Consider the following 72,089-nt stretch of genomic DNA (forward strand, 5'->3'; position numbering starts at 1 on the left):
TCGCTCAGACTAGGTTCCCAACGTGGAGCCGCATTAAAAGACCATAAAATACACGACAATCGAAATAAAATCCCACTTCGCTGCCACCAGTGTAACAATTGTCGTCTTGGAGTTTCTAATGGTGATATAAGAGGTAATCGCCGCTGAAGTAGGGGACGTTCCGGGTCTTGAACCGGGACAAAAGATAACACACGACTCACCAGGCCAAGGGATTCTTTTCAAGAGAGGGATAGGTATGCCACCTATCGTTAACATTTATTAACACCAATACAAATACACTATATTACAATACAATTACAGGCGGGTACATATTCGAGGTTTGAATATTTTTCAATTTGAACTAACAACAACGAAAATCTTGTAAAAAAATAAATATGATTAGCGTTCCCGCGTATAATAATCCATGTTGTTTTTTAAACTAAGTACGTAAAAAGCAAGAGAGATCCCACAAGGAATTGAGCCAAAGTGAAAGTTCTATATTAAAATGATAATATTTCGAGCAGCGTTTCGGCTAAATGCTATGAGCTATCATCAGGCCTACCGAGATACATGTAAAAACAGCCCGCCTCTCTCATCTTTTTTGAGAAACCAGTGTCACGAGAAGCACGCTATCAATTTTAAATGGCTCAATGCATGACTGTCATATATGTATCTGTTCCCTTGTGGGTAGTTGTAGCTCATTCGATTTTATTTTCATCGACGCAGTCATGAAAATTACAATAGTGAATCGATGACGTCATTTTCGTGTCACCTGTAATAACTCGTTGGTTGGAGTTCAAATTGAAAAATATACAAGAATCTATAAAAATTCCTAATTTACCATTTTTCTGCCGATAGCAGTCACATATTGTAGGAAGATGACGCGAAACATTTACGCATAACGAAGTAATACAATTGAAATGTTTACCTGCTGCGTTATTTAATGTACCAAATCTTTTTAAATTTACCAAGGTCTAGCTGTAAAATGCATGAAATGTAGAAAATCTCGATATCATATTGCAATGTAAATGTATGGGGAATTTGTGAAAATATGTTTAAAAAACATAAATATTTAAGAAAAGTTTTTAAAAATTGGGAATTTTGTAACAAAGAAAAAGCGATGCGAAAAAAAGATAAAGTATATACATATACATATTTTTGTCTGTTATTTCTCTATATTTGGAAAGACTAAAGTGATTTAGTTACATGTGTGTGTAGTTTCGTTGTTTAAAATCTCTTGTGTATACAAAACTTTGGAACCATATTTTTCAAAAACCTAAAAATTGTTATACCGCGTTTATTGAAAATTTAAAATCATCATCCTACTAAAACGCCATATACTGAAAAATGATAAAACCGGAAATCCCATTTTCTATTTTTTCATCAAACCTGTTAGTATTTTCCTATTAAAAAAGTCCAAACCATATTTTTTTTAAACTGAAAAATTGTTTAACCTCGTTAACTGGAAATAAAGAATTCTGCATTATAATCAATGTAAGTTATCGGGAAATGCTTACAACTCGAAATCTAATAAACTGCGGTTTTACATATTCGACACTAAAACACTAAAATCACTTAAACACTAACGCACTAGGATGCGCATTATAAGAGTATTTCTATTGATAAATCATCTAAAACTTTGAAAATGCCGGAGGGCTACAACGCTGTATAAATTGAGCTTGTCAACACTTTGTATACAATACATAACATTAGAACATGTCCAAGCGCGTGGCATTGAGTCAAGCCCCGTAACCATCTAGTCTCTGATCTTTCAGTTAACCTCATAATTATTTTAACTAAATTCCGTCCTGCAAACCATAAGCTCCCAATAGAAACTGGCCGATGGAATAATGTAGAGCGTGCTGAAAGAATATGTAAATTGTGTAATAATGGAATTGGGGACGAATTTCATTACCTTTTCAACTGTATATATTTAAATGATAGAAGGGAGTTATACCTAGACAGGAGATTTTATACGAACCCCCAACATTTTCAGATAAAAATTATTAATGCAAACTAAAGATGTAGCCGAACTCCGTAAACTGTGTATTTTTGTTGGAAGAATTTTGAAACTTTTCAATTGATAGCTCACATGAAAATCAATGTGTAATTATGTATCTATCTACTGTGCGTCCTATATATAATGTATTTATTTTTATGTATACTGTATCACTCGAATTGTCTTTGTATTAAGACCAAGAGTTTGTCAAATAAAGCAAAAGTAAAGTAAAGTAATAGTTTTTTCGATTCATCCATGAGATTGTAACGTTAATAAATTCGCTTGCGATATGTTAATAGTTATACTAGAGGAATATCTAAAAGCGTCTTTCTTTGGCGTTTTTCCATGCGATCGACTACCAGATATAAACCAGCGTCCCGCTGGGTTTTATAGTAAACAATGACAATTACGACGAACCGGGTGAACATTGGCTAACTGTATATATAAACGAATACGGAATCGGTTATTTTTGATTCGTTCGGGCAACAACCCGGAACTTGTGATGTTAGAAAAATACTTGGATGAAAATTGCATAGATTGGAAATATAATAATAAGATGTATCAAAACGTATTTTCCGATGTATTTCTGTTATTACGCAATATTTGTACTATTGCACCTATGTCACGGTAACGGTGTACGCGATATTACGAAACTATTGTCAAATAAAACTAATGATAATGATTATTTTGTAAAAGAAAAATTTATCGTGAAATATTTTAAGCTTCTATAATAAACTATTATGTATATGAATTTTGTCGTTTTCTAAATTATATTTCTATAAACTCGCCGTAGAAAACCATCTGTTACTAGTCTAGGTTTTCCAAACAGCTTAATCGCGTCAGTCAATCAACAAACAACCAACAAACCCGGAATGGGTATACTATAGTTGGTTTGCTCATACTTAATTTCCCCAATCGCGGTTGTGTCTCTGATCTAAATAACTTATTCGGCAGATGCTAACAACGGGTCAATGGTTTTTGTTTCTCAATTACTTAATTGCGTAATTTTCATCCTGCATATTCCGTCACATATCATCGAGGGTACTGACCAGATATTTTAGATGGTAGATGCTAACCATGGGTCAATGGTATTTGTTTCTCAATTACTTAATTACGTTCATAGATGATATATTGTATCAAGGGGGTCTGGCCAACGACAAAATGCTTGATTATTATAGAGTAAATCCGAATAAAATGAGACAGATATGAAATATTATATACATTGCAAGTTTATTATTTACTCGTTCATCTAAAAAACATAAATATTTTTTATTCCAAAAATATTATACATATACACGGGTTATGGCTTTTATTTATACAATCCGGTAGATGACGAATGAGTCGCTACGTATAAAAATTCGTAAAAGATAGAAACTCACTACTTTAGTTAATCCTCTTTTGGTCAGAGCGGTTTTAAATTACTTTAATTATACTTGGGTTATCATTATACCGTATTCAGGTGCTTTCTAACCCCGCTTGTGTCTTTTGCGCAGTACGGGCATCTGTATTCCTGATTCGAGTGACTCGAATCGTACCAGCACGGTCTCATATTAGCCAGTTCGGATATATCTTCTGTAAAATTAATGTCTTTCAATTTTTTTCCATTGTTCCAATGTTAGTTTTACGCCGCATCTAGTCGGATTTACGTCGAAAAGCTCATCGTATTTTCGGATATCTACGTAATACGGTGATCGTGACTAGATCCATATATCTTGATAAAGTTCGAACGTAACATTTCGGCTACTATTTTAGTGCTCCAATAACAGACATCTTGGAAATGATTTGTCCTAAAACTACCCCCTTATTTATGGGTCTAAGTCAGACGACTAATTAGTTGATTAATTCTCATAGTCTAACAGTTTACTCAAAGTATTTGAGGATTCTATCACATATAATTAACGGTGTTTTTGATACTCGGGTCTAATATCACCCAGCATATAGGACCATCTGTTCGGTTTTTTCTAAACAATTTAATTACCTCAGCGCTATGAGCACTAAAAATGTTCGAATTATTGCTAGTGTAATTGGTTTGAAACCTCACACATAATTTCCCATCTCGGACGTGTCTCCGATCTACATCACTTAATTGCCTTCGTCTTCCACATATAATTAATGGTGTTTGGATACTATCGACCCATCTGCTACTAGTCTAGGTAATTGGTTTTGCTCACACCTATTTTCACCCAATCGTGGTCATGTATTGATCTAAATCAATTAATTGCCTTCTTTGTCGGTATATGGTATCATGGGTCTGGATAGAAACGAAATGCTAGATTAACGTATTGTTAACTCAGAATGAGTCAAAAATGAAATCTTTTATTCAATTAATGTTTTATTTAGTCCTAAAAAACATAAATATTTTTATAAATATTGTAGATAAACATAGGTCATACACGAAAAAACCATAAATTTCATAAAAGATAGAAACTCACTACTTTAGTTAATCCTCTTTGGTTAGAGCGGATCTTAATGAAGTCCTGGATTAGTCATTTCGGATACTTATTTCTATCTAAGAGTTTAACGCAAACTAACGTATATAAATTGATGTATTTTTACACATTTTGTTAATCGGTTATGATATAAATATTATTTAATTAATATCTGTGAAATTATACTTGGGTGATCATTACACCGTATTCAGGTGTTTTTCGTACTCCAGAAGTGTCTTTTGCGCAGTACGGACACCTGTATTCCTGATTCGAGTGACTCGAATCATACCAACAGGGCGTCATGTTGGCTAGTTCGGGTATATCGTCATTAAAATTAATGTCTTTCAATTTTTTCCATTGTTCCAATGTTAGTTTTACACCGCATCTAGTCGGGGAAACACCGAGAGGTTCATCGAATAGATCGTATTTTCGGATATCTACGTAAATACGATGATCGTGACTAGACCTATATATTTTGATAAAGTTCGTACGACCAACAGTCATTACACCCACGTATTCGATGTCTTCTTTAACGCGCGCAATTTCGTTTTCGATATCGGATTTAAAAAAATCTATATGCACCCACTCTTGGAGATCGAGCGAAATACCGTTTTTAGTGGGATACAGTTGTTTTCTTCGTTCACAGCACTCGTAGGACCGTAAATCTACACGTTTTACCCCCTGCCACGTTTTCGCACTCGCGTAAACAAGAGATCCTAGATAATGAGGCTCGGGGTCATTGTTCCAGGTATTCCGTTGAACTTTCGACGGAACAGCGTTGTCATTAACGATTGAACCTATAAAACAATAAAAAATATTCTATATCAGTATGCGTATGACTTAATATTTGACGGTTTCGAATACCGGTATAGTTATAAAAACTTACTAAAGTCGAGTTTGAGCGAGGGGTGTTTTCTTTTCCTAGATTGAAGAGAGGACTTTGCTCGAATCGGTGTGCTTGACATTTCTAAAATACTTTGTCCACTAGTCGAATCAATCTGGGCGATACAGGTCGATGTTGACGGTTCAAAGTTTCTGAGCCGAATGATTAGTTTATGGATTTACATGGCGTTTTTATTGTCAGAAAATGACTTGCCCGAACACGATTTACGGTTTCACTTGTTGTTGCGAAATATATTTCGCCCAAACTCGTTCATGATTTCACAATAGCCGTTAAAAGACGCCATCTTGGAAATATTCCCCCACTCCCCCTTCCTCTCACGCACACACACACGCACACGCACACGCACACGCACACGCACACACACACACACACACACGTTCGCGCTTACGCGCGCACGTGTATAGAAATACGTAATATTGAGTCCGATTTAACCGAATGCTTCCGTACGGATATTGATATAGGAAATAACGCAGTGTATATGATTATTTATTTATTTATTCTATTTATTGTGTATTTTATCTTATTTATTGTGTATTTATTGTGTATTTGTTATTCATTCTTAATAAAACGAAAGAATGATCAAAACGTAAGTTATTTAATTTTTGGTTTACTTCGTTTCACCCGTACTCGGGACTCTTTGGAAAAGCGCCATCTAGGATTTAACTTCACTTCCCCCTCACCTCCACGTACACATATGATCTCGTAATAGCGCCATCTAGGATTCAACTTTTCCCATAAACACGCATAGGAATGCGTAAGCGCCATCTAGGATTTACTCCTCCCCCTCCTCTCACACACACGCATAGGATGTCGTACCCAATAAATAAATTTGATTTGGATTCGTTGTCAATAATTTGATTTGGATTTAACGGAAAAATTTTGAATTTCCCGCCAAAAATTTAAAATTTGAATTTTAACCGCCACTTCCGCCCGCCATCTTGGATGACGTCACTTCCGGCCGCCATCTTGGATGACGTCACTTCCGACCGCCATCTTGGATGACGTCACTTCCGGTATGACGTCACTTCCGGTATGACGTCATCCCTCCTCCCTCCTCACTCCTCCCTCCTCACTCCACTGCGGTACCATAGTGACATACCCTAACTACTTATATCATTCTCTTTGAATCGAACACTAATGAATATCACAACGGGGAGTACTTTTAAACCCCCTCATATTTTGGTTACCATATGTCATCATAAACTTTACTAACTCGTAACTAACAACAATCAAATATCCTGACGTGAATGTGCTTGATTTGTTTCATAACATCATTTTAATACTTGCGAAAAGAACAACAAAAAAAAAAAAAAAAATGGATTCCTTGATCACCGTAGAAAAGGCATTTTTCGAGTGCAGCGAAATTGAATTAAGCGAAATAATGATGATTAGTTTCGACTGTGAACCAGGTTATGGATTTTGTCACGGTTATTGTAGAATGATCGTACATATTTCGGACTTAAAACTGACGAAATGCTGTAAGATAAGGTATTTGTTCGGTATGTTGGGAGATAACGGTGAAAAGGTGTGAACCTAACTCAAAGAATTTCAACTGCCCGATGGAAGATTGTTCAGCTATTCATAACTTGACGCGTAGGATCCGAACAACAATGTGTCGCCGCTGTAAAGATTGGAAGTCACCTGACGTTTATCAGTCCTGTATTGCCGGAACATTTTGTAGAAAATGCAAAGATGACCTCGAAACATCATCTGATTTACAGATGTGTTTTAAGTGTTTATCGCGTGTTTGCAGCATTAAATTGCGCGCGATATGTATGGAACATTGCAAAACTGAGAGATTTTGTGGATGCGTTATTCACGATGTGTGTGTCAAGGCGTTCAGCAATAATCGTGAAAAATGTATAAAATGTAAAAAATAGAACGCTATTCCTATATTACATATATATATATCTTGGTTTGAAATAAATAACATTGTTTGAAATATATAACTGTCGTTATTTGGTATTGTTTAATCTATTCGAACGCGGATTATCGCATGAGTAATCGGGTAACAGCTGGTGTGAGCATCCATCGAAATTTCAAAATCCGCCATCTTTGATCACGTGACCACAGTCGCCATCTTGGATCGGGGCGCCATCTTTGATCACGTGACCACAGTCGCCATCTTGGATCGGGGCGCCATCTTTGATCACGTGACCACAGCCGCCATCTTGGACGGACGCCATCTTGGATCACATGACAGCCGCCATCTTGGATTTAACCACAACCACAATTTAACCACGGGCCTATAGTAACCCACTATCACTACTGGGATGCTATAACATTTTTACGCGGCAAACAATGAACCAGTGACACTAACATCATCAAAGTTCATGTCGAAACGGCTTGAAATACGATGGGTAATTTTCGGGATTCGAACCTAAAAGCGCAACTTAAAAGATGAACCAGCACAATAAGATCAATATTTCATCAATATTTTACGGGATTCGAACCTAATAGAAACTGCGTAGAAACTACAGCGACTTATAGGCATTAAAGTTCACATGCTGTTCACATGTAGTGACGCATGCGCACTCTGCCGATTTCTCATCCTCGCTTGCCAGGGGTCAGGTATCACTCCCGAACTCGCTTCCACCAGCCCCTGGCCTCACGAAGCGTGATTTCATTACTGGCGCTGTTGCGCATGACGTCATATATCGATTTGCGAAATACTTCCTTGTTCAGTAAAATGTTCGCTGATTGGTCTATTTAACGGGAAAACCAATAGAAGCCTAAAGTCGTTTGTTACAAGCGATGTGATTGGTACGACCGGATTCTGGTCGGCTAGTAACGACTCCAACGACTCGTGAGGTCAAGGGGTTCGGCGAACAGCTTTAGCGTAGTGGGTTCGAATCCCTTGACGGGTGAAGATGCCGATTTCTCGACTTGTAGCATTTTCCAGCACTGACTAATGCGCATGCGTCCGCTAGAAACGGAGACTTGGGAAACTTTACGGTTTTTGCACGTAAATCGAGACACGCAAAAACCGTAAAGTTTCCCAAGTCTCCGTTTCTACCTAACGCATGCGCATTAGTCAGTGCTGGAATTGCTCTAAGTCGAGAAATCGGCACATTGTGCATGCGGCACTACATGTGAGCTACATGTAACCTTTAATGACTAATAGTCGCTGTAGTTTCCATTAGGTTCGAATCCCGTAAAAATATTGATCTTATTTACGCTGTTCATCTTATAAGCGGCGCTATCAGATTCGAAACCCGAAAATTACTGATCGTATTTCAAGCGTTACGACATGAACTTTGATGATTAAAGTGTCACTGGGTTATTGTTTGCCGAGTAAAAACTTTGATAGCCCCAGGATTTACTTTTAAGTGCTATTAGGTTCGAATCCCGAATGTGTAGCAGAAAAATACATTCATCCTTTATAATATACCGATATATATCTTAGATTGTTAGCTTATGGCAAGAGCACTTGAACACCTGTCATTCCCAAAAATACAAATGATCCTCTAAGAGGATCATGAAAAGTCTTAAGTGACCAAACAAACTGCGCCTTCCCGCTGCGCAAAAGTTCACGCAGGTTCATTCCGTTATAGTTCTATGTTTCAGCGTTCTGACATGACCCAGTTTAGGAAAAAATACACATGTAGCGACGCATGCGCACGCGACCAATTTCTGGACTTAGAGGATTTCCCCAACACTTCCTAATGCGCATGCGTTATAAACAGAGACTTGGGAAACTTTACGGTTTTTGCTCGAGACACAGTGTAGGCGGCCATGTTACATTGTTCACGTGATGAAATACTGAAATCTGATTGGATCCGTAAAATCCGCGGAAGATGTCGGACCGGCAAAACCTTGGGACAGGCAACCAGTCTAGTTCATTTGTTGATGGTATAAAATCCGAACTATACAGACGAAACGGAAAATAGGAACCTGGTTTTGAGTCATCTAAAATAGCCAATTCCGTTAACTTCCGTTTTATTTTCTAAATTAACAAGTGAACTGAAAGTCCGGGGAAAGTTGAAGTTGAAATGGACGCGACGCTGTTGAAGGAGCGAGAGCTGTTCAAGAAGCGTGCATTAGCCCAACCGGCGATAGAAAAACGAAAAGCTTCGTCGAAACCCAGCGAATCAGAGAAAAAAACGAAAAAATCCAGACCACTCCCAAAACCTAAAGCAGGTCAGGTGTGAAATTTCTCTGATAATGATATCATTGTCAGAATGTAATGTTGATAAATCAATCCACATTTCAGGCTTACAGCAGGCCTAATCTAGCTGTATCAGCCGATAGGTTGCTTTTCAAAGAAATGAATGCACGTGTACGGCTGTGGGTAGCCTTCGTGACAGATTTTTTTCTTCACAATCACACCAGTTTGTAGGCACTTGTACATTCTGCCAGCTCACAGTGTAACAGTCGACAACGCGAAACTGTGATCGATCGATTGTGCTTTTTTTTACACTCCGTGGTATTTCCGGGTTCCCCGGGAACCCCGATGACGTAGATATGCGATCACGTCATCACGTGGAGGCTTTTAAGATGGCAGACATTTTCATTTTTGTCTTGTGAAAATCAAGCAAGTACTTCCTATTTTTCGTCAACCATGAAAAATTAAGGTGAGTTCAACGATAATTATTTCGTTTGCGTGATGTTTCATTTTCTCAAAAACGCCTGCCCTCTATACTGTCATGTGTTTTAAAGTTAGTAAATGTGGTTTTTAAGAGGGGATCGATTCCGCACTTGACTTAAAATGATCCGCCATTTGAAGTGTCTAGACGGGTCGAAGATGAAATCCGCCATTTTGGACATAAAAACGGCCTGATTAATTCTCCTTATTACATTAATTTATGGTATGATACTTGTTCAAAACCACTTTTATTTAGTGAATTTGAGTGTTTTAAATTTGTTACTGGTGTAAAGAAATCATTTTAAGTTTCTGAAGTATGATTTTGAAGTGCCTTTTGAGGTGTTTACAATTTTCGTGATTTGATCACGTGACCGCTATACTGTGCTGCGATTGGTCTAGACCACACCAAAATAAAAACATTAACACGTGCTTTATTTTCCTAGAGTTTTTAGGCTGATACACTGTTTATTTCTATGTTTTTGAATGAACAAATCAGTGGAGTATATCAACCAGATCTTCAAAACTGAAATTATATGGCCTATTTTGTCAAAAACGTATAAATAAAAGCAATTTAAGCATTTATTTAATTACGAGAACTTTATTTCTTTATTTTACAGATGGATGCCCTTACAGAACAATATACTATATCTCCAGATGCACCTCAACGAGTAGAATGTTTGGAAAATGGGCACATTCAATTTCTCAAACAGAAGATTTCAAGTACCGGTACCAAGTCAAAAAACACTGTAAATTCTGAAGTTGCTGATCATCTGAAAACTTGCGTTTGTGATCCAGCGCAATTGCCTGATCATAAAAATTTGGTCTCTGCCATAGGCCGTTCTATTGATAAGTTCAAGAAAATTAAGAACCCCACCAGAGATATTTCGAAAGTGGAGCAGTTATTCAATGAGCGTTTCAAACTTCCAGCAAGAGTTCATTTAACAGAACCAATTGTTGAAGTGCCAGTGACTCCGGATAGTGTAGCTACGCCAGGTACAAGTGATTTAACTCTCACCACTCCGCGACAATCTGAGCAGCAGTCATATAAACGTCGTATGAACTTTGGCTCTTCATACTCGCCTTCTCCAAAAAAATTTAGAACTGATTGTGCCAAATGTGTGAATCAGCAGATTGCAATTAAGGAGGTCTCTAAGTTGAAACGCAGTCTTATATATCAACTTAAATCTACAGCGTCTCCCAGAACAGTTCAGCAGTCACTTAATCGTAAGAAGAACATTGAAAGCAGTTTACGTGCTAAGGCTAAAGCTCTACGTGGAGACCTGAATCAAAAGGAGCGTAAGATTAAAGCTTTAGAGAAAAATGTTGCAACGTTACAGTCAGAACTTGATGATAGTGAACATTCAAAAGAAATTTTGGCGGCAAAGTCTCAAATTGACATTTTGTTAAAAAAACAAAAAGAGATGCAGTTGATAATAGATCGGTTAGAATCGCAGAATTCGGATTTAAAAAAACAAGTGAAAGATCTTCAGACCTCTGTTGACACTTATTCACAGTTACTGGAAGAAGAACAGTCAGTTGCTAAAACTATAAGTGTCAAGAAAGACAACAAAAACTTATTCAGATTCTTTACGAAGGGCAGCTTATTTGTGTCTTCAGAGTCAAGTGTCCGTTGAACAGGTTGGAAACGTCATTGACGGTGTGCTCACTAACCTGACTCCATATTCAGTAGATAAAAAACCTGATGCTTCTACTGTTAGTTATTTCAGCTATGAACTTGGTGTCCTCAGTGACCTTCAGGTGGCAGAGGTGTTAGTAAACGAGGATAATCTTACCATTTCATGGGATGCAACATCACTGTCGGGTGAGCATGTCAACGAGGTACATATCAACACATGAAGTGTCCCACCATCTAGTTATATTATGCAAATAGGAATCCTTTCTGGTGGTGAAACCGGGGACTATGTACAACATATAAAAGATTCGTTAGATGACGTCATACAGACTTATGCTGCTTATCATAGTATTTCAGCATCTAGTGTACAATCAAAAGTGATCGGTCACTTGAAAAATGCGTTCAGTGACAGGGTGAATGTAAATGGATCTACAGTGCGTGCACTTGAAGCCGATTTGGATATTAAACTTTTATATTCGAATTGTAATGTCCACCCGTTAGAAAGTGTAGCTCGTAAATGTCGTGAGTTATTAAAAGAAGAATTTGATCAAGATATTGAAAGTTACACTTTTGGTAGCAACTGTAGAGCAGGAAATTTGTTATATGGGCTATCAAAAATGAGATACAAACAAGGTAAAGGGGATCCTGGTGGATTTAAACTGTTTCTGTCTCAAAATGGTCTCAGCGCTGGTGCATTACCCCGTTATGTTGGAAATCGTTTCCACGTTATATTCCATCTGGCTGCTGTTGTCTTCAGCTTACGTGATCTACAAGTTACTTACCTGGAAACCAGATGTAATGTTAGTAATCCATTGAAACCTGCGCTATTAAAGGATATGAAAAATCCATTGATCTTGACTCACCTGAGAGTGCTTGGTATCATAGGAAAGCTATTGACTGGACCATGGATGAAAGTCTTTTATGCCAATACTGCAAATTTGACTAACCTCCAAACTAGTGGATCTATGAAAACATGTATTGCTAAACTGAAAAATTATAAAGATGACCCATTGATGGTGTTGAGAACCAACACTGATGTTTTTGGAACTATTTTGATTGGTGACGGTGTCGCTCAAGACAAGACATTCAAAGCGCTTCGGACACCACTCTCTGATTCTGAGGAAGAGCAACTGTTTCGTTCTATTGTTTCCAGTTTGATGGCTGGTTGCATTGAAGTCCTGGAACGTCAGCTACATGATTATATTAATGGTGATTAAGCAAATCCTTCAGAGGAATTGCTCTAACAAACTCAATCTGTTCCTACTCATAACATGTTTGCTGAAAGAGTGATGGGTTTGGCTGATCATCATTTTAAACGAGCTCCGAACGCCACTGTTGGTTTTCTTGATGGCAAGATAAAATCGTGTCAGAATCAAACTATAGAATGGCTTGATAGCAAACATGTAACTGAACAAAAAAATATTGTTGCGTTCAGTGTGAATCGTGCTCGCTACATGAGGAAAATAATCAAACAAAGGTCAAAGTCAATAATGAATGAGCGGAAAAAGCGCAGTGACAACAAAGTGCAAAAGTGTGATATGAGCCATCGTAGAAAAATGGAAAGAGCTATCAGGTCACTGTATGAAAATGGTGACCCTGAACAATTTTTCAAGGACTTTGATTGTAATGCTGAAAAAAAAGAACTTATATCCAAAATACTTAATGATGTCAACAGCCTCAGTGACCGCCTCATTGAACATTCTTGGCATGACTTGGAAAGTGCGGAACAGTCCACCTATTTGGGAAAGATTGTTTGGGCTAAGTCCAAAGCTAAAATTCCAACAGTGCGCATTGCTTATTGGACAGCCAATGAAACGTTTCAGGATGCTGAAGATTACAAGCTGACCGTTCCACCAATCATCTGCGATTTTATGACTGGAGATCTGACATTTATTAATTAGCTTGAAGGTATGAATCGGTGAAATACTTGTGGATATATATACCCACATACATGCCTTATTTCTGTTTTTTTATGGTTAGATTTGGAATCTACAAGTAAAAACCTAAATTTTGATACCCTACAAGGCATGGTTAGGTAAGGTGGGGTGAAATCGTTAATTCAATATGGCCGCCATAAAAAATCCAATATGGCCGCCAAATAACGCACAATTTGGCTTTATTTGTTCTATGATGTGTTATGATGTTGCAACTTGTTTTCTGGGCACTGTTATCTTAAAGAAATGTTTGCAAAGCTCAGCTACCCTTTAGACGCGAAACTCACATCGAAGGTCATATGAAGTTCAAGGTCATGGTGACCTTTGTCAAGGTCAAGGATATTCAAAAATTTTGTTTCGGGTTGAAAACCTTGGGATGTATGTCTGCTGCAAATTTCATGTAGTTATCTTTACTGTGAGAAAAGTTATGGCTGTTTCAGTAAGAAATCTCATAAAACAATCACAGTTTTTCAGTCTTTTGTCTTAGTTAAATCAAAGACAAAAGGTGACTAATTTCCATACACTTAAATTTTAATATTTCCGCTACTAGGTGAGCTAGAAAGAAAAGTTATATACCGTAGGCTTTGTTTTTTCATGCTCTTTCACATGAAATTGGTTTCAGGACTCTATCTCCTGTTTGAAAAAAATGTACAAGTGCCTACAGTTTGGGCGAGCCACTGGACCATTGGTCCTTTATTAATTTTCGACGGTGTGAAAATACCCCTTTCTAAAAACCATCTACAATTATTTAAATTTTGGGTGCTCTATATTTCAGGATATAAATTGAAACCTCGGAACCAGTTTCCGCAATTGTCAGCTGTCTGGATACTTGGGGGTAGTTAAGCATTATGGAGATAGGAGCCTTTCCATCTAAAATAAGCACTACTTATTAAGGAAAACGCCTTTAAAATTTTTTTATTATCTTCAGTAGTTTTTGCGCCATTACAAACTGTCAACAGTTACAGGAGTCTACAGGGTGTCTCAGAAAATGCACCCTGTTTACTCTACATACAGGCAAGCGTGAGAATAGGATTAGGGTAAGGCTGGCCTTAGTCTAGTACCTAGCCGTTGTTCCTGAAACAACGTCTAGGGCGAAAGTGCTCATATAAGGTTAATTTTCATCCCTCATTTTGAGGGACGAGGCTTTAAGCGTCTATTTCACCCCTTTAAACACCATCAACTTACCTCAAACTGACTGTTCTGTAATCAGACGTAAGGTAACTATCGTTTGTGCATAAATTTGTAATCCTAAGAAGCTTTTGACTATCATAGTAGCTCAAAACTTTTGACTAGTCGCCTCAAAAAATAGTTGAAGTGAAGCAACATAACAAATATGGCGGCTTTACGTGGTGCATGATGGTAGTGTAAATTACGGATTCGAACTTAAACTTGATTGACATTGATGCCAATGCATATATTATTTTTGTTTCAAATTTTTAAGGTTAAAATTGATCAAAATTTATGCGTTTTATCAACAAAAAGTAACATTTAGAGTAATTTTAGAGAGACATTGAATTTTCACATTTTATTATTTAGTCCGTATTGAAAATCCCGATAGTGGCAATCAAATCAAATCAATAAATTCTCTGATTCGCCATTTAAATCATCAAATATTTTATTATAAAACACGTTTTCAAAGTCAACAAGTAACTAATTAATTTATTTTAGTACAAAGGTTTGATTTGACACTAAAATCAGTTGTTACATTGCAACTAACAGGAGTTAACCTCTATATGATACTTTAGCGTCAGACGTTGTACGGAACCGAAACAATGACTGGTATTCAGACTAGGCTGGCCTATAAATAAATTGATTTCGTCAAGCCTTCAGTTGTCCTCTCTGTGGGTAGAGCACTGGACTATGATTAGATATTTTTCCCACATGGTCTCGAATGCCTATATCATGAGTCAGAATTGTATTGCGTTGCGCATGTACTAACCAGACTCCCGTACCCACAGCAGTACTAACCAGACTCCCGTACCCGCAGCAGTACTAACCAGACTCCCGTACCCACAGCACTTCCGTAACCGTAGACATATGCGTTTTTATATTGGCAGATCCTCAATGATACTGATTGTAACCTTTTCTCTCTTGTTTTCAGATGAAAGCAGTTTCAATTATAAAACTTCGCAGGGCAGTTCACAGAATAAATTTGGTGTCTTGACCAGAATTGTCAAATTCATGAAGGTACTAAGCCTATATTGGGCTATAATGAGGTTGCTAGATATTGAATAATATATTATTTGTCTACCTATGCATATTTTGTAACTAAAATCAATTGCAAACTTGTTACTTGTGGCATGTTCTGTGATTGTGGTGAGTTTCAAGGTCATTGGTTTCTGTATATCAGTGTTGTCAAAACGTGTTGATAACTAGTAACTTTTACCACCCAGACAATGCTCAGTTACCAGCCGGCAAAAAAAATACAGATACCCCTGATATACCGCGCACATCGGTGCAGAACGATTTTGGCGGTATATAGATTATGGGGGTATTTCGGGGTTGTTGTACTATGTATTTGTATTGTGGTCTACATTGAGAAAATCTGGCTGAAGACAGGGGTGGCGGGATATCTGGGGTTGACTGTATTTAAAGAGGCTCCCAGGTTATTGAAGTTTTTTCTTTATTCCTTGATTGAAACTAGTGCTTTTCTTTTTTGTCGTCACCTGGAAACCTATTTAGACAATTTTTAGAAGTAATTTAGTAAGTTACAATATTCAATATTTCAATATTCAAATGTTTTATCTTAAAAACCAAAGTTTTTCATGAATTTTGATAGTTTTATAATGTTCCAAAAGCAGGGTAATTGTTTCATCTTCAATGAATAAAAGAGGTAAGGGTCCTCAACACACGCATACCTGTGAATTGGATAAATACTTTTCAAGTTATCTTCCAAGTACTCGCATTCTATATCCCATGAAATAGGTCAAGAGGAAACCTGATATGTTGGCGTCTCTAATGCATGAGACTGACCGTGAGAAACCTATCTCTAAAAATTAGCTTGTTGTGTTCTAGTTATTCTAGAGTGCGAAATAAAGTGAGCTCTCCATTTATGAGGCTGTCCATGGGATCACCATTTTTCATTTCAAATATCAATTTCAAGTTGTTAATGTTGTTAGATCAATAAACTAGGGGTCCATGGACACCTTGCCCACTTGGTAAGTGCTTTGAAATGCTAGAAAATCTAACAGTTTCAATATTCAACACCCCTGGTGAATATATACCGCAACCAAAGGCATTGAAACCTACCACAGTCATAGAACATGTCATGAGCTACAGTTTGGCAAACTGATTGTAGTAGCAAAATATGCCTAGGTGCCAATGGGTACATAATAAGCAAACACTAAGTTATTCTGCTATTCAATTGCCCCCTGGTACATATACAAAAACCATAACCCTGAAACTCACCACACTTATAGACAGGTCATCAGCTACAATTTTGCAATTGATTGTGGTAACAAAATATGCCTAGGTACCAACATAATATGGAAATACTAATTTATTCCACTATTCAACACCCCCTGGTGACTATATACATATACCAATGACATTGATACTTACCACTCACTATCATAGAACATGTCATGAGCTACAACTTAGCAAACGATTGTGGTAACAAAATTTTGTTGAATACTTTTTCAATGCTGTTGTATTGCATCCAGTGTCCAAAATTAATAGATTCGTTCAGAATAATATTCATTAAAAAAATCTTCCAATTTTAGACCCTTTACCCCTTGTTTGTAATTGCGAACTACAAAACCAGGACTGTGGCGATAGAGACCGAATGGCTTGATAAATATTTAATATTCACCAAAAAATCTAAATTAACAGGTGCAGCTCTGTATGATAATAATTATTATACAGAGCTGCACCTGTTTTTTTAAATTCATTTGTATTTAACCGAGGCTATTTTACGTATAAACAGTACACAGAGCTGCCAACCATTCTGAATTTTCCATAACTTTACTGTAATATCGTGTGAAAATATGGCGTTCAGTTTTACAGGGCTGCCAATGTCTCCGATTTCGGCGGAGTTTGCTACGGTAAAACCAGTAGAACTCCGGTGCTACGGGAGTGGTGAAAAAACTACGCTCGAGCGTCCGTCTCATTCCGGTACTCCGCCGAAGAGTCAATCGAATACGCCCATAATCAATTTCACTCCGGTGTTCCGTTAGAATGCCAATCGAATACGCTCAAATTTATTTCACTCCGGTGTTCCGTTAGAATGCCAATCGAATACGCTCACATCAATTTTGTCATTGTTAAATCCTATCCACAGAACGGTAGTCTTTGGTTTGTGCGCATGCGCAGTTATCAATAAGCGATCATGTAATGTGATAGTCGGAGGTTGGATTAATGTTTTACCTGTAAACATGGCGGCATCGTTGTCTGATTCGGCAAACGAATCAAATTCCGATGATGATGATGAAAGAGAATCGGAAGAAGGTGAAGTAACTGCGAGGAAGAGAAAATCCAAACAAGGGACTAGAAACGAACAACTGAATAAAAAAACCCGTGTCGCCAATCAAAAATTCAGAGCAGAATATACGTCCAAATATCCGTGCATTGTTCCATCTCAAATATCAAATAGTTATGCACTGTGTACTGTCTGCAACCTTGATTTTCTTGTTACACACGGTGGGTTGACAGATGTCAGGAAACATTGTGAAGAAAGCAAAAGTCACGAAGCTAAGGCAAAAGGTTTAAAATCACTCACTATTTCACATCAAATACTCCAACAGCAGACGAATTGGTAACCCTAAGGGCGGAGGTGATGTTTATTAATTTTTTGGTCGAACACAACATAGCTTTTGCAGTATCAGATCATGCTACACGACTCTTTAAAAAGATGTTCAAAAAAGATTGTGCAAACTTCTCATGCGGGAGAACAAGGTCTACCGCAATCATGCGAGTCTTGGCTAACGAGGTGAAAGCACAAAACGTGGAGCAAATGGGACAGAGCCCATTTATTATTGGGACGGAGGGATCCACATTTAACAATGATACTTTCTACCCGATAGTGGTTAGATACATAGATGCAAATGGCAATATCCGCACGGAACTTTTACACAACCAATGCAAAATGAATCGCATACCGGAGTTAGTATATTTGAAGTGATCCGAGATGAATTTTCAAAGCACGATATAGATTGGTCAAAATGTCTGGCCCTAGCTGCGGACAATACGAATACAATCGTCGGTAGACACCGAGGAGTGATTAGATTCATTAGAGACAAACATAAAGACTGCTTTTTAGCCGGATGTGTGTGTCATCTATTGGCTTTGGCTACTAGAAAGGCAATTACAGCCTTCCAAGCGGATATTGATTTTGACAACATCTTAAAACTCACAAATTGGTACCTGGAAAAGTCAAGTAAACGAAAAGCAAAACTATCCAAAATTCAAAGAGATAATAACATTCCTGAAGCAGGCTATAATTAAACATGTACCAACTAGATGGCTTTCTATGCGGCCTGCTTTGATCAGACTTCTAGATCAGTGGAGGGCATTAGAAATATTCTTCAACGAAGAATGTGCTGTGAACGAGCCAGGTGACGAGGGGCAAGGTGATGATGATTTAGTCAACCCAGAAACAGTAAAAGCAACATTAAAAAAGTTTTTCAATAGGAGGAAAACAAGATTATATGCTGCCTTCTTGGTGAAAGCACTCGAGGTAATTTGTGTTAACAGTATCAGTAATCAATAGAATATTTAATCAGTCAACAACAGGCCTAAGGTTTTGAAATTTTAGGCTAAACAAAAATGATACCTTGTTTTTCTGCTTGTTTTTAAACTGCAATAAACTTTTATCTTTTAGAGTCTTGAGTTCACAAACGAAAGTCTGCAGATGAATCATGGCACCATACACATCGTGAAGAGGAGTTTGGAGAGATTATTCCAAAATTTGCTGGTCTGTTTCACAAAGCCTGCTGCACTGAAAAGTACTGTCTGTGTGTCTTGTCCACTGATTTCACCAGCAGATATAACATAAAGGTTAGTAATATATTCCTCATTTAGAGGGGGTTCCAGCAACCAGGAATCAATTTTGTTGATTCATGGATTTTTAGACTAATACTACCATACTAGTCCCTAGCCCTCTACTAGTTATGGGAGTTGCTTGGTATTTTACAATCGTTCAGATCAAATCCAGGCCATCATTTTTGGCCAACTAATCAAGAAAGCATAGCCATAATTTTTTTTAATGTGGTAGGCCCCTATTAAATGTTCCTTTTCTAAATCATCATCTGGGCAGAGTCGTCTTTCGTCGATGTTTGTATACTCTGTTAGATAGCTGGTGAAGATGAGGCATTTTCTGCACTTCCCATGGGAGGGCGGGAGGAGCAGTATTTTCAGAATGGTTCATCATTGATCTTCAACACATGACAATTTGAAATAAAAGATAAATTGATTGATTGATGTTGACTTTATTTTTTACTCAGTGCACAGATATAAACTTAGAAAGTGCTACATTTTCAATCTCCTCAATCAAAGGGCTTAGGCCAATTCTCGCTTTATTTTGTCAGTATTGATTACCTCAAATAGCCTTTCTAATCGGGGACGGGTAAGTGTAGTACTTACAAATTTGTAAAAAGATTCATACAAATTTGTAGTTGGTATAGTCTGTTTTATTTAACCCTATCGTGCCTAGGGTAAGATGAATCACAACTGCCTGGATACTGATAATCTGTCCCAGCTTTAGTTTTGTCTAGCAAGCTGGTGCTGCCACCTGGTTTTCAACCTTACTAATTCTAAACCAGCTGTGTAAATAGCGATTTTATAATGTTTTGGCCTGGTTTGAACATTGTATGATTTAAATTGTAGGACAAGAAAGATATAGTAATTGGAACCAAGGCCATGGAATGCCTCGCATTGGTGAATAATGACACGGCATCAGCATTCTACAAAGCAGTTGTCTTATTTTACCAAGCAGCATGTTCTTATATAAAGGATAAGATCAACCCTGAAAAAGAACCATTGTGGTATCATGCTCAGGTAAATATCTTCACTGAAATTGATAAGCCACGATGATCAAAGGATTGCTTAAGTTGGGTGCCCTACAACAAGAAAGGTTACTATCGAATGTTTAATTATGACGACAGTCAGATTTGCCTTTGATGCAAATTATTTAAATCTATGAATGTAATATACATACTTTCTTTTGTCCCAGGTATAAATGTCATTTGCTCCATGTATTTTGAAAAGAAATGTATCTTCTTTGAAATTTCTTTCGCTTCAGGTGGCTGATATCACAAGAAGGCAGAACTCGTCATTTGCTAGTATTAAATATTTCCTCGAGAGATTTGGTTGCCTGTCAGATGTTATTGACCAAGATGAGTTACATATGGAGTTCCTGAACTTCCAGTCATTACAAGATTCCGAATTACCTCAAGAGTTGTTTACCATTCCATCATCAAAAGACATCAACGAACCACGTCCTATTGAAGATCAGTGGAACATGTTGGGGAAATTAACAGATTTCAACCATGCTCCAAGGTATTATTATTGCCTATTCACATTTTCATTAAAGTTTATTTGCACTGGTTCATTTTCTTTTACCCCTATAGTCAACCATTAGTATTATGAATCACGCCCGTCCCATCCAATGTTAAATGTCTCCTAAACCTTTGCTGATTTAATAAGCTACCATCGACTCTGCAGGAAGAGTACCTGGAGTGGTATAAAGTATTATGTGTATTTAAAATTGAGTTCAACGCAATGGACATTGCCACAATGTCAGTGTTAATTATCTAATGCAGAATTAGTATTGTTGTTATAGTATGTGTGCACATTTATTCCTTTGAAAAATTTGATACTGACTAATTGTTCCAATGCATATTTCTCCACATATGTTCATGCCACTTCACAAATCTTTTTAGGTTCAAGCAGCTAGAGAAATTTATGATGTGTATACTTCTTATTCCGGTATCGAATGCCCCTTGTGAGGGTGTTTTCCACTGTTAAAAAAAACAAAACGATCTTCAGGAGTACATTGAAACCAGAAACCTTGGAGTCGATGATGATCCTAAAAGCAGGCTGGGGCAACTGTTACGACTTTAACCCATCAGAAGAACTTCTAAGAAAAGCTAAGGCTGCAACATTTCGGTACTTACAGGAAAAACATTAATTAGTAAATAATTAAACTGTTTCTAGACATTGAATTCTCAGAAGAACCAAGGAAAGTAGTTATCTACATGAGTTTATTATTAGCCCACTTGGGACTTTAGTCCCAGCGGGCTATTGCGTTCACTTTTCGTTCGTTCGTCCGTCCGTCCGTCTGTCCGTCCGTAGACGGAATCCAGTTATTTTGGAAAGTTTTGAAGACTCTTCTATGGATTGTCTTGATATATAATTGGCAGCCATCTTAGTATCATCAGTTCTCATTCGCAGGTGGAAAAAGGTTTTTTGAGGAAAATATCTTCAGGTTTTAACTTATAGTCTTGATACTTAATTATTATTAGCACTGTCATAGGATACATCTCCTCACTTTGAATTGGGATCACCCAATTCTTTTTTCTTGCCACCAGGGGGAGTTAGATATTGAATAATATACAATTTGTCTATTTATATTGGTAACTATGCATATTTTCTGACCACAATCGATTACAAAGTTGTAGCTCATGACATGTTCTATGATAGTGGTGAGTTTCAAGGTCATTGGATTTTGTATATGGTCACCAGGGGGCGTTGAATATTGAAATTGCTTGAGCATTTCAAACCACTTCCCAAGTGGGCATGATGTCCCTGGACCCCTAGTTACTATAGTGTTTATTTTTCTGCAGTTGTGTTTGTAGATAAGTTAATGGAGTTGTACTGTTTTATGTGCATTTATCAGAGTTTATTAGTTGGTTAGTTTGTGGTATATGTAGTATTAATCAAATATGGACCTTGTGCATTACAGCCTTTGTGATGAAAAAAAAGGTATTTTTTGAGAGCAATGATATCAATAATGTGTAAATCTAATGTGTGTATATTTCTTTGTGAAGGAGAGTTTAACAATCAATTTTTTAATAAATACAAACAGAATTTTATCATTATTTTGTGTTTTTCTTGGTATTATCTGGTCGTTTCAGCTGCTACTGAGAATCAATGATTTGTTACTATCACTAGAATGTTTGTTTTGCCCTGCTACTGACTGAAATAAGAAAACTACTATCAAAATTGTATTGTGTTACTGCAAAATAAATTGTGAAGTTGGCAGGTCTGGTTTTAGCCCACTTGGGCAGGGATGAAAGTCTTCGGATCCGCAGATTTCCGCAGTTAGAGGTCCATTTTTATCATTCTTGAGGTCGATGTAGATCCGTTGAGAAAATGATAGGGGGGGTAGGGTCTTGGGGGAAAAGTTGATGTTAGATTGTAGCATACTTAAAGAACAGACTGTAAAAGCGTCTCAAAAAAGCGGTGCTACGATCTCTGAAATGTTTTTTTTTTTTCAAGATCATTACGAAACACCACTTGTCTAGAACCACTGTGCGAGCAATAATATATATATATATTCATGCAATAGTGCTGCACAGGAAATCTATATTTAGAATCTGTGGTTGCGCGCTTCAATTCATCGAACAAAGCATAGCCTGCATGCTCAATTAAACTAGTCATTGTTTTAATTCAGGCGCAATAAGCTTGGCTTGAGTGATAGATTGGAAAGTTATAGATAGTGGCTTCTCTTGCAACTCAACTATTTATTGACAAGTTCATTTAAGTATGAACATGTTCTAGTGATTTGGATATCGTCGGAGCCATCCTTTTCGTGTACTGAAGACATGAACAACCGACGATCAACCGCGTGGCAGCAGTCTTATTTTTTCATTGGAAAATGGGCCTCAAATGCGCCAAAAACTCATCAAAATTTCTAAATTTTCTTGGGGGAGGGTCTGCCAAACCCCCCTTTAAAGGCTTCGGTGCTCGCGGCTGCTAGTTAGCCTCTAAACTTTAATTTCAAATTTTTCCGCATTTTTTAAACGCCTCTGTTTTCATCCCTGCTTTGGGAGGTTGGTCCCAATGGGCTATTGCATTCACTTTCGTCTGTCTGTAGACGGAATCCAGTTATTTTGGGAAGTTTTAAAGATGCTTCAATGTAATGTCCTGATATTTGGGTTACACATGTATCTTTCCTGAACACATCTTAGGCCCAAAACTGACCCGGTCAGATTCAAGATGGCCGACTGCCAGCCATCTTTATTCGCCAAAATCAATACTCTACACATTTTCATGGGCTTGCATGCCTGCAAGCCCATATTGCTATCACACGGATTGATAACTTGCTTGGGGAGTCGATAACTTTCGTTAGAAACTTTCTTGGGCTCTGATATTTACACACATTTAATGCAGTGAAAAAATCTAGCTTCCTTTCGTATATTTGCTATATCGGTTGTCATTTTCATTGTTTTATGATTTTGTTTACTCGTTTTTGTTATTTCAGCAGCGTATACTGAGAAATTGGTATCTTGAAATTGGTATTCATGCGCGGCATAGTGCTGCCGACAATTCAATTCATTCTTTATTGACAATTAAAATTTCACAAAACATTTAGTTTCACGTTTTTAAAAATTTCTAAAAATTTTCTTTTACTTTCATTGGGTGCTTGCGTTAGTGGCCATTTGAAAAATCTCTGTATGAACATTTAAATTTTTCAGTTTAAATATCTAAAACTTAAAAACCGCTTTTCTGTAAAATAAATTCTGAATTGAATTGAAGACTGGTTCCCTGGGGGCGGTAGTCTATGATGGCAATAAACTTTATCGGATGATCGTAGTGGATTGTCATTTGAAGGAAATGCAACTTATTCTTGCTTAATGTCTTTATTATTTTAAAAAGAAAAATCGTGGCTCCTATCTATTTTCGTGTTCGCTTCTCTTCACTTGAAGTTACTCGAGTTGGTCACGTTTTGTCTTTCAGTTGTAAATGTTTCTATGCAAAATCATTTCAACACAATCCGATAAGTAATCTAGCAATTATCAACATGATGATAGATTCCGTTACCGTTAAGACACTACAATATTCAAATAACAACTATCCAAAAGCTTGCACTAACTTGGTCCACGTCTACAATACAACCATTCCGATCCCTATTCCCCGTGTGTAACATTTCATGTAGTGATGTAAGACAACACCGATCTCTTAGCTCTTTAAAAAGTAATCAGTTCCAAGTTCGATTAATTCTACCACACAAATACAAAACCACCAAGCCAACTTTCAGCACAACCATGTCAGCAAGCCCATTTTTAGAATTCCTTTCTTGTTCAAGTTTTCGAGGCGAATAGAAGACGCTTTAATCAATTATCTTGATCTTTCTGATGTATTTGTATCCCCCAGAGCCCATCAGCATAAGAAAAGTTGGGTCAATTGGACCTTTTTAGTGCCCAAAAATGTCAATTTTGGCCCAAATTTCGAGTCCTTTAGCTTCCTACTGTTTTGCCATTTTTCATTGAAATTTGTGATAGCTATTCTACGGAAAGGAATCTTTATACCTTTTTACCTGAGACATGTATTTTTGATGAGCCAATCATCACGCAATTGTGGAATGGTCATGCAAAGACATTTAAAAATGTTTTAACACGTTTGCTGCCGCTGACGAGATAAATCGTCATGGTGGGTGCACCGCAGTTTGCCATGACGAGTTTTATCATCATAGATTCAATGTCATTTTATAGTGTTATGAATGACCTGGCAGAGGCGAGAAGTCTGGCAGTATGGAGGGACTAAGATATTGTTTATGGGGGTAACTCAAGTCTGGTGCACACTTGAAATTTTTTCAAAAAAATCTTCAGAAAGCAATGAATTTTAGCTTCTTTTCTGGCCAATATTTTGAGAGAATATAATGACTAAAATGATTCTATATCATTTTTACAATAAAACTTCTATTCTTTTAGATTTTTTTGGTTTACCTTTGTCGGCGATATGAAGTTGGCATTGAGCCAATTCATGTAAAATCGCGGTACGTTTTTTAATGTGAGCATTTGTTTCATTGGTTCTCAGCTTAATCGACGTATAATCAATGCGATTGAAGACATGGGGAACCTTCGTCGATGACATGGTCAACATTGTTAAATTCTACAAAAAACTTGTTTTGGCGGGAAAATTCTTAGCTCTCGCGTTTAAAATTGCAATGACCTCGATTGGGGGCGTTTTCTCTACGAGCAAATGTGATTGGCTGATATACGGGGAATTCGGGCGCTACTAAAATAATTATGGGAAAGCTATAGAATGGCGTACGTTTCATGGACTAGGTGCCGTATACGTGCGAAACTCAAATGCTCATTACTGGTGAGAATGTAATTATCATCTGCCATAGGTAATGTTTCATTTTAATACCCGGTGATTGATTTGATTGACATTGAAGTGTAAGCGAACATTCAATTACACAAGGTTTCCACGTGCGCGCGGAAATCATTAGATTAGACTGTTAAACACACGCGCGTGCAGTATACACTACTATAGTGATACTGTAATGCTGCTTCCTGGCGCGTTTGCACCGGTATTTCAGCTTCCACGGCCATACATTCAGCCACCCTCTGATATGTGACATCATATGAATTTTATTTGAATATTTTTTCATATTATGAAAAATATTTCTTTGAAAATATAAAAAAGTTACCATGCCGCGCCTACCTGTACCCTACGAAATTTTGGATGTGGACCGTAAACAAATGTATATGTGCGGTCTTATTTGACTACAAAGTAATCCTTTATGAAAGATAAAATACAATATTTAAACTTGAAGAACTTTGAAGTCACGAATTAAAAAGATTTTTCAAGCAATGCCCTTACCCCAAACAACCTCTAGCTTTCAAGGTAAACCACACTTTGTCCATGGGCAATTTATTTTTCTATTCCTCTTGTTCAATCATAAGACTAGCTATAGGCCCTAAGGGTACAGCTAGCAGTTGGCCATAAGGTTCAGTCATTGAACAGCTTAAATACACTCGTGTTGAATCATGGATGTGAAGCTTGTACCCCATTGACTGCATGATCATTAACCTATGCCATGGGTTCTTGGCGATTGCGCCGAGAGCAGACTATTCAGTGGCCATGGAAAGTATACTTTCTGAAGTTTTACCCTGATAGTATGGATTAAACATGCATTGCATAAACACAGTTATTTCCATTCACTTTTCAAATTGAAGCTGTATTACCAGTCAATACTGAAACCCATTATGGAAAGTTTCTTTCTGGTGTTTTCATTATTCAATAAGGCAAACCACAGTTAGTCGTGATTACCCTTACAGTTGTACATCGTTGATATGAATCTTGTGTAGGCGAAATGGCCGGAATTGTTGTATTTAATGGGTTCTTGTGTCCAAATCTTGATTGATAAAGATATCTTAGCTGGTACATGATGGAAAACACCAGAATAAACTAGTTTTTCAGCATTAGTAAAATCGTACTAACACAAATTGACTTAAAGTCTGTGGTCCTCCCAATCAGTAATAGGAAAAGTAGGCTTTCATACCAGAGTACGAGAGTACGAGACACCACTCATCACCACAAGTAATTTTTTTATCTGATAAATGGAGAATGAACAACAGCCAGAAAACAATAATGTTAATAAAAATCAATATTATTGTCCATATTGTAAAAAATACATAGATAAATCTAATAAATCTAAACATGAAAAATCTTCAAATCATATAAAAAATGTTATAGATTTTGAAACTCCAGAAAATTCCAATGAAAGAAAAGAACGATTAGATGATATGAATGTGGATGAAATAAAATGTGAAGTTTGTAATGAATTTATAGTAAAAAGGAATTATAATAGACATCTCGAATCACAAAAACACCACCAAAATTTGAGTAATAATGTTTTAGGAAAAGATTATTTTGATGATAAACCTCAAAAAGTAAAAAAACCAACTTCAAAAACTAAATCCATTTCAAATAAACTTACATTGAAAATGTTAGAAATGATATTGATTCACTAGAAATAAAAGATACAATTGAAATTTTAGAAACATTACATAGTAAAATTGGTCCTGCAGCTATTATATTTAGATTTTTTAAAGGTACAACAATAGAAGATTATAGTTAATCTAATGAAATAATAGAAAAAATACTTGATGTTGAATATCCAAAAATTAGTATCGCTGGGATAGTAAGTTTTATAAAGTCAGAAGAAAAAATGGATTATAATATTCAAACACTCTGAAGAAATAATTTCAAAAACGCAAATAAAAGAGAAGTTAGAAAAAATATTTAATGAATTTAAACGTCATATTGAAGAAAGATATTTTGAGGGTTCTGGCTTAACATTGAATGAAATTGTATATTTAGATTTAAATGTTTATAATACAAAAAGAAATAAAACATCAAAAAGTAATAAAATGTTTAAAAATGATTCAAACTTTACAACAGAAAAGGATATTAAAGCATCATCTTATATTAAATTACCATTTACAACAAAAGCAGTAATAAATATTCAAAATGAAGATAATAAATGTTTTCTATGGTCAATTTTTAGTTGCTTACACCCAACAGAAGATATTACGCATAGTTTTAGAATAACAAATTACCGGAAATATGAAACATTATATAAAATTGATCAATATCCAGAAACTATAAAAATGATACCCAAAAAAGAAAAAATTAATAATTTAAAAATAAATGTATTTGAATTAATGCAATTACCAAAGACAAAAGGTGAAAATATTAAAGATTATACATTGGAAGCTTTATATTTAACAGAATATTATGATGATGAAAATGCTATAGATTTGTTATATTACTAAAAGATGAAAATGAACATTATATGTGGTTAAAACAAATTGATTTATTCTTTAGAACAGAAAGTGATCCCATAATAAAATGTATCTATGTAGAAAATGTTGATCTAAATTTATGACTGAGAATACATTATCAAAACATAAAGAATTATGTGATAATAAAGATTTTTGTAAATTAATAATGCCAACAGAAAAATATTATCAATTGAAATTTACTAATCATAAATTTAAGAATATTGTTCCATTTGTAATTTATGGGGATTTTGAATCGTTGAATAAAGAATTAACTGATCAAGATAGAAAAGAAATATACAATAAAAAGCAATTATTAAAATCAATGGATAAAGGAAATGAATTAAATGAAGACACAATACAAGATCCACCAACTATAAACACAATTAAAAAAGTTCATCAAAGAGCTGCTGCTTATGGAATTTATATAAAATCAAATTATCCTGAATTATATGAAAGTCAATATATTTCTTTTAGAGGTGAAGATGTAGTTAATAATTTTTGTAACAAAATAATTGAATTAGAAAGTGATTTTGCAGAATTATTAAACAAAAATAAAAGAATAGTTATGACAAAAGAAGATGAAGTTGATTTTAATTATGCAACCCATTGTTATTATTGTGAAAAACGTTTTTATTCATTTGATAAAAAAGTTAGAGATCATGATCATTTAAATTCAAAATATCGTGGAGCTGCTCATAAAGATCGTAATTTACAAGCTAAAAAAGTAAATTTCGTTTCAATATTATTTCATAATTTATCAGGCTATGATACCCATCTATTTATAAAACAATTATCGGGAAAATTGGGCGCAATTAATCAAGAAATAGAAGAATATAATGCTATGAATGGTGTAAATGTAAGAAAATATGATTTTAAACTATTAGCTAAAACATCTGAAAATTATATTTCATTTCAATTTGGTTGCATTAGATTTTTAGATTCTTATAGATTTCTAGCAAGTTCATTAGATAATTTAGCAAAAAATTTAGTTGATAATGATTTTGTCATAACTCGATATTATTATCCAAATGAACAAGATTTTAAATTATTGAGATATAAAGGCGCAATACCTTACTGATTTTATAAAACGCATGATGATTTCAAAGAAATAAAATTAATTAAAGAACAATTTTATGATCAATTAAAAAATGAGTACGTGAAAGATGAAGTTTTTGAAAGAACGATTAATATATGGAATCATTTTAGAATAAAAAACCATGGTAAATTAGTAGATTTGTATCTAAAATCTGATGTTATGATATTAGCCGATATATTTGAAAAATTTAGAGAAGTCAATTTGAATCATTTTAATGTTGATCCCTGCTATTGCTACTCTAGTCCAGGTTTAACCTGGCAATGTGGATTAAAATTTACAGATATAAAATGGATTTGTTAACAAATATAGATATGGTTTTATTATTTGAAAAATCAATTAGAGGTGTAATTAGTGGTGTTATGGGAGATAGATATTTTAAAGCAAATGATGAATATAAATTATTGTATATTGACGCCAATAATTTATATGGCTGGGCAATGATGCAACCTCAACCATATAAAAATTTTGTATTAACAGAAGTTGAAAATGGTGATAAAACTGATTGGGAAAGCGCAATTGCGAGTTTAAAAGATGAAGCACCAATTGGTTATTTCTTTGTAGTTGATTTAGAATATCCTGAAAATATGAAGTTTAAAACAAGAAACTTACCTTATTGCCCAGAACATTTAACTGTAGATGATAGTTATTTAAGTGAATACCAGAAGAAAATAAAACCGAAAGATCATGTTTTTACAGAAAAATTAATACTTACTCAAAATAATAAATACAATTATATCGTTCATTATAGAATGTTAAAATGTTATCTAAAACAAGGAATGAAATTAAAGAAAGTACATAGATATATTGAATTTAATCAATCGAAGTGGTTAGAAAAATATATAGATTTTAATACTCAACAGAGAACCATATCTAAAACAGATTTTGAAAAAGATTTCTTCAAATTAATGAAAAACAGTTTTTATGGTAAAACATGTGAAAATATTAGAAATAGAAATGATATTGAATTAGTAAATAATTCTGAACGATTACGACATTTACAATCAAGTCCTAGACATTTAGGAAATAAAAGATTTGAAGATTATTTAACAGCAGTTAAATTAAAAAGAACGTCAATGAAATTTAATAAACCTATATTCATTGGTTCAACTGTTTTAGAAGTATCAAAATTATTAATGTATGATTTGTATTATAATGTTTTACAACCACTTTTTGGGGAAAAGCATATTGAAATATTATATTTTGATTCTGTAACATCTGACACCCCAATATTATTAAATGTAATGATAAAATATTGATTAAGAAGAATTTCAGAAATAATTCCAAAACAAAATGAACTTTTTATTTCATATGGTGAAAAAGAATTAATACAAATAAATGGCTTAATGGATGTTTGGACAAGAAATGGATGGAAAAAATTAAAGAATATTATTAGACATAAAACAAATAAGAAAATCTATAGAGTTAGAACTAAATTAGGGTTTGTAGATGTTACAAAAGATCATAGTTTAATTAAACGAAATGGCGATGAAATAAAACCAACTGATATAAAAATTGGAGATGAATTATTACATAAAAGATTTTTCCAAAGAATGAATCATATGTCATTCGATGAAATTATTGATAATATTTATAATATAGAACCCGAAACATTAGAAGAAAAAGAATATTTTATCAAAGGATTTTTCATGGGTGATGGTTCAGCAGGTGTGTATAATTATGTTTGGGGTAATAAATATTGTTGGTATTTATGCAATCAAGACTTGAAATTATTAGAAAGAATTAAGAAATTCTGTGAAGAAGTTTATTCACATAAAACATTTAAAATCATAGATGTTATGAAATCATCAGCAGTTTATAGAATACTTGTAAATAATCCTAAAGATTTTGCTATAAAATATAATGATGAATTCTATATTCATGCAACAGTGAAAAGTAATACTTCAACAAAAGAAAAGATAGTTCCAGATTATGTATTAAATGCAAAAAATAATTTAAGAAAGTGGTTCTTCATTGGATTCTATGCCGCAGATAGCACTAAAAAATTTACAAAGGATAAAAAGATAACCTTTGCACAGAAAGGAAAAGTTGCTATATCAGGATTTAATATATTATGCAGTTCATTAGGATTTAATATGAATATAGAATTAATTAAATCTAAACCAAATTGTTTTAATTTAAGGCATGTAGAAAAAGAATTAACAGAAGAAGTTAAAGATTTATTTGAAATATATAACCCATCAGATTATGTTTATGATTTATCAACTGAAGATGGTAAGTTACATACTAAAAATCAAGACAAATGACATAACAAAAGACTTAAAAACATTAAAACATCATTTTGATTTTAGCAATTATCCCAAAGATCATGAACTATTTTGCAATGATAATAAAAAGATTCCTGGTAAATTTAAAGATGAATTAGGGGGTGATGAAATGATTGAATCTGTTGGGATAAGAAGTAAAATGTATAGTTACAGAACAAAAGATCATGAAGCTAAAAAGTTAAAAGGAATAACAAAACATGTGGTTGATAAACATATAGAATTTCAAGATTATATAAAGTGTTTATATAACTCAATTGTAATGAAACACAAAATGATTTGTTTAAGATCAGAAGATCACGAGATGTACATTAATAAAGTTGAAAAAACTAGTTTGAATCCATTTGATGATAAAAGGCATATTTTAGATGATGGTATAAAAACATTACCTTATGGTTATTAAATTATAAAATCAATATCATCAAACTCGAAATCACTATTGGTTTCTTCTTTTTCATTTAATTGTTATTTTTTCTAATAAACTATTTTTTCTTTCATTGAATTCTGCTTCAAATTTATTAGAAATTTTATCTATATGTACTTTACGAAATTGATGATTCTCCCAGTCTTCTATATTTCGACAAGGCTCGCAGAAATGATCTTTTATCCTTGTCATAGAATAAGAACGGTCTTTTCCAATTAATTTCAGGTTCAACTTCAACAGAATTACTATTACTTTCGTTACTATCAACATTAGCCGTTGCGCCATTAATTTTGCACTTCTCTGAATGTTTTTTAACATTATTTCTTGCGAATAATTTATTACATTTTGGGCAGTTTAGTTTAGGGGGTTTATAATTTTCATCATGTTTTTTTCATATGTCGAGCCATATTACTTTTTCTTAGAAGTTCACCACAATTTTCGCATGGTATCTTCTCATCCATTTATTAAGGAAACATTTTATTAAAATTAATTTTTAGTGATGAGCGGTAATTTTTTTATGTTATAAATAATGGTAGAATTAAAAGAATACAGAATATTTGTTCATTCTAGAAAACTTACAAATTATAAATCACATAATTTACTAATACAATTAGATAGAGAATTTAAGAATTGTGTTGATTTAAAATTAGTTAATATAAGTTTATGTAATTCTTTTTACAATATATCGGATAAAAGTTTTGATCATAGATTGTTTATGATTCATTATAGAAATATGGATAAATGGTATCATCTATTTCTAAGACCAGGATTATATAATTAAGAAACATTATCTCAAGAAATTAATAAAAGAGCTCGGTTAAAAGTGTGTGAATCGGTTGGGTTTAACATTAAATTTAATAAAATTGATAGTACTAATAAAATAAAAATAAAGTTAACTAATGAACAATATAAATTCATAGTAAGAAAACCATTAGCTAAAATGCTAGGATTTAATCCAAATAAAGTTTATTCAAATGTTGATACTACACCAAATATAATACCTTTTACGCACTCTATATTTATTGTAATTTAATTGATCCTACAAAAACATTCGAAGCAACTAAAGATACAATTTGTAATTCTGGTTTATTAGATATTTTACCATTAAAAAATGTCAAACAATTTGGAACTCAAATAAGTTATAATTTAACGGAATGTGATTTTAAACCTTGCATTCCACATTTCAATAATTTCAAATCAGAAATAAGAAATCATAATGGTTAATTAATTGATTTGAATAACTTTCCTGTGATATATGAATTAGTTATAAGATGTAAAGAGTAATTTTTTCACTATATAAATGAATATAACTGTTTAACCGAGTATATGTTTTGGATTTGATTTTAAACGTGAGAAAGAAATGAAATTTAACATTAATGATGTAATAACACATATTAAAAATATTGAATTTTCTAATGAAACAACATTTGAGTATGAAACAACAATAAATAAAGAAACTTTAAATGTAGAAAAGATTACTAATTTAATTATCTTTAAGATTTTATGAATTAGATGAAGATTTTATTATAGATGATATTAAAAAAATAATAATTGAAATATATACAAATGAAACTAGTAATGAAATAAATGTTGAAATAATCATAAATAAGATAACTAAATATTTTGATGATAGTAATTTTTTTGATTAATAAATGAGTGATAATAACTGGATAATAACTGGATTATATAATGGCGCCTTACTATCAGTTGGCGCCTTACTATCAGTATTCAAAATGGGAAGTGTTAATGTTGATAGATTTGATATCAATGATATTTTAAAATTAACATTAGCAGTTACTTTATCTAATTTAACTATTGATTATTTGGAAAAACGAAAATATATTCCTCTTTTATAAATACATAATTATTTTGCTAAATAAATGGCTTCTGCAGTTATAACTATTATAGGATCGGCAATTGTTAACGCTTTAGCATTTACAGGTGGTGGTTATTTATTTAAGCATATTGATAAAAATGGATCATTAACAGAACAAAAAAGGCATAACTTAGCATTAGAGAAATACAATAAAGCTGCAGAAGAATATAGAGAAAGAGGCAAAACTATATGGATTATATTAACAAGGAATTATATGATCAGAAGATTTCAATCAGTTGATGATGCAATGAGTTTATATAACGCAGTAACCAATAAAGGAAAATTAAATCTACATAAACCTACAATATCAGATTATTATACCCCGAGTAAAGAACAACAGAAATATGAAATAATATGGATTTTAGGTGGAACAGTTATTGTTATATTTGTAGCATATAAATTTACTAATTAGTAATTTTTTTTCTAAATAAATGGATGATAAAGTTGATAATATTGATATTATTCCTCATGATATGAATAAAACTAAATTAAAAATATATTTAGAAAAACAAATATTAGAATTTGAAAATGATTTAAAAGTTAAAAAGAAAAAATATTTAAAATCTAAAATTATATATTATTTGATTATAAGTGGTTCGGTTACAATTAGTTCTGTAATAACATTTCTAGCAATATTCAGTCCATTAACACCTTTAGCTATATCAATTGGCGTATTAGGATTATCATCAAGTGTTTTAACTGGTATAAGTTCAAAATTAAATATAAAAAGTAATAAAGAAAAAATTAAAACTAATATAAAAGAAATTAATAAATTCAAAAATACACTAGATAATATAATAAGTTTAAATGGCCATATAACAGTTGAAGAACAAGATAAATTATTAAAAGAATTAATAAATTATTAATTTTTTTATTATATAAATGGTAGATAGTTTTCCAAAAGCTTTCCAATTTAATAAATCAATTAAATATAATATTCCAGCAATAGATTTTAATAAAGATATTTCGTATAGAAATGAAGTTTTAAATTCATTAATTGATTTATATATTTATGTTACTGAAAGTAATAATTTTCAGGTAAAGATGGAAAATATATTTCATGTTTATACAATTAATTTTAAAAATTTAAATGAGGCAAGACAATGGTTATTAAAATCTCATATGAAGTATTGGCAGAACCAATTAAATTTTGCTGTTTTTTGTGCAACAACAGGATGTGGAATAAGTTGGAATGATCATTTAAACAAACCAAGTTTACCATTGATGTTATCACTCTTTAGATTTCATACTTATTTCCAAATAAAATTAATATTAGATGAATTAGAATGTCCTTTACCAGGTTCAAAATATTTTAAAGAATTGAATAATAATATTAATTTTTCTAAGTTTTATAAAATATGTAATGAATTTAATATTAATTCAAATAAAGATTTTAGAGCAAAAATTGGAACAATGGGCGGATTAGGAATATTATATACTAAAGAATTTGGAAAAATAATGACAAATTCAGATATAAGAACACTAAATTGGAATGAATTACCAAAATATTATAATAATATACAACAACAAAACACTAATGGTTGGGTTAATTTCATTTTAGAAAATAGTGAAGGTTTTACTAAAGCTGGAATACAAAGAATAAATCAATCTATTAGAACTTATTTGATATGTATTTTAGGTGCGCAAGTTGAAACAAGATCCCCAATAATTGGAAATGATAACACTTCATTCGATGCGCAGAAACAATTTAAAGTATTATTTGAAGATTGAATTCATAATGATTAAAATAGATCTATTCCAGAAAACATTGTAAGATATCAAAATTATCTAGATAAATCACATATTAGATTAAATTATTGTATAGGCCCTAATCTATTAATTATTTCTAATGATTTAGTATTAAAGATGGGAAATATGATTGGTTATAATAATCTAATTAAAACTGCAACAATAAATAATTCATTTGGATTAAATGATATAAATAAAAAGATTATTACTGCTCCAAAATTAATGGAAGGTGAAAAAAATAAAAAACATATTCAATCAACAGAAACTAAAACTAAGAATATTTAATTAAATAATGATTCTAAACCGGATTATAATACATCAGAAAATATTAAAACTGATAATATTCAACATGAAATAATTAAAACTGATAATGATAATAAATTCCATGAAAATACTAAATTAGCTTTAACTTGTATAGGAATTGTTATAGGAGGAATATTATATTTTAAATTTTAATTTTTTTATTATATAAATGGATGTAGAAGGTGGAGAAGATATTGGAATGGATAATTTGATGAACCTGGCATAACTGATGAACAACAACCTGATTTTAGTGAAACAAGTTTTACTGACGGTAATGAGCCAGGACATAAAAATAATTTAAATATACCTGATTATATTAAAAACGCAGAATCAAAATTAAATCCTGAAAATTTAGACCCATATTTAGTAAAACAAGATTTACATAATTTAAACAAAATACCTAAATTAGAACATTTAATTGAAAATTCTAAACTTACTATAAATGATGAAGACGTTGGACCTTTAGCAGATCAATTAAAAATTTTAGATAATGGTAAATGGTATTATCATTTGAAAGGTGATTATTATATTGATATCACTTATCAACTTTGAGTAATTTAGATCCAGATAGAATTAAAAGAATTATTGATAATAATGTAGTAACTGATGTTATAAAACAAGAATTAACTGATAATGACTTGATCGTCAAGTAATTGATGAAATGGAATATAGGCAAAAAGAATTACGTTTAGAAAAAGAAATTAATAATTTAAAAGATAATTTAGAATTACAAAAAGAAGAAATTAAATTATTATTAAAATCATATGATTATAATATTAATAGATTAAAAGTTATTTTTAAAGATTTGTTGATAAAACCAAATTCTGAAATATCATAGAATAAAATTATTATTTAAATTAGAAGGAATAACAATTCTTTCAATTCTAACAGCTAACTATGTTATTTACAACAATTGGTTTAGCAATATCAAATTCTTTGAAATCTTCTCCTACTCCCAATAAACCGGATAAACCCCCGAATGATAATAATTCTATACAAGATAAAGTTAAAGATGGTTTAAAGAAATTAGCAAAATATTTATGGGAACTATCTAAAAAATCTGCCGCAGCTTCTTTACCAGGAATTATTGCATCAATTGTTGGTTTTATATTGAAATCTGCAGGAAACATTATTAACTTTGCTGCTGAACATGTTATTTTATTTTTAATTACAGTTGTAAGTGCTATTATTTTTTTAATCCTGAAATAACAAAAGTAGAAATAACTATCGAAGGAATAGCAAATAAAATATTTTGTCGAGGAATGAGAATGATTGATCAATGGCCAGAAATTAGAAAACATTTTATGAATGAAAAAGTAAAATCATCTGAAAATTGTAATACTAATCAAATTGATTATTATACCGGTAATAAATATGCATTTTGGTTAGATTTTAGAACAACAGAGGATAATTCATTACATGGTTCTGGAAAAAAATTACAAAACACTTAAGATGGAATACAATTATTCATGAAAAAGAAAAAAGGAAGCTAAAATTATTATATCTGACGCACAATTAAATATTGTAAATTCACAATTAGATAGTATTCAATATTAGAAATATAAAGTTAAAATTAAGGATATATAAATGGGTGGTAAAAAAACTCCTAATACTAAAGAACAATATTTAAGAAATTTATATTACAACCCTGAGAGTTCGGTTGCTTATTCTTCTAACAAAAATATATGGCGTCAAGTAAAACAAGATAAATTAGATAAGATAATCCCACAAAATTTAGTTGAATATAAAGATATAAATGAATTTATGTTAGAACAACCAACATACACAACACATAAAAAATTGTTAGAAAATATAAAACTCGTAAAACTATGGTAAGTTATGTAGATCAACTGTGGCAAGGAGATTTAATTGATATGAAAAATGTTAAGAAAGATAATGATGATTATTGGTGGATATTGAATATAATTGATATTTTTAGTCGTTATGTATGGAGTTTCCCACTTTATAGATAGGATGCTGTACAAACATGAAATGTTTTAAGAAAATTTCTTTTGGATGATAAACTAAAACCAGAAAAAAATACAATTTGATGATGGCAAAGAATTTGATAATTCACTTGTTCATGAACTCTTAGACAATCATAATATTAAATATTTTTCAACAAAATCGGATAAAAAGCAGCAGTTGTTGAACGAGTTAATAGAACATTAAGAACAAGAATGTGGAAATATTTTACAGCAAATAATGCTTTTAAATGGATTGATGTTTTACCAAATTTGATAGAAGGATATAATAATTCTTATCATTCTTCTATGGGAATGAAACCTACTGATGCTAGAAAACCTGAAAATGCTGAAATTGTTTGGAATAATTTATATGGAGCATTTCTTGTAGAGGATTTTGGTGAACCTAAATTTAAAGTTGGTCAAAATGTTAGAATTTCTAAGTATAAAAAGATATTTGACAAGGGATACGATCGAAATTTTACTAGAGAAATATATAAAATAAAAAAGGTAATAACAACAAAACCATATGTCTATAAATTAGAAGATTTAGATGATGAAGTTGATGGCTACTTTTACGAAGAAGAATTAAGTTTAACTACTGAAAATCTAGAACAAGAATATAAAATTGAAAAAGTATTAAAAACAAAAACTATTAAAAGAAAAAATATTCTTTAGTAAAATGGGTTGGATGGCCAGATAAATTCAATGAATGGATATTATCAAGTAAAATTAAAAATATATAAATGAATAAGGAATTATTTATATTTGAGCCTCATAATATGTTAATTTCTGGCGTAACAAATTGTGGAAAAACTTATTTTATATTAAATTTATTAGAAACTGTTTATAAAAACTATTTTGATAATATAGTATTATTTTGTCCAACATATGAATTTAATCAAACTTATGACAGAAATATTACTAGAAATAATAAATTTATTATATTAGATCCTCAAACAGTAAAAGAAAATTTAGATAATTGTATTAAAATAGCAATAGATATTTATAAAGGATCAAATACATTATTTATTATAGATGATTGCGCAAATTTACATGATTCAAAAATTGGAGAGAGTGAGTTATGTTATTTAGCTTTTTCTGGTAGACATTTTGGGATAACAACATGGGTTTTAAATCAAAAATATAATTCAATTGTTAAAGACTTTAGAGAAAATATTAGATTTCTAGTTTAAATAAATGGATTGGATATTTATCATTTCAATTAGGTGGATTTATGACATTATTTATCAACTGGAGTTATAACATTTTCAAATATTGAAAGTAAAAATATTTCTATAATAAATGAACAAGGTGGAAGAAGTGAAGAAAAAACCGAGATCACAGAAACAAATTGAATGGTCTCGGCAATTAGGAATTAAATCACAAGAATATAAAAAAGCTGTAAAAGAAAAAATAAGTAATAAAAATGTTAATAAAAATAGTGAAAATATTGTTATTTCTACTCCTTCTAATGATAGAATATTTGATAAATGTCTATATTTTACGGTTGGATTTGTAATTGTATTCATTTTGATTGGGTGTAATTGGTATAAGAAATAGAAAAAAATTCATGATATTTATAATTCTGAAACAACTGCTATCAAAAATGAAAATACTTCTGAAATTCCAAAATTGACAATAAAAAAATGGATTAATATTTTAGAAAAAAAGCAAAAAAATAATAATTTTTTTTTAGTTAATTGAATATCTCACTACTTTTGTCTATCTATGCGGAGCAATTAAATTGTCCGGATAAGTCATTTCGGATTCTAGATATTAATTACTTTTATTAATTTATTTTGTTTTTTGATTTGAAGTTTTTACTTGAATATTGTATTACATTCGTTTCTTATTATTAGTTTTTTCTTAAATTGAAAGATGGCAGCACTGGGTGTGATGCTAAAATAAATATTTGAATTTGAATTTGTTAATCAATTAACATGGATAATTGATTACTAATTTGATTAAAAATTATATCATAATTAAGTTAAAAATCCATAATTCATTTACCAGTTTTCATTCCTATATTCTTTTCATTCATAATAATTTATAATTTCAAATTTCACATATTTCTTTAGTAAACACCAACAACATTTTTTAGCTAAGTATATAAGGCAATTCATTCGACCACTGGAGTGCCGCCGGGCTTGGCTTGCAGGGGCATTTCAAAAATGCCCCTTTGTCCACCCTCCGTGGTTCTCCTTCAGTTTCGACTTTCGATCCTCCTTTCGGGGGTAAGGGGTTGATAGGAAATGCATAAGGCGCCTTTAATATAATGTGTTCCCTGTCAAATATTGAAGGAGAATTGGTTAGGTGTGGGTCACAGGGGTGTAATTAGAAATGCTTGGGGATAGGTATCTCGTGGAGCCTCTCAATAACGGGATGCTTATCCCCTAAAAACTCTGCGAGTCAAGTCGGGTGGTTTTGCTAAAATTTACCTTGAAAACTGAATTCCTTTTAATCACGAGAGAGAATGTATCCTGTGTGTGTTGTATGTATTGCGTGCTTATTATATAACTGCTAGCTATCCAATATAACAACAACGTTAAATTGCAACACCTGTTTGATCAAACATTCAAATGAAGCACTCTCTTATAATAACATGTAACAGATGTTTGGCTGGCATGATTATAGTTGTTCGTAAAACGATTAAGGTCATTTTGGTTTCTAGATATTCATTATTTTTTTTATTTAATCAACAATTTCTAAATTATGATGACCGTCTTCATTTTTCCCATGATAGATTATGTTAAATCCTTCTAAATCTTTTAATTCCTCTGTACTCAATGAAACCCATTTATCAGGTAAAAATACTTTAAATTCTCGCGATGTACTAACATTACAGTAGCTTAAATTCGCTGATACTTTCTCTGCATATTTAGTTTTTATCTTTTCTAATTTCAATATTTTATGTTCAATTTCTTTTGTAACATCAACTAACTTTTTTATTTCAAATTGTTTTTTTGCTGGTTTTATTCTGTTATTTATTGTTGCTAAGAATGCTTTTCTATCTCCCATTTTAAGGAAAAAAAATGTGGTGATGAGTGGTGTCTCGTACTGCTGTACTCTGGTATCAAAGCCTACTTTTCCAATTACTCCAATCAACATCGTCATAGAACATTCGCTGGCAGATGTACTACATTAACCACTTAATACCTTACCACAGTATAATCTACCAATGGTTCAAGGCCCATGGGCCTCTTGTATTTTCTGTTGTATTATAATCTTTTAATTCTGAATTATTATTTAATTCAATATTTTTAGTTTAGTTTCAGTTAATTGTATATGTTTTTAATTTTTTTCACCTTGCTTTAATTTTGGAGTAGTAATGATTTTTTTATTTATATCATTAAAACCAAACAAATTATTTATTCATTGTTGCAATTTTAATTAGATTATAATTTTTTGATTTTAATACTAAATCATTGGATATGAAAAATGAATTAGGGCCAATAATTTAATCTTATATGAGAATTATCTAAATACTTTTCATATCTTATAATATTTTCTGGAATTTATCTATTTTTATCATTATGAATTGAATCTTCACATAATGCTTTAAATTGTTTTTGTGCATCAAATGATGTATTTAAATTTCCAATTATCGGTGATCTCCAATTATCGGTACAAATCAAATAAATTCCAATAGATTGATTTATTTGCTGTATACCTGATTTTGTAAAACTCACTATTTTTTTAAATAAAATAAACCCAACCATTATTATTATCAATTTTTAATGATAAGCTCCAACTCTATGCATATAATCAATTCTCTTTATTTTAAACTGTTCACCAACCATATGCTTTAAATAATAATATGATACCAATTAACCATATGCTTTAAAATCAGAATTATTTGGATTTATATTAAATTCATGTCATATTTTATGAAACTTTGATGAATCTAAAAAAATTGACCAATGCTATGTAACTAAAATACTAGAACCTTGCATCATATGAAAGGTCATAATATTGATTGATAGTTTTTGAACTATCTGGCTTCAAATATGTGTTTTCAAAAAGCACAAAAGTGGCTGAAAATTATTGAATTTCTAGGGTAGTCGCAGTGTAAATAACTTGTACTTAAAAGGGTTCAATCTCTGAGATGACTCAAATTATACTTTCAATATGACACTAGTGCACCATCTGCACTAAGATGAAGGTAGCACACTTGTTCAATGTCAGAAGTCGGGAAACAAAGATTTTGTTCGACGTAGATTACTCGTATACAGATTTTTAAGACATCATTACTGATTTTTAAAACGTCTTCTGGTTTGAAAATTGAGAACTACTGGAAAATTTTTGTAAAGATAAAATCTAGGTTGGCAACTCAGAACTAATGGTGTGGCAAATTAGTAACGATTAAAACAAAATGACGATTTATGAATGTTGAATTAACCACAGAAACTAAACAGGAAATAGAGAAGCGTTTCTTCTCGGAAGAATTATGACGAATTACATGCCGCCTGTTAAAGCTAGGTCGACTGTACAACCAAATGGTTTGATTTGATCTGTTATTTTAGATTCGTCACCAGCGAGCTGAAACACACCCTCTCACTTTAGAGGAAATACTTGATGAAACAAAACAGTTAGATGTCGGAATGAGGATGAGACATTGGCTCTCAACTGAGGTACCTTTCTGATCAGAACAAGGGGTTTCAAAACTTCAGGGAAGAGATCGATATCGTACTAGAAATTTCAAATTTCTTTATCCCACAGGCTTTAGGCAACAATCCGAAGATCACAGTCGTTGATGGCAACAAGTATTTATTCAAGCCAAAATTCACGATACGGGATCGACGCAGTTTACTGAAACTTCTCGATAAATATGACCAGCGCGGACTGGGCGGAATTCTGATGGACGATATTTCTGAATCGTTACCACGATGTGACCGTATTCTGAAGGTATATACCCTGCAGTGCAACTTGTATTTTTGAAATATCCATAGTCAGTTTTCTGAAATTTTTATGGTCAACCTTGGTTAATCCATATCACTGGGAATCAAGCTCTTTAGAGTGTCAGTGTCAATGTGCTCTTTCAGATAAGATTTCCGCAAATAGTGCCCTTTCTTTTCCCTTCTCTGCGTGTTTAGTGCCCTTTTCCAAACCACGGGTGCCCCTTCAAAAGGCAAAATTTGCTAACCAGGCCTGTGCCTTTGCATATAGAAATCGAATTAAACGTCAGTGGACATGGTAATAAGTGGATGGTCAAATAAATAATAATTTTGAAGGGCACTTTCAATTTTAGACATATTGGGTAATACAGCTAGTACGGTTGGATACACCACTGGATATGATGTTTGAAATTGATATATGTAGTGATCTGGATAGAAACATTGCGTGTATGTATTGATAAATGATGATATGTAAGGCCATCCCAAAATAATTGTCTGTTTGCCGTAACACCGACTCAAGTTTTTCAGGATGAGTTGGTAGGTAGGTAGGATTTTTTTGCTAAATTTTTTTGGGCAAAAAAAAACAAATTTATCACCTTTTGAGCCCACTTGGGACTTAAGTCCCACAGGGCTATTGCGTTCACTTTTCGTTCGTCCATAGAAAGAATCCAGTTATTTTGGGAAGTTTTGAAGACGCAGCTATGGATGGTCTTCATGTTTGGTTTATACATGTATCCACCCTAGACACTTCTGCAGCTTTAAAGACTGGCCCTGTCACAATCAAGATGACCGACTGGGAGCCATTGTTGTTCGCCGAAATCAACACTTTTTACGCATTTTTGAAGTTTTCGAGGAAAAATAAGAAGACGCTTCCATTATCTTGATCTTTCGTATGTATATGTATCCGGCAAAGGCCCATTAGCAGAAGAAAAGTTGGGTCGATTGGACTCAAAATGGCTGCACTCTGGCCTTTGTTGTGCCCAAAAATGTTGATTTTGGCCCAAATTCTATGTCCAGTAGCTTCCTACTGGTTTACCAGTTTTCATTGAAATTAGTGATGGGTATTCTATGGAAAGAGACCTTCAATGCATGTGACAGGTATTTTTGATCAGCCAATTATCATGCAATTGGCTGCCATCTTAGTGTCATCAGTACCACGGCTGCCAATTTCACTCCAGTATTCCGGTAGAATGCCAATCGAATACCCTCATAATCAATTTCGAATCGAATTCTGATGATGATGATGACGATGACGATGACAATCGATGGATGACGATGATGATGATTGATGATGATGATGGTGAACTGGAAGAAGGTGAAGTAACTGCAACGAAGAGAAAATCCAAATAAAGGACTAGTTACAAACAACAGAAGAAAAAAACCTGTGTCGCTAATCATAAACGCAAAGCAGAATATATCTCCAAGTATCCGTGCATTGTTCCACCTCAAATATCAAATAGTTATGCACTGTGTACTGTCTGTAACCTTGATTTTCTTGGTACACACGGTGGGCTGACAGATGTCAGGAAACGTTGTAAAGAAAGCAAAAGTCACAAAGCTAAGTCAATAGCGTCTAAAATCACTTGCTATTTCACATCAAATACTCCAACAGCAGACAAATTGGTCACCCTAAGGGCGGAGGTGATGTTTATTGATTTTTTGGTCGAACACAGCATAGCTTTTGCAGTATCAGATCATGCTACACTGTCAGCATGATACACGCGATCGTGGTCGACACAGTATCCGGACAAGATCAAGAATAATACGAACAAGACTGTGCAGAAAACTGATTATCGCTGCTTCGCAGCAATATTTCTTTATTGATTCTCGACACAAAAAAATGGCACGTTGTACGTCCATGCATATATGATATTCACATACATTTTTACGCACATTGTACGTCCATAGATATATGATATTTACATACATGTTTACTCAACATATAATGTTTTAAAAAAATAATTTGTGTTTACTGTCACGCTCTCGTGAACCCGACTGTCTTGCCCAGCCTCTAATGGCCCTGCGGGTCCAATTAATCTTCTAATCATGTTTGACCAGGGAGTCCACGTAAAATTCGTAGAAGTCACTGCTTTTCTTCATTTTATCCGCTTTAATTTTGTGCAGTGTCTGTACATGTTGACCAGAAAGAACGGCCATTTAAGAAAGAGTTCACATAGTTAGCCCAAAATCAACGAAGCCATTAATCTTTAGATAAAGGATATTCTGTAAATAAAAAACGATTTGTTAGAAAATATTGGAACTAAGATTAATTATGCATATGCTCGGGATTATCTTGACAAAAAAAACGTTTGTATCAATATGCAGATGAATTTTAAACAATTCTAATTCGCATTAAATACACCATACATTATTTGTCTTGTTTTTACTACTGCTTGACGCTAAGGTTATGATGAGACGGTTTTGTACGCCATCTCATTTACGGCGATAGAATGATACTACGAGGGAATGTCGACTGTCGCTTCTGCGAATAGATACGGCATATTGTTCATGTCGAGCTGGTGCACTGTAGGACAAAATTCATTAAAATTAGACTATTCATTAAAAAGCCGAATTTAATAAACCCGACCAGACAGAAAGAAACTGTTTAGTTTAAAATGTTATAAACTCTATCAGTTCATTTCTAAACTGCCGGGTCTGATATAGTAAAATATCATTGATCATGGTTTAATAAAAGTAATGTACAAGGTAGATATGTGGCCGGCTGTGTCAACTATTAAGCTCAGCAATGAGTGTAGAGACAATGTATCAATTTTTTAGCCTTAGGTCTTGGCTTTGAATCCTGAAAATCCGGACAGAGTTTGTATGGAACTTTCGAATACTTTCTCATCTCCCGATACAGCTAGATTTGATTTCAGCTTCAGCAACAAAAATATGAATATGACATCTGAAATGCTTTTGATTTAAGGAAACCTTATAATTTGTTAGGAGGCTTATAATTTATAATGATTATATGTATTTCATGTCAAAATCTATTCAGCCGACTTAAAATGGGTTACGTATTTACCTTCTCTTCTTTGTATAAACAACTGTTTGTCATTTAAAAACTCCTTCAATGCACTAACTTCTGCGCTGAATCTAACAGTGCCCATGGGCACCTTGTTGAATTTTTTCAATTCAACGTTGAAAAACATTTTCATTAAAATCATTTCATTAGACGCCTACCGCTGTTGGTAAAGACATCTGTAATCACTAATTACATCAAATACCATGATGTGGCTCCATCATTGCAGTGCAGTGTAGCTAGTTTTGATCACTTTTGACCGATGAAATAAATCCTAATTAAACATATTTTATTTTATCTCATGCTGCCATTTTTTCAGATTCTTGGTGACCAGGTTCTGCAAGTACCGCGCGGCGCCGATAAGAAGGTTGTGCTGTTTTATAACGATAAGTCGTTCCAGTTCGAAGCCGATGAGGAGCTGCAGAAATTGTGGCGAAGCGTCCCTGTGGATGGCATCGATGAACAGAAAATAGAAGAGTATCTAGAGAAACAGGGCATCAATTCGATGCAGGATATAAGCAGCAAAAAATCGGTAAGAGAGGGAGCAAAGAGAGTACGGTCCAAGAAATGTTTTTGAATCAATTACCTGTCCGTGCCCGCCGCAAACTGATGACTGTGCCTGTTGTGGGCTGCTATGGGCTTACAGAACCCATTGCTGGCTAATGACTGCTCATGGGCCGATAGTGCCCACAGCTGGGTGATCATTGTGCTGACCGTCTGTCAAGGGCTGATGACTGCCTCTGGGGAAATAGAACTCACTGCTGGCTGTCTGTAGACAATATATCTACCCCAGAGATGTGTTATGTTTTACAGGTACCGATCCAGAAGCGCAAACGCTTGAACACAAGGAAGAAATCACGACCGACTAAAACTCATAATGATCATCTCGGAGATTTATTGAAAGACTATTCTGAATTAACAGATAAAAAATCGTAATACAATCGTCCAACCCTTACTGGCCGCATATTCTCATTGCTGTAAACATACGATTAATTGTGTTTGTTAATAAATAAGGAAATGTTTGTTAATTCAGGTTTTACTTATGATTTCCGTGGATTTGGCTGCAGCATTGAAGCTATCGTCACCAAGCTGAGGATTAGAGTCGAGGGTATGGGAGCTTATGGATGAAGAAATATACCTTAAATTATATTTCTTGAATATCAAGAAATTTGGTACTGCCTTGTGGATCTGGAAACTTAATCAGGGATGAGAATTCCCCGCCGTTTCCCGTGGATTTCGGTATTGGAAAATATCAATTTTCCAAATAGTCCAAAATTGATGTAAAAGTATGAGGGGGTGATGATCTCGAAAAAACTGATGCTAGAATGAGTTTTCAACATTAACGCCCCCTAGTGGTTAGAATAGGAACTAATTATGTTAGGGATTCGTTGTATCTTATATCCGGGTACATGTCTATCAATTTTCATAGAGATCCCTTTATCCGCTTAGTAGCTATCAATGAAAATGCATTTCCAGCAAAATGTAGGTGGCGCTCCTGGAGAACCATATAAGTTACCTACTTAAACCATACATACATCCAAGTATCTTGAAAAGGGCTACTAACCACACATTGCAACCTCGATTCTATCGCCAACGGTTAAGGACCTAGGAGCAAAAATTGTTGTTTTCACAGTCCCCTGGTGGCAGTTGTATGAACTAATCATGCAGGATGGCATATTACACACATGTCTTTGTTCTTATACCAAGTTTTGTGATTTTCATAATAAACAGACCGCATTAAATGCGAAAAATGGATGCTGAAATCGATTTTTCAAAATTTACGCCCCCTAGTGGGAACTAATCATATAAGGGGTTCGTTTCGTTTTGTAACCAGGTACATGTGTATCAATTTTTATAGAAATCCATCGATACCCTTAGTCGATATAGATGAAAATGCGTATTCCAGCGTCTTATAGGTGGCGCTACTGGAGAACCATATGAGTTACATAGTTATACCATACATCAATAAAAGCGTCTTCGCAAGGGCTACTGGTCACTCGTTGCAACCACAATTCTATCTCCAACGGTTGAGGAGCTAGGAGCTAAAATCTCATTAAAAAATTTGGGGGCCCATTTTCGAGCCCGTAGAGCCCAAACGGTTAATCGCAGATAGGGCGTGCCACTCACTTTTTTAACCTCCGGGCTGTTATGAACAACTTTTGTGCTCGCCCGAAGCTGAAAAGTCAAAGACAAAAAATTTTCTCACACAGTAACTTTTCGATGTCAGAATTTTCAAATGTAAAACACCCCCTGGTGGGTGATCGGGGTCCCCGATCTAAGATCCTCTCGACTTACCTCAAGGTACCTGTGTTCCGTACATCTCAGGAAAGTTTCAAGTAAATCCGTCAAGGAATATTGTAATGCTAGCAGAATATAATCATCCAGGCTCTCGCGTATAGCTGCATTAATTAGCTCTATACAGGGAAGATACTGCCAGGATTGCTATTGCTTGTATAGGCGACACAAACAAGGCTAAATTCCTCAGTTGCGTTCACTCGAGACTGACCTCATTCAGTGCGCCACAATAGAAGAAGAGATAAAAATACTAAAAAACTACAGATCTAGTACACCAGCTCTATCAATGCTTATATGGACACTGACACAAACAGACGCACTGATGCGCTGTGGGAATGACACACAGGCAATACATATACGTAGATGGATACTGTTTGAATCGGGCTTAAATTTCGATGTTTAGAGGCTCACAGTGAGTAAACAGTGCAATTCTGATTAATATTATACGCAGTATTTGTCAACGCAGTGTAGTACTTGTGATACAGAATGGATTCACCGACAGTGAAAGTAAGTTGCAGTAGTTTATATGCTTTCAGTAAGATCCAGTGTGAAAAAGAATATAATAATAATAATAATAATAATAATGATAATAATCAGCAGGAATACAATAGGGTTTCTGCGAAGGCAGCAGAAACCCTAAATATAGCTGCAAAGCAGCGATAACGGGTTTCTGCCTTGCCGGGTTAAATACCGTACTAGGAAGGTTGCAAAGGATTTCACTGAAATCAGTTCATAACGTACCACTATCTGTGAAGAAGCGCCACCTAGCGGTTAGCCTGTGTCACGGGTCAGCCCATATCATGGATATGTTGACCTATGACTCTTAAGTGCAAAGTAATGATGTACCAAGTTAAGGGAAAATAGGTGATACAGTGTTCTACCATTCCCTCGTAGCAGTTGTATCAACAGATTTAGCTGGTTAGCCTAGTATACCCATGTACATGTACTCACACCAGGTTTTGTGATATCTATAATAAAATGGCAGAATTACACGCGAAAAACGGATGCTAGAGTGTCTTTTCAAGATAAACGCCCCCTAGGGATTAGAATAGGAACTAATTATGTGAGGGGTTCGTTGAATCTTGTATCAAAGTACATGTGTGTCAATTTTCATAGAAATCCCTCCGTCCCATTAGTAGATATCATTGAAAACGCATTTCTAACAACTTGTAGGTGGCGCTACTGGAGCACCATATGAGTTACCTACTTAAAGCATACATCAATACAAGTGTCTTGTAAAGGGCTGCTAGCCACATATTGCAACCTCGATTCTATTACCAACGGTTAAGGACCTTGGAGCAAAAATCGTTGTTTTCACAGTCCCCTGGTGGCAGTTGTATGAACTAATAATGCAGGATGGCATATTACACACATGTCTTTGTACTTATACCAAGTTTTGTGATTTTCACAATAGACCGCATTAAATGCGAAAAATGGATGCTGAAATCGATTTTTCAAAATTTACGCCCCCTAGTGGTTAAAATGGGAACTAATCATATAAGGGGTTCGTTTCGTTTAGTAACCAGGTACGTGTGTATCAATTTTTATAGAAATCCATTGATACCCTTAGTCGATATAGATGAAAATGCGTATTCCAGCGTCTTATAGGTGGCGCTACTGGCGAACCATATGAGCTACATAGTTATACCATACATCAATACAAGCGTCTTCGCAAGGGCTACTGGTCACTCGTTGCAACCACAATTCTATCTCCACCGGTTAAGGAGCTAGGAGCAAAAATCTCTTAGAAAAATTTGGGGGCCCATTTTCGAGCCCGTAGAGCCCAAACGGTTAATCGCAGATAGGGCGTGCCATTCACTTTTTTAACCTCCGGGCTGTTATGAACAACTTTCGTGCTCGGCCGAAGCTGAAAACTCAAAGACAAAAATTTTTCTCACACAGTAACTTTTCGATGTCAGAATTTTCAAAAGCAAAACGCCCCCTGGTGGGTGAACGGGGTCCCCAATCAAAGATCCCTTCAACTTACCTCAAGGTGCCTGTGATCCGTACATCTCACGAAAGTTTCAAGTAAATCCGTCAAGGAATATTGTAATGCTAACAGAATATAGCCATCCAGGCTCTCGCGTATAGATACCGTAGCTGCATTCATTAGCTCTATCCAGGGAAGTTACTGCAAGGATGCTATTGCTTTTGCTTGTATATGTCGGTTCCTGAACTTCGCTGAAAAAGCTGAAACATTGAAAAGCTGAAACGCTGAAATAAAAACGCTGAAATGTCAGGGAATTCCCGAAAAACGCTGAAATCGTGCTAGGTACCGACAATACACGTTTTGAAATGTTTTCCGGGCCGGTGTCCGCTGATGAGTCCTGAACCGTGTTTTATGCTCTAGCTTCGGTTACAGAGACATGCCTTTAGGTCGTCGTCATGATCGACTTGATCGATTGCGGATTGCGTGGATTGTTAGATGTGTTTTTTGCCATAGTTTTATGTGCATATACCGGTACGATCTAACTATGAAGTTATCACTTCATTTGAATAAATTCTTAATTACAGTAATATTAATTCACAATATTTTTTCTTATGTTTGGTGATTTCTTGCAACTTATCATTGCCAAGTCTCATACAAGTAGTAGCTGAATGAAAGTACAGTTATAGGCTGAACCTGATAACCCAAATTAAGTGCTAGCATGGAACTAATGATTATTTTGATTCTATTTTCGGTGTCATTGAAATTCGTTAATAAAGGTTCAACCGTCATAGTATACTGTACTTAGCACTGCGACGATTGGGTGCCATATTTCTACAATTTCTACAAGGAGGAAGGAGTCTTTAAGTATCTTTGTTCCCGGGTAGGGTACGGGGTAAAACCTGGTTTACTTTCTCTTTCGACTTGCCGGAGACTACTATCTGCAATGTATTGCATGCTTTGATTTGTCTAGCCTATAGGAGTCGAACGATATTTTCCCATACACAGGCTTGGCTTTAGTGTAGATGAAGGCTAGGCACTGCACATTGTGGATTGACTGGAACTCTTAACTCACAAAATTAAACGAGTCAACAAGAAAGATCCAATAATTGGACGTTTGTCTAACTATATTATTTAACAGCTTAAAATAATACATGACACATTCTGCAAGAGTACACAAAGGAAATCAGTTCTTACATTATATCAGAATCAATAGTTCGTTTAACTCTGGCTAGAATTCTGGTTCCATCGCTTCATATTCTAATGACATCCACTAGCATACCTAAGAATATCGCTTAGCTTAAGACTAAAAATTTGGTACCAGGAAACAGGGAAGAAAAGTGGGTGTACTGTACATCCGCAATTGACTTATTTCTCTCTGGTTGAATCAAGTTATTATTGAAATAGCATTCGAATAGCCATTTTATTTTTAAAAATTGTGTCGTTCAGCTATCCTGCTGCAAATTTCGCAGTTGAAGTTTATGCAGCTATCAATGTGAACCCTGACCCCACCTAGTTCATCCATCGCCAGGATTTCGACGTGAAAATTGGTGGATCCTGAACGAAGACTTTTTTAGTAATTAACGAATCTCTGGCGAACCCAAAAGAAATGGGTGTCGTATCTCTATCGAATGCGTGACGATTATGTATTCATTGAGCATCGAATGTCTGGCGGATTCCAATCTAAACCTACTTCGAAAGTCTGACGAAAAGCGGTTTGATATGCGGTTTGAACATACGGGACATATAGTCAGTTTACCTTCCGTTGTTACGCTCCCGATCGGATATGTCGCTTCACTAAAACGTCAGGTCGCCAGAGCCTCTATATCGAGGGAAATTCTCACAGAAGTTGTCACATTTAATTGTTAGCTTAGCATTATTTATCACTTCAATCTTCATTAAAATAAACAGCATAAGTTCTATTTCAACTCTTTGGAGCTATTATATTACATGGTTCCCCTAAAGCCCAAACCAGCCACTTGACTGTTATTTCTTTTACAATGAAGTTTGATCTTGGAAGAAACATGACGTTGCTTCATCTATCATGTCTGCAGCATGTCACTGCTGTTTCAAAAGGCTTATAAAATGAGTTAAGTTTTGTTAAGATTTTATAGTTTTAATAAAAGAAATGAAATTAATAAACATGCTACATTGTGTCGAATACCTGGCGTATTGTATTTCTTAAGGAAATCTGTCTAGTGGAAAGCTGTCGAAGCCCTGACGAGGTTATTCTATAAAAGTGACGAAAACCTGACTAATGTCATCTATGGTAATAGTGATAATCTGTCGAAACCTGAGCGGAAAGATTTATGGTATGTGTCGAATTGGAGTCGAATGTCTGAACTAGTGGGGGGTCAGGGTTCACATTGATAGCTGCATTACTGGTGTCATCTGATTTCTCAGTGTCTCAAAAAAATTGCACATTCTAAGCCTGAATCTAAAAACAGAAAAAGGTACATTTTAGTAGGATATAAAAGAATAGTGGCTTATACACCCTGGACTATATAGCCTATGGGGTGGGCCTAGTTTGAAAGCACTGAGGTCCGAGGGAACAGCAGTTAGTAAATAAATACTGAAATTAAACCTACAAAACACCCAGTACTTGAGATGATGTACTTGACAAGAAGTGTCTCCAGCTAAGCAAATCAACTTTGTCTATGACTCCTCCTTTTATAGAATGTAGTAGTCTAAAAATAAGAATCGGTACATTTTTCTAACAGTTGGTATGTCATTTCTTCAAAAAAACTAATTATTACCACGCCACAGCAAATGAATTATTCACAGTTGTTGAATGGTTTGCCCGATTTAGATTAATTGGTTGACGCTAATCAGTATGACCCATACGCAGGGGCCTACTGCACGCATTATGAGTTTTCCGGTTTGCTCGGCTACCCGTACTGGCGGGGTAGTCTAGATAGGCAAATGAAAGCTCCGGTTTGCTGAACTACCCCTCTTTGCGGGGATGCGGTATGATGTTTGATCTGACAGTTTCAAGTGGTTAATGGGTGTTTCAAGTGCTTACAACAATGCTTATTACTTAATGTGGTACATGGTGGTTTAAAAAAAGATTTCATAATGATACGCTCAAAGTATAGGCCTACCGCGTAGGCTTCGTAGAAAGACCACTGCCTGTGGCCTTCCCAAATTTTAATTGTTCTGTCCGATTTGGTTTCGTCCAATTGAAAGACTGCCTTTTCCAGTTAGGGCATTTTTGGATCACATCACTCAGGAAATGACTTACGCTTTTGGGCCCTTTCGTCGGTCCCACGTGTTTTATTTGAGCTATAGACCACATGGTGACACCATGATGGTCAGAAACTGACCAATTGAGATATTCCCGAGTCTGAACACCTGGCTGCGAATTTCGGAAATTTATCAAGTCATGTTTGTTTTCAAACTACCGAAGTATCATCATTGCAAATTCATAAATTGACCATCACTGACCACCACTGACCAATTCAAACTTCTCGAATATGAGTTCGATATACCGCGTTATGGTGTCAAACTAGAAAGGATTCGCCATAGATATTGAGAATTCATAAATTGACCATCACTGACCACCACTGACCAATTCAAACTTCTCGAATATGAGAACGATATACCGCGTTATGGTGTCAAACTAGAAAGGATTCGCCATAAATATTGAGAATTCATAAATTGACCATCACTGACCACCACTGACCAATTCAAACTTCTCGAATATGAGAACGATATACCGCATTTGGTGTGAAACTAGAAAGCATTCCCCATTAGAATTCACAAATTGACCATCACTGACCACCACTGCCCAAGTGAAACTTCTCGAATATCTTCGAATTCGAAAGTGGTTGTCGTCGTATTGTTATTTCTAGAGACCAGCAGTATGTTTTGCTACTGTTTCTGAATGGGGTTGACATGATGGAAATATATTACTCCTAAATAGGTTACACATCTGGATCACAGCACCTCACTTGCCGCAGTGCGTAATTTTGACTGCATAGTAATGCTAATACATAAACTTTTTTACTACTTGACTCAAAGCTTGACGCGAATCATCTGAACAGTACTGCGTTTGAAAACGAATAGAAAATGTTTGCGAGAAGCACCTGCAAATAAGTTATGATAAGATTAAATCTATGGTTAATCGATGCTTAAAAAAACAATTAAATCACAGGCAAGATGACTAACAACCGTCTTTCAACCAATCAGCGCGATGCCAATTAATTAAATCATTAAACGCATTAGGCTCCTAATATTTGTAATCATTTGTCGTTCTTTAAACTTGGCCACTTTTGTTTCAGAAAACCGCGTACTAGACCAGTGGTCACCAAGGCATTAAAAAAGTTTTGAAAATTCGATGGTAACGATTTGTCCGTCAAAAAACTGTTTCGTTAATATTTCAAGTTTTTTTTAACTCTTGTACAGAATTCACTATATGAAAAGTGTTCATAGGAATTGAAATTCGGTGTGATATCAGTCACCTGTTACCCCTTTTTCATTGTCAGTTCTTTATTGCACTATCATGCGCTCTTCTAAAATAGAAAAGAGCATGTGTGTTTCGTTATAAACAAGGTTAAATTCCAAACGCACATGAAATATCACACAATATACACATCTAGCATTTTCTCTAACTAGGCCCTTTCCAAATGGCAATTGTTTAGTTTTTTAACGGCCGATATTCAGAAGCACCTAAAAACCAGTGGTAGCGCTTGAGATTTTCAGTGTAGGTCACATCTCACATCGACTCGCAGTCGGTTCGTTTAATGGGAACACATCTGGTTGACACTAGTTTCACAGTTGACGAAATCAGAAAACTTTTTTCAAATGCCTTTGATAACATCTCAAACATAGTATTCTTCTTAATTACATTTCGTTGATTCCATAGATATGTTTTTATGAAAATTGCTCCAGTTATAACGGATTCAAACATACATGTGAAATCATTATTTTCATAACATTCAATTTTCTTCGCTTTTGAAGAAATTCTGACACAATATCATCTCCACTCGACACATGATTTTACTTCGGCGCCTTTAAGGGAGTGTCCCTTAAAGTTGAGTTCTTACTTAGTCAAACAAGGAGATATGCCTGATTCCTTTTTAAAATTTAGATTTCGACAGATATCATCAAATTACTAGAAAGGGACAGCAGCGTTCGGTCATCCACGAAAAATACCTAAAATGCAGTCCTAGGGTTATGGAAAAACAGGACACGAAACATACAGAAAAATCCTTTGTTTGGTTGACTGAAATTATTATTGAACTCTTAAATAGCGACATTCAGAGAAACAAAAACATAAGAATATAATCTCGCCCACCCGTTAAAAAACATAACGTAATGATATGAGGCCATGTGTCATCTTTAATTGAAATCACATTGTTACAATATGTATATCTAACTGATTTTGTACCGCCAGATGGCGCTTGAGAATTACTTTATAAATGGTGGTTGCTCAGAATAAACGTGTTAATCTCTCTCGTTTTGACTGATTTAATTGATATAGAGGACGACACGAAACATGGTGGCAGCGGTGGCCCACAATTAAGTGATCTAACGAGGGCACAGTGAATGTTTTGTGGACGTTTGATCCGAGTTTTGTTGCTTTACTGAGGATTATCAGAGAACAGACAGCATGTCTAACGAAAACGTGTTGCCGCCCGCACCGAGACCCGTTGCCGGGATAAATCCACCAAAACCGCTTGAAATGGGAGATAATGTGGCGGAAAATTGGAAGCTATGGAAACAGCAATGGGACATTTACAACATCGTAAGCAATTTACGCGCGCAAAGTGGTGAGTACCGTACCGCTTTATTTCTGCATTCGGTCGGGACGGAGGCTCTCAAGATTTATAACGGAATGAATTTCGAAAATGCAGGTGACGAGAATGATGTGGATAAGATAATTCAAAAGTTTGATGACTTTACGGTTGGCGAGATAAACGTTACGTACGAACGCTACATATTTAATTCGAGGAATAAAAAGGCGGATGAGTCAGTGGATAAGGGATAAGTACGTCCCAGATTTGAGAACGCTGGCCCGAACGTGCGATTTTAGTGATTTAGCTGACTCGTTGATAAAAGATAGAATTGTTCTTGGTATAGATGATAGTGACGTGCGGAAGAAGTTGCTCGAAACGAAAGAGTTAAACTTGTCTACGTGTATCAATATTTGCCGCGCTGCAGAATCATCCAGCAGGCAATTGAAATCTATGTCAGCAGACGCTAGTTGTACTGTTAACAAGGTCAATGGGAGCGACCAGACGAAGAAGAATTTTAGTGGCGCCAAAACAACCGCTTCTAGGAATTATCGGTCTCGTAATTCCGGCGGGAGAGGAGAACCAATGAACTGTCGTTATTGTGGCGCTCAACACCCACGTGATCGCGCATTTTGCTCAGCGTGGGGAAAGACCTGCAACAACTGCGGATTGAGCAATCATTTCGCGTCTGTGTGTAAACAACCTAAGGGGCGAAAGGTCAACAGAATCGAGCAATCAGACGACGACTCGGAGTACGTATCGATACAAAACGTATATTCCGATAAGAACTGTGTAAAAAATGACATTTATGCTGAAATGTCAATCGGAGGGCGATCGATCCGTTTTCAAATTCACTCGGGGGCTTCGGCAAATTTGATTCCGATTAAGTACGTAAAGAACATCAAGGAAATTCGGCCTACAACGAAGAAGCTCAAGATGTGGAACAATAGTGTTCTGAACCCCGTTGGTAAAATTAGACTAGCTGTGGTCAACATGCATAACAAGAGACGATATTCATTAGAATTTATTGTAGTCAATGAACGATTAACACCCATAATCGGGTCTCAATCTGCACAGTTGATGCAGTTGATAACGGTTAATAATAATAATTTTTTGAGAGTTAATCAAATCGAAGGTCAGTCCCCTGAGGTAAATTCTATTTTATCAGAGTATGAAGATGTTTTTCGGAAAGAAGTGGGTACACTTCCAGGGGTTGTTCATTTGAACGTAGATCGAAATGCAGTTCCGGCAGTTATGCCTATTAGACGTATACCTCATGCCCTGAAGAATAGGGTAAAATTGAAGATTGACAGTTTAGTAAACAATGGTGTATTAGCCAGTGTAGACGAACCTACACCGTGGGTAAATTGCCCTGTTATTGCCGAGAAGAAGTCGGGAGATGTAAGACTGTGTCTAGACCCACAGCAATTAAATAAATATTTAATGAGAGAAAGATACCATAAAGTACATACCTGTACTGGAAGATATTTTACCTGACATGAAAGATGCGAAAGTTTTCAGTAAATTCGATCTTAAGTCGGGGTATTGGCATCTGCGCCTCGACGAAGAATCGAGCTTACTTACTACTTTCAACACTCCATATGGGAGGTATAGATGGCGCAGGTTGCCATTTGGGCTCAGTGTATCTGGTGAAATATATCAGAAACATTTAAACCAAGCACTCGAAGGCTTGGAGGGCACCTACTGTATCCATGACGATATTATACTTGTAGGAGTAGGGACAACTATTGAACAAGCCATAGCTGATCATAGCAAAAAGTTAAGGGCTTTTTTGCAAAGATGTAGAGAAAAACAAATTGCTTTGAACTTGGAAAAATTAGAATTGTTTAAGAAAGGAGTGCCATTTATTGGTCATAAACTAACAGATAACGGCCTAGAGGCGGACCAAAGTAAGATTGAAGCTATTTTGAAAATGCCGGCGCCCACTGACGTGGCGGGCATACAGCGTATCAACGGCATGGTAAATTATCTCGCGAAGTTTTTACCTAATTTATCAGATGCTTTAGGTCCGCTTAGGAAGTTAACGCGTAAAGATACTGAGTGGTCTTGGGGTCCCGATCAAGAGTCGGCCTTTGCCAAGGTCAAAGAATTGGTTACGAAAACTCCGGTTTTGGCGTATTATGATCCCAATAAAGAGCTAACATTGCAGTGTGACAGCAGTCAATCTGATCTGGGCGCGTCCCTGATGCAGGAAGGACGTCCAATCGCCTATAGTAGCAGAGCATTAACTGACGCTGAAACGCGTTACGCGCAGATCGAAAAAGAAACTCTTGCTATTGTTTACGGCTTAGAAAAATTTAATACGTACACATATGGCCGCAAGGTTACAGTTGAAAGTGACCATAAACCTATCGAGGCTATAGTTAAAAAACCTTTGTCGCGCGCGCCTAAACGTTTGCAGGCTATGTTACTTCGTGTCTATAAATATGATGTCGAGATAAAGTTCACTCCGGGGTCGAAGATGTTCATCGCGGACACCTTGTCTCGCGCATACCTAGATTCTGGATCGGAGACAGCGGAGTTTGACAGTATCAATATGGTTCGGTATTTGCCAATTAGCGCTGCGCGTTTATCGGAGATTAGAGATGAAACCGATAAAGATGATACCATGCAGATATTGAAAGAAATTATTTTGAGAGGGTGGCCAGATGAGAGAAGTTCAGTGCCTACTGAAGTTACTCCATATTTCTCATTTAGAGATGAGTTGTCAATTCAGAACGGTATCATTTTCGCGGGGAACGCGCTGTGATTCCCAAGTCGATGTATAACATTTAAAAGACAAAATTCACAGTTCACATCTTGGCATCGAATCCTGTTTACGTCGTGCCAGAGAATCGGTCTACTGGCCAGGTATGAACGCCCAGATGCGCGAATATATGTTGTCGTGTAGTTTATGTCGTGAGCATGACCAGGCCCAGTCCAAAGAGCCTATGCTGATCGAGACTCCCCCAGCTAATCGACCGTGGGAGAAGATCGGTGTCGACTTATTCAATTTGAAAGGGGAAGATTATCTAATAACAGCAGATTATTTCAGCAATTTTTGGGAGGTAGATCGGTTGGTCAAGTCCACTAAATCGACTCCTGTCATAGCAAAACTTAAAGCTCATTTCGCGCGATATGGCATTCCGGACATTATCATTTCCGATAATGGACCTCAGTTTGCCTCGAAAGAATTCCGTAAGTTTATGATTGATTGGGACATTCGGCATCGTCCTATAAACCCGTATGACAGTAAGTCTAATGGACAGGCTGCGTCGGCGGTCAAAACCGCGAAAAGACTTCTTAAAAAAGCATATGAGGCGAAACGAGACCCCTATCTTGCGATACTCGATTTTAGAAACACGCCCACTCAGGGCTTAAATGTCAGTCCGGTCCAAAGGTTTATGAACAGAAGAACCAAGACTATGATGCCAACGACGGCTAATCTATTACGGCCGAAAATTAGTTTATCAGACGGGTCCGAGAAAAAACGTAAGCAGGCCGAATATTTCAACCAATCGGCCAAGAACCTTAAACCGTTAGACGAAGGTGATATTGTTCGCATGAAACCATTTCCGGGGCATGGAACAAACTTAAAGGCGACGGTCACCGAACGCGTCGGAAATCGCTCTTATCTTGTCGAAACTGGCGGCAATAAAACGTACAGGCGCGCAAGACATCATCTCAGAAAGACCAACGAAACGACCGTTGAACCGGCTGTAGATTCTGATAATACAGTTGAAAACCGGCCTATATCGGAACCGGTAGCTAACGAGACATCCGTTTCAGATAGTCAAAATTTAAGTCGACCTGAAAGGCAACGTAGACCCCCTACCTATTTAACTGATTACGTGTGTAATTAACTCTGAAGAGAAACAGATATTAATCGCAATCTTGTAATGTTGTACTGAATCACATATAATATTATGTATCATTTTAATTAGTTTTAGTAATTAGTTAGCTATATACATGTATGCATCTTTTGAAAGTAGTTTTAGGAAAACAAGTTTTTTTCTTTTTATAGGAAAAGGGATGTTACAATATGTATATCTAATTGTATTTTGTACCGCCAGATGGCGCTTGAGAATTACTTTATAAATGGTGGTTGCTTAGAATAAACGTGTTCGAATTAATCTCTCTCGTTTTGACTGATTTAATTGATATAGAGGACGACACGAAACACACATTATATTCATTCTCATGCGAGGATGGGTCTCCAAATTCATAGGATAAGGAGAATAATGGTTTGAATGATGAATACAACTGATAAAGCGCCAATTTCACTGATTCTTGCATATGCTTGCAAATGCTCAAGCGCTTTACAGTAATCGAGTAAACTGGTGCGTTTTCAGGAGTCTTTTGAATTTGAATTCAAATCGGGTGTTCATGACGACTATAGGCGCTTTTACGAAACTGAATCTTTGTAAATCGATTTAAGTTTCACGTTTACGGCACGCGGTTTAGTGAATCCGATTTGGTAAATCAACTCGTTTATGGACGCGGTTTCGTAAATTGATTTATCAAATCGACTAACTTGCTCGGCGAGCAAGTTAGTGGCGATTTAGTCAGTGAAATCCAACATGGCGTCCTCTTCGACCGCAGGCTAAAGACATCTATTGCAGACCATCATCTATCAATAATTCGGTCACCATTGACGCCCATTTCCTTTCGAATCGCGACCTTTAGATTGATAAATTGATTCGACTCATTTACGAAAAACGATTCGATTTACTAATCCTTACGTTTTCCAACATCGAATCGGATTTAGCTAAACCGAATCAGATTCAATTTCGTAAAAGCGCCTTATAATTGAGCATTCTAGGGCTGGAGCAAGAAACGTGTGGGATCGTCCGCCAAGGTATCGCTAAGGAGTCAGTCCGTGGTGGCTTTTGAAAGCGACGACCGCATATGAATGCATTGATTGAATCACATCTCAAAAGTCAGATTATATAAAATTAAACATGATATACGGATAGGTTCTTCCAATTAGGCCTATACTGGTAAAAATGAAATGACCCAATATGTGATATAAATGTTCAATCAAAAAGTAGAAAGTGAATCCGTAATTCAGTATGGTAGGCCTATTGTTACAACATCAAACACTCAAATTCAATCCTTTGTTAAATTGGAAGCCAGTGTAGATGAGCAAGTATCGTGGTCCCTGATTTTAGTTATCGTAATAATTCAAGCCACGCGATTTTGAACTGTTCAACAAGTTGGAGTTTGTGTAAAGATGAATGAGTTTGAAATGGAGTGGACTTCAGATATTACTGTTTGCATGCCTATGTCTATTACTTAATCTTTTTACTAATCATAGAAAATTGTGGTAAAATATTTGACTCGACGGTTGGTTTTAGATTGTATCTCTCCAAGCCAGAGGTAATCACGGATATCGGACTACAAAAAAATTCCTTGTGTAAAGCTCAACTTTGTAAATTCCTGGAAAAGCTCGCCTCGGATATTTCAATAATGATTAAACATTAATTTTCCCAACGAAAAACCTAAACAACCAATGTACGCTTGCTTTAAGTTTACCAATGCACTATCGTTGCTTTTTCTAGCTATTTGTACTGTTTGCCGCAAAAAGATTGCATCCTCTATTACAGGATTTAAGGATACAACTCTAAAACCAGTTAGTTTAAATTAACCATTATTCAATATGATACATGACCAAATACACTGTTAATATGAAAAAAATCCAATATGTACACATTTCAAATCTCAAACCAAGTTTTATCATTAGAAAATAACGACACAACGTTCGATCGTTCACGAGAGATCATCTTTTTGAATTTGTACACAGTGAATTTTCGTATCGTATTATGGTATTATCAATTCTCCGCATTTGAGTGTGACTATTCTACGAATACAAAGTTATTTTTAGCAATGAAGTTTTAATTGTCATTTTAAATGTTAACTATCCACTGGTATGTAAACTTACTAACTTTTGGCAACTGACCTCAAATCGTGGAATGGGCTCAAGTAGCCTGCTGATCCACTCTTTATTAATACTACTAAAGAAATATTCAGTATAAGAAGTAAAAAGTATATTAAAGTACTATTTATCTTTATATCGCAATAATTTGTGTACGTATGATTAAAAAACGATATTCTATGGAGTCTCGTGTTACGTACTTATTGTGTATAAGATCAATAATTAGCAACCTTCCACGGATACGAAGCGGCCTAAGTTTACATCCTACCATAATTTTCTCTAAACTCTCAGCATTATATCGAGATCGGTCTTAGAAAATATATGAAGGACGTGTTCACTGGTTAACGAGGCCAAAAATCTTCCTCAAAATTTCAAATTTTTTCGAGCAAAGATAATATACTTCATGCTTTTGGTGCAGAAATAATGGATGTCCACAAATTGCAAATTGTGTTTTCAAAGTAAACGATCCGAGTGTTGAATTGTTTCGAATTCAGGGTTCTCCCATTTACTCTCCGGTATTTTACAATGTTTCAATAAGATACGTAAGTCGCACTTTTGTTGTGATACAGCTTTCTCTATTGGTCAGCGTTGTGATCACTTAAAATTACCCATAAGTTTGAATTCTCACTGAACTACTACATCCCTTATAACGAATATATATTTCATATGAGGCGATTAACTTTTAACATCTGCGGTCAGTGGACAGCAGTTACGAAACATTCAAAACTACTACATTATCTTCCATCTATTCATTATTCATATATATGATATGATATGATATGATATGATATGATATGATATGATATGATATGATATGATATGATATGATATGATATATGATATGATATATGATATATGATATGATATATGATATATGATATGATATATGATATGATATATGATATGATATATGATATTATATGATATGATATGATATGATATCTCCTTTAGTGTTCAGTTTAAACGTCTTGAACGCAAAAGTTTGACAAGTTTCGCATAATGGTACCGATACCCACGTTCACACTAGTGAAATGTGCACGTTACAGGCTAAAATGCGCACGTTACAATTACAAATCGAAACGTTGTTCGTTCAAAACCCGATGTGAAAATCTTTTGCATTTAGTGGGAAATTTCAAAGTTAGCTCGCTTCCTACAATAAAAATTGGACAAGACTTTTAAAAAGCTTGTACAGGTAAAAGAGTTGTTATATTTACGTTCAGACCGAATGAAATTATTTGATACGAGACACGACTAAGTTGTGTCCGAAACAGATAAATATAGCTATGTGGTCAGTATTGGTCAAGATTTGGTCACTTGAATAGTTGTTAGATGAAAGCCCCTACCATTTCTAATTATTTGACACCAAACACGACTGTGTTGCTTCTAGAATAAACAAATTACTTTAAGGTCAGTATTGGTAAAATATTGGTCAGTTAAATAGTTGTTAGATCATAGCCCGCACCCTAGTAGCTCGACGCCCAAACACGATTTTATTGCTTTACTAAACATATAAATTACATATGGTGGGTTCTAGTTAGTGGTAACTGGTCAGTACTGGTCAAGCATTGGTCAGTTAAACAATTTTTAGTTTAATGTCCACATTATATCTAGTTATTTGACACCAAATAACTTAATTGTTTGCAAAACAGATAATTTACTATATAGCCAGTACTGGTCATGCATTGGTCAGTTGATAGACCAAGGTCCACGCCACGAGTTATTTGATACTAAACATTATTGTGTCGTTTCAGAAAATTTATCTGTTGGGCAATTTGTGGTCAGCCCTGGTTCGTTAGTTCTTATTTTGCGGGCATTTTATCTCGAACCACCGAAAGACTGAATTACTAATTAATTCAACAGATCATTAATTAATGGAAATGAAGATCAGTGTTAACTAAGTCCTTAGTCTGAATAAAATGTATGTGGTATTATATGGGTGCTATGGTGCTGTACACCGAACTGTAACTTTTTATTTTCACTACTACCGTAATTGACTATGATGTTTTCAAGTGGTCTTAAGTACCGCTAATAGCCGAAAGTCGTTGATTTATGTTTAGGTTTAGGTTTAGGTTTATTTATTTCGCTCTAACCAAACATTGGTACATAGAGGTTACAAGAATTTGTACAATAAAATTTATAATTTACAAAACTTAAAAACAAGAAAACAGAGATACACATAGAATAGAATAATAATAGAGATAACAGATATGTATACATGAATTTTACTTAAGTAGCTTGAGACCAGCATTTACAAATCTAGCGAGTTTAATTAATATATTGTTATTTACAGCATTAAATAATTGTGACATTTTAAAAGTGTTTAGTCTATTTACATAAAAAGGTGTTAAGAAAACTCTTCGTATATTGTTTAGTTTGGAACATTCAAAAAGAAAATGAAATTCATCGCCGATTTTGTTAAGACTACAATATGTACAAATACGTTCGTTTCTATCAATATTTACATTGCTAAGTTTGTTTGCATCTAATTTACGGCTACCGATCCGAAATTCAGCGAGACTATACATGAGGTGGTTCGGTACAACGGATAAATAGTTTTCATAATCATATTTAAGTTTAAAGATTCTATAATTTACGCATATGTCACTATTTTGCAATTTTTCCCTCCATGTCTGAATGTATCTATCTTTTAGATATTGTTTTATGATATTTATCGACCGTAGATCGATTACCTGGTCTTGCCACACAAAGTTCAGCCCACAGTTTTGTATAATTTCCTTAATTTGGCAAATCCAATCAGATACATATAAATCTTTTCTGTATAAGTCGTACAAAATATTATACATTACTAGATTCAGCTTTGACTTGTTAGCATTCAAAGTTTTGTTCCAATAATTAATCATTCTAAGTTTAATAGTAGTCGATAAAGGTAATCTCGCCATATATCATAGTATTATGGCAGAATTTTGGTACTTTTAGAACTAATGTACAAAACCTTGTGTGGACTTTTTCTAGTATATCGATATTTTCATGGCCCCATATTTCACACCCGTACAATAGAATTGGTGCCACACAACAATCAAATAATTTAAAAAGTAAGTCTGGAGGAAGATTACATCTTCTGCCTTTTTGAATAATAGCAAACATTGCTCGAACAGCTTTGTCGTGGATTGCTTTTTTCGCTTTTGTAAATTTTCCATCCCAATTAAACAAAATTCCAAGATAATTGTACTCATCTACTCTTTCCAATGTCTCATCACCGAATAGAAAATCGGGAAGGTTTTTTAATCTTTGCTTCGATCTTGCGAAAATCATTATTTTCGTTTTATCAATGTTAACAAATAACTTGTTTACTTGGCAATAATCATATAGTATATTTAAATTGTTTTGTAATTCAGATTCTGATTCTGCAAATAAAATTGTGTCGTCTGCATATAATAATACAAATAATTTCTGTAATACCTCAATTTCTTCTTCAAAACTTTTTTTGTATAGGTTGCTAATAAAGGTGAGTGAGTTACTATTGTTATCGTTGAAGAATTTATCAATATCGTTAAGGAAAATGGCGAATAACAGGGGAGAAAGACTTTCACCCTGTCTTACTCCGATGTTTGAAAGGAAAAAATTTGAAGTATCACCTTTAAACGATACACAAGATTTGGAATTCAAATAGAGGTTGTGAACGGTGTTAAAAAAGAGACCTTTTATACCTAAAGCCATCATCTTTTTCCATAAAGCAATTCTCCATACGGAGTCAAAGGCCTTGCGGAAGTCTACGAAGCAACAGAAAAGACGTCTACCTTGATTAAGGTATAGCTCAACAACAGATTTAGATGTGAATAGATGATCGGTAGTAGAATACCCCGCTCTAAAACCTGCTTGATTTTCACTTAAAAGTTGATTTACCTTCATAAAACATGTTAATCGATTATTAAGGATATTTGTAAAAAGTTTGCCTAAACAACTAACTAGCGTTATACCTCTATAATCCGTACAATTAATATTGCCTTTATTCTTAAATATCGGTTTAATAGAGCCTATAGTCCAGCTTTCTGGGATAATGCCACTCATCAATACAATATAAAAGAGTTGAAGAAAGGATGAGCGTAAGTTATCATCGGAATTTTTTATCATTTCATTACAAATTAGATCGATACCGGTAGCTTTGTTGTTTTTTAAGGAAGAAATGGCTTTATTTAATTCTAGCATAGTTATTTCAGCATTAAGCATAGAGTCATCTATATCGTCTAAAAGTAGATCTGTTTCCGTATCCAAAACTTCAGTCTCATCGTGAGCGTTTAGGTTAGCGAAGTGATCAAAAAAGTCATTGGATGTAAGGGTGACAGTGTCAGTTGGAATGTTAGAATTGCTGTATGTGAAATTTACACACAGCGCCACCCGTTGGTAGTAGAAGTCACCCGAGCAATACGGGTGTTAAATAGATACGCTAGCAAACCGGCATTCTCATAATGGCCGTTGGCGTCATTTCCATTCCATTCCACAGTGAATTAAAAAGAAATTTAGTTAGATCCGTTTTGTCAAAAAGCTGCATCATTTATATAACTAGCTGTCAAATTTAATTTACCTCCTTCAGAGAATACCATAGTGACATAGTGACGTCGCCCAACGTGTTGACAAAAGCAGCGGACACCGGCCCGGAAAATATTTCAAAACGTGTATTGTTGGTACCTAGCACGATTTCAGCGTTTTTCGGGAATTCCCTGAAATTTCGGCGTTTTGCGGAAATTCCCTGAAATTTCAGCGTTTTTATTTCAGCGTTTCAGTGATTCAGCTTTCTCAGCGAAGTTCAGGAACCGTGTATATGTGGCATAAAAATTCCTCAGTTGCGTTCACTCGAGACTGACCCCATTCAGTGCGCCACATATATATAAAGATACTAAAAAACTACAGATCTAGTACACCAGCTCTATCACTGCTTATAGGGACACTGACACAAACAGACGCACTGACGCGCTGTGGGAATGACACGTAGGCAATACACATACGTAGATGGATACTGTTTGAATCGGGCTTAAATTTCGATGTTTAGAGGCTCACAGTGTGTAAGCAGTGCAATTCTGATTAATATCACGTACAGTATTTGTCAATGCAGCATAGTACTTGTGATACAGAATGGTTTCACCGACAGTGAAAGTAAGTTGCAGTTGTTTATATCCTTTCAGTAAGATCCAGTGTGAAAAAGAATATAATAATAATAATAATAATAATCAGCAGGAATACAATAGGGTTTCTGCGAAGGCTGCAGAAACCCTAATGATAATAATAATCAGCAGGAATACAATAGGGTTTCTGCGAAGGCAGCAGAAACCCTAATAATAATCAGCAAGAATACAATAGGGTTTCTGCGAAGGCAGCAGAAACCCTAATAATAATAATAATCAGCAGGAATACAATAGGGTTTCTGCGAAGGCAGCAGAAACCCTAATAATAATCAGCAGGAATACAATAAGGTTTCTGCGAAGGCAGCAGAAACCCTAATAATAATCAGCAGGAATACAATAGGGTTTCTGCGAAGGCAGCAGAAACCCTAATAATAATAATAATAATAATCAGCAGGAATACAATAGGGTTTCTGCGAAGGCAGCAGAAACCCTAATAAGAAGAAACACGCGAATCTCAATAGGACGTTTCGATCTCACCCTAGAGATCATCGTCAGGTGTGACAATCTGTAAATAATACATAACATTCTCTGAAAGGTAAATAACGTACTCAGTGCGATAGTACGGCCTGTCGGTGGGTCAAACTCGAGCGAGATGCAGATGGTGAACAGCGCACCACACAGCTTAAAATATAATCGTTGAACTGATACAGATAAAAATAGACTGTCGAGGAAAGTCTCAGTCTTATCACCTCACTTCCCACAGGTCCTTATTTTCACAGTTAATGAGGGTATCGGCTTACATAGTAAGTGCTTATACACACACATATTTTACTACTGTTTGACTGAGTAGAATCAGGGAAGTAATGAGATTACACTTCCTGGTAGGATCACGAGAACAGACCATCGAAACACATCAACGCAATACTAGCGACAAAATCAAGATATCTTTCATTTTAATCGTTACAATGAATAAGACATTGAATCAACAAATTAATGATGACAATTTAATAGTTTTGATTTGATTTATCAAATTCATCTATTATCAAATGATTCATTTATCATTAGAATTATATAAACGATTTTATTCTGAGTATATAGGAATAGGTTCTTTCAAGCCAAAGGTCGAAAGGTCGAGCCCGTAAAAAATAAAAATAAAATCTCGAATTTATTTTTATTTTTTACTCACTTGCCCTTTCAACCTTTGACTTGAAAGAACCTATTCCTATAACCTCCCTATTACTCTATCCAATCACAAGTCTTATAATTTACAAGTCTCAACGCGCTGAGTATTGCGTAATATATGTTGATTCTAGATGGTTCTAGAAAACTACACTAACCAATAACAAACCTCATAATTTACAAGTCTCAACACGCTGGAGATTCACCATTCTAGATGGTTCTAGAAAACTACACTAGCCAACCACAGTTGAGTATTACACTAGCCAATCACAGTTGAGTATTCCCATCCAATTGATATCAATCCTACCGAGTATAACTTAATGTTGGTTAAACAATTTTAAGTTTTATGAATGAAAAACTAACCCGATTCTGTTTATTAATATGATATTCAAGTCTTTTGGCTTGACTTACCGTGTGATCGCGTCTTGATAAAAAACAAGTGACCTGTGATGAAATTTGCAGAATCGACGAAGCTTCTTCGGAAAAGTTTCTAGCTATCGTATCAACTGTGGCCACGAGGACTATGACCCCTAGCAACTTGAGGTGGTGTTCGAATCCGCAATAAATGCAAAACATAAATTTGCTATTGAGATGGAAGAACGATCCAACTAATAAAACTAAATACGACGTAATTATTGACGGTTTTACTCGTAGTTATGTTGCTCCGCTCGAATTTTCGCCAAAGTAAGTGACCATTGTGCCAGTTCGATAAAATATTAGACAAACAGGTAACAAAATAACATTCTAATCCGCGAACGACGAATTCACCAACGTGCTTTAAAACGATAAATAATTTCACTATAGCGGTAAAAATGCCCCGTCATTAAATTTTATTCATCAGCATATTCAACTGCCGTGATTTGGTAATTCAGCGAAAGTTCAAAGGCCACACCAGTTTCACACAGTACCATAATGACGATTCAAAAAAACTTTTTTCATATATCTTTGAAATCATTTTGATCATATTATTTTTCTTAGTTATATTTAACTGATTCCATGGATGTATTTTCATAAAAATTCCTTCAGTAATGACGGATTTGAACATAAAATCTGTATTTTCAATATATTCAATTTTTGTTCAATTTCGATGAAATTTTGACACAACATTGCTGATAAGGAGCTTAGGTGGTATTGAAATATTCAGTTTTATACAATTTTGAGATAAAAAGTTTTCTGACCCCCGAAGTATGCACTAGAGAGCTGCACTTGTTTGGTTTATGGTTTTATGACTCTAGGTAACTGTGTGAAGTTTGTTGCATCGCTTGTGTCCCGGTACTAGTAGAGTATTTCCAGGCAGTTCGCGCGAGCTACCGTATGTAGGCCAGCTCTCGGTGACCTTTCTCTCCCTGCAACCAGTAAATTTCACGTCATTGATAAGGATATAGCTGAGTCGAAAAGGCGATGAAATCACCAATAAGATTTCAACTCTTCTATTTCTTCAAGATTTCCATCTTAATGTAGCAAAAACCGGGAATTCATTCATCTGTTAAGTTATGGTTCTGTCAGTGCAAAAATAGCCCATTTCGAGTACTGAAAGTACTGAATTAATCATTCCAACTTACATATTTTTCCAGGATCTTTTAGAATAGTGTAGGTTGGAGCATTGGAAACATAAATCAACTCGTGAGCTTTAATAGGAAAATCCCGCTGATTTTTTTTCTGAGCGAGGGAAGTTTTCGGGATAGATTTTTGTAGTGCAAATGATAATCTATCTGAAAACAAATTACATACACAGATAGCCCAAAATCTTCTTATTTGAATAAAGCAAGAATTAAGAGAATCGGATGAAGACGCGCTCTGCAGCGCACTATACATTGACCCGCGCCGTACTATCACTGAGTAGGTGTATAAATAATGTTTTATCTGAATTTTCATTATTAAAAAGTGATTGTATTTCATCTGTAATCATTAAATATTTATCTATTTCATCAAATGTTGTGAATTTTGGAATTATTGCATTGAATAAGATTTTATCTTTTTCATTCGATAACTCTATCATTAGATAATAATTTTTAAACTTTAATTCAGTTATATTATTCACTTGAAAACGAAAACGAGCAGTTTTAATCAAATCTTGAATAGGAATAAAATGTTTAATTGTAAAATATTTTTCTAATTGATGTAAATCAATATCTTTAAAATGTAGAATCTGCTCATTCATTTATTAGTAATTTCTTTATTAAATTTTTATTTTCTTCAACTCGTTAATTACTCGTTACTTTTTATATTCTTTTAATTCTACCATTTATTTTACATATTCTTTTATTCGAAATCTATATAATTGATTTTCATATATATGATATTCATTTATATAATATTCATTCATATGAAATTATTAGAGTAATAGGGTAAGTCTTGTTTCAGATTAAAGGTTGAAAGGTTGAGTGAGCTCGACCTTTCGACCTTTGATCCGAAACAAGACTTACCCTATTACTATTGCGTAAGCAGTAGAGAGAAAATAAAGAAAAGCTTGATCATACCAGATAGAAGTGTTAGTAGTTAATATCTACAAAAGGACGTGGCAGCGAAAGGAACCAGTTACATTGAAGATCCAGGAAGAAAGACACTCTAAATATTTGGATGGATATATGAAAGCTGTGGGTACTGGAGTTTGTAATGGGTAGTGTAGTGTGATCTGTGTGCATTTGTGGCCAGCACACAGATCACATTGTTCAATGGGGTTTGGTCCAGGACTCGCGAGATTTTCAACAACACGGAAGTAACGTGTAATAAATGATGACTTGAATTGCATGATTACCTACCACCCCTCATTATTGTTGGAAAACTAAACGTTCCGCACTGACTAAAAATTGGTATAACATTTTAGAAATGGCCAGAATTTTAACTTAGGTTCTATCTCATTTTTATTTTACAATTGCGATTGGTATAATTTTTTTTTAAACGGCCGTTAAGGCTTCATGTTTCGTCTGCAATTCACTGCAAATAGTTACGCAACTACGCACATTTCAGTGTTTTTGGCAGCTGTACACTCAATCGGCACCGTTCGTGACTAGCTTCACTGCGGAATTATCATTATTTAACATCGCCATATCACATCATCAACTTATATTGTGCCTTAAAACCCTAACAGTCGAAATAATTGAAATGCACACACGATTTCTATCATTGAAAATTGAGAGAGTGGCCATGTTTGTGTTTGCTGCTTCGCGTAAATCCCGCACGGTGGCGGAACCGCGCGGAGTGGGGCCGATACGTCCAGCGGCACGGCATTTAGTGAGAAGAACGAGGTAACATAACAGTGGTGGTGTTAGTCCCATTACAAGTGGTGGAAATCGTAGGACCTAGGAGCACAGGTCCCTGGTAAGACTCGTGGAGGTGCGGGGTTTTAGTAATTTGGAATATCTCCCTCTGCGATATATTGTTTTATTTTGCCTACATGTAGACGTTTTATTTCACACACCGTTTTTAGAACTTTCTGGGAGCAGACGTGTTTGGGAAGTCTCTTCCCCTTCCATTTTCCCTAGGAGTTTTTATATCAATCGCTTACTGGTGAATTAAAACTTAAATACTAGGGTACTAAGTATTTGTATTTAACGGTGCAGCCAGTCAATAACATTTCGGGTTTTTGGAACGTTGCCTCCACTGGTTTACCAGCGGTGCGGTAATTGTATTTCTTATTATATTTCTCTTTCCCCGTTATTCTTTTCTTCTCCCGTTATAGCTTTTCGATGGTTTGTCGTTCATTTAGTTACGAAACTCTCAGTGTGTGCGACTTGAAACCGGAGCTACTAGTGTTTTCGTTTTGTTATTTCGGGCATCCAGTGAACCGCTCAGCTACTGTCACAATACCTTGCAAGTGTATTAAATGCTCTTCAAACGTTTGTGAGTATACTATAAGATCATCGAGAAATGCAAGTGCATGTCGTAGATTTGCATTGCTAAGACACTTTTCTATCAGCCCCTGGAAAGTTGCTGTGCATTCGTGAGTCCTTGCGAATGTATCGGTATGAAGCGAACGGGCACACAAAACTGGTTTTATCTCGATCTTCCTCTCTAAAAGGCCGATTTGGTAAAACCCACTCTACAAATCCATCGTAGAATATCACTGATAGCCAGAGAGACGGGGGAATGCTTCCTCTATACGAGGCAACTGATACTAATCTC

General features: G+C 34.8%; 2 protein-coding genes across 2 annotated transcripts; both read left to right on the forward strand.

Moving 5' to 3' along the window:
• Window positions 1-9,274: 9,274 nt before the first annotated feature.
• LOC141909767 (general transcription factor IIE subunit 2-like) lies at window positions 9,275-47,058 on the forward strand. The gene is made up of 7 exons (XM_074800372.1): window positions 9,275-9,451; window positions 15,565-15,650; window positions 42,419-42,526; window positions 42,615-42,800; window positions 46,132-46,344; window positions 46,626-46,744; window positions 46,827-47,058. The coding sequence occupies exons 1-7, from the start codon at window positions 9,304-9,306 to the stop codon at window positions 46,903-46,905; spliced, it is 939 nt and encodes a 312-aa protein (XP_074656473.1). The 5' UTR covers window positions 9,275-9,303; the 3' UTR covers window positions 46,906-47,058.
• Window positions 18,931-22,446, forward strand: LOC141909906 (uncharacterized). Its single transcript, XM_074800589.1, has 5 exons — window positions 18,931-19,137; window positions 19,305-19,457; window positions 20,286-20,456; window positions 20,701-20,957; window positions 21,341-22,446. The coding sequence occupies exons 1-5, from the start codon at window positions 18,931-18,933 to the stop codon at window positions 21,423-21,425; spliced, it is 873 nt and encodes a 290-aa protein (XP_074656690.1). The 3' UTR covers window positions 21,426-22,446.
• Window positions 47,059-72,089: the final 25,031 nt, after the last annotated feature.

This window comes from Tubulanus polymorphus, chromosome 8, assembly GCF_964204645.1.
Source record: "Tubulanus polymorphus chromosome 8, tnTubPoly1.2, whole genome shotgun sequence".
Lineage (NCBI taxonomy): Eukaryota > Metazoa > Nemertea > Palaeonemertea > Tubulaniformes > Tubulanidae > Tubulanus > Tubulanus polymorphus.

Coding starts and splice junctions, on each gene's coding strand:
- LOC141909906 (XM_074800589.1), top strand. CDS start 18,931: ATGCGGCCTGCTTTGATCAGACTTCTAGATCAGTGGAGGGCATTAGAA. Junction 19,458..20,285: donor CCAGCAGATATAACATAAAG/GTTAGTAATATA, acceptor TTTAAATTGTAG/GACAAGAAAGATATAGTAAT. Junction 20,457..20,700: donor CATTGTGGTATCATGCTCAG/GTAAATATCTTC, acceptor CTTTCGCTTCAG/GTGGCTGATATCACAAGAAG.
- LOC141909767 (XM_074800372.1), top strand. CDS start 9,304: ATGGACGCGACGCTGTTGAAGGAGCGAGAGCTGTTCAAGAAGCGTGCA. Junction 15,651..42,418: donor GAATTGTCAAATTCATGAAG/GTACTAAGCCTA, acceptor CTGTTATTTTAG/ATTCGTCACCAGCGAGCTGA. Junction 46,345..46,625: donor ATATAAGCAGCAAAAAATCG/GTAAGAGAGGGA, acceptor TATGTTTTACAG/GTACCGATCCAGAAGCGCAA.